The sequence below is a fragment of the Gorilla gorilla genome, chromosome 16, assembly GCF_029281585.2.
Source record: "Gorilla gorilla gorilla isolate KB3781 chromosome 16, NHGRI_mGorGor1-v2.1_pri, whole genome shotgun sequence".
Classification (NCBI taxonomy): Eukaryota; Metazoa; Chordata; class Mammalia; order Primates; family Hominidae; genus Gorilla; species Gorilla gorilla.
In genome coordinates this window covers 16443664-16515008 of record NC_073240.2, presented here as the reverse complement: position 1 = coordinate 16515008, position 71345 = coordinate 16443664, and the positions used below count along the sequence as shown (strand labels likewise).

General features: G+C 47.1%; 1 long non-coding RNA gene and 1 pseudogene across 2 annotated transcripts; one reads left to right on the top strand and one right to left on the bottom strand.

Annotated features, from left to right (window-relative positions):
- Window positions 1-45482: 45482 nt before the first annotated feature.
- Window positions 45483-50629, bottom strand: LOC115933055 (uncharacterized). 2 transcript variants are annotated; one of them, XR_010130906.1, is made up of 4 exons: window positions 50205-50629; window positions 49036-49129; window positions 47636-48330; window positions 45483-47003 (listed from the first exon to the last, which is right to left on the bottom strand). It is a non-coding gene; the product is annotated as an uncharacterized lncRNA (long non-coding RNA). The 2 variants fall into 2 exon arrangements; XR_010130905.1 differs by having other exon boundaries at window positions 49036-50629.
- Window positions 50630-58556: 7927 nt separating this feature from the next.
- On the top strand, window positions 58557-68100 carry LOC134757353 (carboxylesterase 3-like; annotated as a pseudogene).
- Window positions 68101-71345: the final 3245 nt, after the last annotated feature.

Below are 71345 nucleotides of genomic sequence, written 5' to 3'. Positions count from 1 at the left end.
GTTAAATGACTAGTTAAACACATAATGAAATGCAATAAAAGAAAATAAAATTAAAGATAATATATTACCAGTTGGGTAGATTGCAACAGAGAGAATGAAGACAGAGATGAATAATCAGAGATCTCTTCAACCTGGAGAGATATTCCATTATACGACATGGTGGCAACTTGAGTGGATTAATATGTATACGTGTATATATATATATATATATATATATATATATATATATATATATATATATATATAACTCCCACATTTAGGAAAAAAAGGTATTCAAACAGAAATCGGTACCCATTCGAATTTTGCATAAAGAGAACCATGATGAGAAGGAATTACTGTACTTTGGTGTGCTCATAAAATTATTATATATTTATAATGATTTTTAAAAATATGGACTTTAGATGACAATTTCTTAATATTGTACCTGTACAGAGACATTTGGAGAAACAAATTCAACCTTTACAGATAACCTTAAATATCTGAATATGTATAGAGTTGAATGATGGGACAATTGAGGGAAGGGGTAGACAGACATTAGGAAAAACAAATTAAACCTTTGTAGATAACCTTAAATATCTGAATACATGTCTAGCTGAATGATGGGACAATGGAGGAAAGGGTGTAGTGAGCATAGTTTGAATGATGGACAATGGAAGGAAGGGGTGTAGTGAGCATAGTCAGTTGGAATGATAGACAATGGAAGGAAGGGTGTAGTAAGCATAGTCAGTTTGAATGATGGACAATGATAGGAAGGCTGTAGCGAGCATAGTCAGTTTGAATGATAGACAATGGAAGGAAGGGTGTAGTGAGCATAGTCAGTTTGAATGATGGACAATGGAGGGAAGGGGTGTAGTGAGCATAGTTTGAATGATGGACAATGGAAGGAAGGGTGTAGTGAGCATAGTTTGAATGACGGACAATGGAAGGAAGGGTGTAGTGAGCATAGTCAGTTTGGATGATGGACAATGGAAGGAAGGGTGTAGTAAGCATAGTCAGTTTGCATTTGAAAGTGATGCTGAAGTCCTCGTCATTGGGATGCCAGGGGGATCTAGGTCACAGAACATACAGAAACGTTTGTGTGTAAGTGTTGTGTGCATTTGCACATTTTTCATGAGGAAAAGTCCATCTGATGATCAAAAAAGTGTGTGTCCCAGCAAAGGTGCAGAAATTATTATCATTTGATTTTCTGGTTAATAGTATGTCAAAGTATTTTAAAGACAATCTACTACTCATCATTTCAATAAGAGATGATCTAAAAATTACCCATCTTGTATGAAACAAAGAAAAGAATCAGAGAAATTAAATACACACTTACTATTCCTTAAATGTTATTTTTCTTCCTTTTATTTCTCTTCTATATTCACTGTTGCGGCATTATATTGATTTTTGTTTTCTTTTTGTAATTTGGAAAGCAGCTATGTTCACTATTATATAAACAATGCTTGAGAGTTTTCTTATGTTGTTGTTAAAGTTGGTGTTCAGGTAAATTACATTATCTAATGATTTCATTTCAAGGTAAAACACAAACAGTTTTATGTCTTAAAGAGGGCCTTGGTCTGATAGGAATGAGAACCACTCTGCCATGCCCTATGCGAACAATTCCAATTGGGTAAAATCTAATACTTTGCAAACTGTCCCAAGAGAGCTTACTGATTTTAGGGCAGAAGAAAAAGTTTCTATGTAGAACTGTATGTTTGAGAGGAGGAGAGGGGCTACAGCTAAGTATAGAGAAAAAACAAGGTTCCATAATCAAGAAAAAGGTGGAATCTGAGTCTGTCTTTTTCGTCTTTACCTCTGTGTGTGTATGTTCTATACCATCATGTCTCATTTTTCTTTATCTCTTAAAGGGCAATGTGTGCACACAGCAGGCATATATGTGTTAATTGATTCATACTCCACACAATCCCCATTTCTCTTGTTCTTATCCCACCCACAATGGAGTTCAATAGAGCTAACAGTGGAAAAGATAATGAGTGGGTCTAAATGTAATCCCCTTTTGTTTAAGCCAATCTCCCTCTCTAATTAATGGCTGTTCATACCATTATTGCTCACGAATCTGGCGACAGTTCTCTGCATCGGCGCAGGAAGCACTCTGTGAAATCATGTTGTCAAAGGGAACAGCATAGTCCAGCTCCCATTGCATCCTTGGTGACTTTTGGCCTAATGAAAAAGGTGTGTGGAACATGGAAACCAGAAGGAGCCCTCTCCTGTTAGTGCAGAGCTCCTGGAGCTCCTGGGTTGCATTCTAGCTTTCGTCACACATTTTAAAATCCAAATGTAAGAATGATGTACCTTTGAAAAGACAGTGGGCTACAATGAGGGACTGAAGGAGTGGGCAGGGTCAAGTAGGGAGGGAAGAGAGAGAAGGCACAAGAGGAGCTGTGAGGAAATATCTCCCAGCCTCCAACCTCACCCTCTCTGAGCTTCCGCAGGGCTGAGGCCTCCTCTGCTGAGCTCGCGCTCTCGCCCTCCCTGAGCTTTTACAGGGCTGAGACTTCCTCTGCTGAGCTTGCGCCCTCACCCTCCCTGAGCTTCTGCTTCGGCAGGGCTGAGGCTTCCTCTGCTGAGCTCGCGCCCTCGCCCTCCCTGAGCTTCCGCGGGGCTGAGGCTTCCTCTGCTGAGCTCGCGCCCTGGCCCTCCCTGAACTTCGACAGGGCTGAGACTTCCTCTGCTGAGCTCGCGCCCTCACCCTCCCTGAGCTTCCGCTTCCGCTTCCACAGGACTGAGGCTTCCTCTGCTGAGCTTGTGCCTTCACCTTCCCTGAGCTTCCGCTTTGGCAGGGCTGAGGGTTCCTCCGCTGAGCTTGCGCCTTCACCCTCCGTGAGCTTCCGCAGGGCTTAGAGTGCCTCTGCTGAGCTTGCGCCCTCACCCTCCCTGAGCTTCTGAAGGGCTGAGGCTTCCTCTGCTGAGCTCGCGCCCTCACCCTCCCTGAGCTTCCGCTTCCCCAGGGCTGCGGCTTCCTCTGCTGAGCCCGCACCCTCACCCTCCCTGAGCTTCCGCAGGGCTGAGGCCTCCTCTGCGGAGCTCGTGCCCTCACCCTCCCTGAGCTTCCGCAGGGCTGAGGCCTCCTCTGCTGAGCCCGCGCCCTCACCCTCCCTGAGCTTCCGCAGAGCTGAGGCCTCCTCTGCTGAGCTCGCGCCCTCACCCTCCCTGAGCTTGCGCCCTCACCCTCCCTGAGCTTCCGCAGAGCTGAGGCCTCCTCTGCTGAGCTCGCGCCCTCACCCTCCCTGAGCTTGGGCGGGGCTGAGGCTTCCTCTGCTGAGCTCCCGCCCTCGCCCTCCCTGAGCTGCCGCTTCGACAGGGCTGAGGCTTCCTCTGCTGAGCTCGCGCCCTCGCCCTCCCTGAGCTTCCGCAGGGCTGAGACTTCGTCTGCTGAGCTCGCGCCCTGGCCCTCCCTGAACTTCGACAGGGCTGAGACTTCCTCTGCTGAGCTCGCGCCCTCACCCTCCCTGAGCTTCCGCTTCCGCTTCCGCAGGACTGAGGCTTCCTCTGCTGAGCTTGTGCCTTCACCTTCCCTGAGCTTCCGCTTTGGCAGGGCTGAGGCTTCCTCTGCTGAGCTTGTGCCCTTACTCTCCGTGAGCTTCCACAGGGCTGAGGGTTCCCCCGCAGGGCTGAGGGTTCCTCCGCTGAGCTTGCGCCTTCACCCTCCGTGAGCTTCCGCAGGGCTGAGAGTGCCTCTGCTGAGCTTGTTCCCTCGCCCTCCCTGAGCTTCTGAAGGGCTGAGGCTTCCTCCGCGGAGCTCGCGCCCTCACCCTCCCTGAGCTTCCGCTTCCCCAGGGCTGCGGCTTCCTCTGCTGAGCTCGCGCCCTCACCCTCCCTGAGCTTCCGCTTCCCCAGGGCTGCGGCTTCCTCTGCTGAGCTCGCGCCCTCACCCTCCCTGAGCTTCCGCTTCCCCAGGGCTGCGGCTTCCTCTGCTGAGCTCGCGCCCTCACCCTCCCTGAGCTTCGGCGGGGCTGAGGCCTCCTCTGCTGAGCTCGCGCCCTCACCCTCCCTGAGCTTGGGCGGGGCTGAGGCCACCTCTTCTGAGCTGGCGCCCTCACCCTCCCTGAGTTTCGGTGGGGCTGAGGCCTCCTCTGCTGAGCTCGCGCCCTCACCCTCCCTGAGCTTCGGTGGGGCTGAGGCCTCCTCTGCTGAGCTCGCGCCCTCACCCTCCCTGAGCTTCCGCAGGGCTGAGGCTTCCTCTGCTGAGCTTGCGCACTTGGAGAAGCCCCCTCTGGGTGGTGATTTGTGTGCTGCAGTTCACTCCCACAGTTTGACACACACACGCACACACACACTCAAAGTCGGCAAAGGCACCAGCAGCAGTACATACATGCTTTCCTAATAGAATGCTGCTTTTAATAAACAGGCAACCTCTTACTCTTTTAGTTTTTGTGGACTTCATTGTTTAAAACTGTAAATAAACAAAGAACTCTGGATTCCTCATACATACTATTAAGTGTTAGTGTTTCCTTTACTGGAAGCCTTCAACGTATCAGAAACTGTGCAGGGTGATAGGGTACACAGAGGCCAAAGCCAAGGCTACTGCCTTGCGGGAACTCTCAAGCCAGGTACTTAGAGATGGCTGTGTATTGCGGACCTCAGCCACGGAGGGCTGAATTTCACAGAAATCTTGGTATATATTTGTCACATGTGTTGCTTAATTAACATTTCCAAATAGTAATTTTAGTCACCTCTAGAATAATCTAATTATATGTACAGTCACGTGTCACTTAATGAAGGGAATATGTTCTGAGAAATGCATCCTTAGGTGATTTTGCCGTTGTGTGAACATCATAGAGTGCACTCATACAAACCCAGACGGCACAGCCTCCTCCACACCCGGGCCACATGGTACAGCCTGTTGCTCCCGGGATACACACCTGCCCAGCAGGGGACACTACTGAACACTGCAGGCAGCTGGAACATAATGGTACGTATTTATGTATCTAAACATAATAAACAGAGAAAAGGTACAGTAAAAACATGGTATAAAAAGTGGAAAATGGTACACTTTTATAGGGCACTTACCACGAATGGAGCTAGCAGGACTGGAAGTTGCTGGGGTGAGTCTCTGAGTGAATGGCGAGTGGATGTGTAGGCCTGGGATGCTATTGTGCACCCCCTTATAAACACTAGACACTCATGCTACACTAAATTTATAAGAAATACTTTTTCTTCCTTCAATAATGATTAACCTTTGCTTACTGTAATGTCAAACTTTTTAATTACAAAAATGATTCGTAATTACACTTAGCTTAAAATGCAAACACATTGTACAGCTGTACAAAAATATTTTCTTTCTTTATATCTTTATTCTTTCAGCCTTTTTGTATTTAATTTTTTTTGACTCTGTAAACTAGCTCATCATAAACAAAGTCACAAACACCTACATTAGCCTAGGCCTACACAGGGTCGGGATCATCAATAGCACTGCCTTCCACCTCCACATCTTGTCCCACTGGAAGGTCTTCAGGGTGATAACATGCATGGAGCTGTCACAGTGGATGTGAATATGCACCACTCATACTGTGGGTGAAAATGCTTTCCTAGGGCTATACACTAACCTTTACACTCAAATGCAGTAAGTTGTGTTAGCTGTATTGTTGAGCCCAGGGCTTGGGGACAGGGTTACAAAGCACAGACACTGTGGGTTTTGATCATATGCATCCGGAAAAATACAATCACTTATTTGGGTAGACAGGTATTATTTGTGTATTTTCCTTTTATAAACACTTATCAAATGCCTACTCTTTGCTATTATGTTGGTTTTGGTGATAAGAAACCATATGGTCCCATCTTCGAAGAGTTTTCAGTCTAGGAGGGGAGGCAGCTTCACGAACAGTGATTGCCGCAGCATGTGGTCAGTACATCATCACGCATCCAGGCACAACCACGGCGTGATGCGGGGAGCAAGGAGCCATGAAGTCAGGCAAAAGCATGGAAAGAAAGATCTTCGAAAAGGAGGGGGCCTGCAAAAGAACTGAAACATGAAGAGCCATTGAAACAAAACTGACAGGCAATATGGTCAAGTTCCTGATGACCCAAATGATCACTCATTCAGGCAGTTTGGCTCACCAAGAACAGACCTGGAGGTGGCCTGGGAGCAGGTATCAGACTGCCACAGGTTAACATAGAGAAGCGAGGTGATGCTGGATGCAGTGGGTCACGCCTGTAATTCCAGCATGTTGGGAAGCCAAGGCAGGAGGATCACTTGAGGCCAGGAATTGCAGACCAGCCTGGGCAACACGGTGTGATGTCATCACTCCAAAAAATAAATAAAAGATTAGCTGGATGTGGTGGTATGTGCCTGTGGTCCCACCTACTTGGGAGGCTGAGGTGGGAGGATCATTTCAGCCCAGGAGTCCCAGGCTGCAGTGAGCCATCATCACGCTACTGCACCCCAGCCTGGGCGGCAAAACAAGACCCCATACCTACAAAAAAAGAAAGAAAGAAGAGAAAAGTGAGGTCATGCAGTGCAGGGGCCTTCCTGCAATCCTAGATCTTCATGACTCCTGGTGCTTCTGTTGTCAGGATACTCATTAAAACTCACCCCATGAGCCTCTTTTTCTACCACTATCACCCCCTATGAGCTTCCTTTTATGCTACCATCTGCCACGATAAGCCTCTTTTTTCCACCATCACACCCATGAGCTTCTTGAGCTCAGGGACATGTCTCATTTGACTTGGCACCTATGTTTGCTATTACGATACTGTGTATTTATAAGGCACCACAATGTATGATTGTTACATCAATAAATCATCAGCAAACCTTGAATATTTAATTGGGAAAAAAAATCAGCTTCTGTGGCAAGTCAAGAGTCCACAGGAGGCAGCCACTGGGGTCAGTGCTGTTGAGACTGCAAGGCCTGAGAAGCTGGAACCGTGACAGATTGGAAACAGTACCTCCTCCTACCACAGGCTTTATTCACAAGTATAATTTATTTTTTCTGTGTAGGAGCTTGAGGGATTTCAGAGCATGATATCGAGTAAATGTATTTTACATGTTATTCCTTCCTTGGCATCATGGTTTGAGCCATTCAAATGTCTTCATAATCAAAAGCATAATAAATTATGACTAAAACGGTGTACCTGTGAAAACGTCCTTCGCACTCTCCCCAGTTGGAGGCTGTGCTTTTACGTTCGCAGACAGCAGGGCTGTTTGTGAGAGCAGCAGGGCTCTGCGGCTGGAGCTGAGTCAGAAGACGCCTGGCCTGCACTGCGGAGGTGCGGAGACCACACAGGTCGGTGTGGCTCCATCGCAGCTAGAGGATTCTGGGACATAATATCCGCTCTGGACTGAATGTTTAAGTCCCTCCCAAATTCATGTTAAAACTCTAATCCCCAGGAAGACAGTATTAGGCAGCACGGCCTTTGGAAGACGATTAGGCCAGGAAGGGCTTATTGCCCTTATAAAGGAGAGGGCTCCTGTCCCCTTCAGCCACAAGAGGCCACAGTGAGAAGGCACCATCCAGAAGCCAGGACAGTAGCCCTCACCAGATTCCAAATCTCCCTGCACCTTGACCTTGGACTCCTTCACCTCCACAACTGTGAGAAATAAATCCTTCATTGCTTATAAGCCACTCTGTCTATTGCATTCTGAGATAGAAATCCAAACAGACACAGACCATACTGGTTGTATAAAGTGGAATCCAGCTGGCCCCATTGTCTTGGTCCTGCAGGGGCAACCACAGGCCCGCCTCAGAGGCATCCTCTTCTGAGACAAGGTAGCATAAATTGAGTCGGGAAGTGACCCACTCTTAGCTCCATCCTTTATTTCCTGGGTGATCTTGGAAAGCTGCATCTCTCTGGCCATTGGTTTCCTCTCCTGTAAAATGGGGATATTGGGAGTTCTTAGGGGATTAAGATATGCGACTGAAGTGGCTACATTGTCTGGGGTATATACCCTGGGGTTTCTTGTTGCGTGCCAGGAAAATTTGGGACAGGGACACACACGAGGAGTTTAGGAGTGGAGGTTTAAAAGGCAGAAGAGAAGAGAAAGAGAAAACAGCTCTCTCCACAGAGAAAGGGGCCTTTGAGGGGACGGGTGGCTGATGCACCGAACTTTATCATCAGGTTTGAGGAGGCGGGGTCTGATTTCCTTAGGGCTCAGGGATTGGTTCCATCAGGTATGACGTTTACATAGTGAGCGGGAAGGCTGGTCGCCCTACCCCAATCTTATTATGCAAATGGCCTTTCCGGTTGATCAGTGCCATTTTGTCTGCTCCTTACAGTACAGGTGGTTGACAAAGAGAAGGGAAGATGGAGCCCATCTTGAACATGTCTAGTAAAGAGAAGGGAAGATGGAGCCCATCTTGAACATGTCTAGTCCCTAGTTCCTGCCAGTGTTCACCATGCAAGCTCCCAGGTGGCTAGTCTATGTCTGCAGCTCAACTTTACAGGCTGCTCTTTGATAGAATATGATGTGGGGCTGCTTTTCATTGAAAACAAAGGCCTTACCAAGGACTCCCCTACCCTTTCTGTCTGCCTAAGTGATTTCTTCTTAACTCCTAGATCACTACGTAGCTAAAACAAATGATACCTGGAAACAGTTGACCAGTCGTTGTCATCTTTGGATGTGCCTACTAGAAATGCAGAGCGCTCTGCCCACCATATGATCTTTGTAGTTGTTCCCACCGGGCCTGAACCTCTCTCCCCATCGCCAGCCTGCCCTGCTGTCTGCATGGCCGACTCTCGTTCATTCCCTCTCAAGCACTGCTTCCCAGAGAGTTTCCCAGCCACCTTACCAAGTGTGCAGTCCCTATCACATTACCCTTTTTATTTTCTCCACCACACTTCCCACCATCTACAATTATCCTGACTGAGTATTTGCTGGCCTGTCCATTGTCTCTCTACTCGTAGTAGAATAAAAGGTAATTGAAGGCAACAAACAGCCCATCTGTCATCCTCACTGCCATATTTCCAAGCCCTAGAAAAGTACCCGAACAAATGAAGCACTCCCTAAATGCTTTTTGAATGAGTAAGTAAATGAACCCAAATGCATTTTTCTTACTAATCCTTTGAATTATTTTTACACATTTCCAATTACTTATTTCTCTTTTTCTCTACTTCCAAAGAAACCACAGTGGATACTGTGCACGACTTAGAAGCTCCAGGCAAGGATAATAAACATGCCACGTCTGTATCTGTGGATGTTCCTTCAGCCTGGGCAGAAAAGATACAGTCAGGAAGATACAGAGAAAGAAACAACAGTCCATATGTGTTTAATATTTATCAGTGTAGCAAATTTCTCCAGTAGAAAAAGAAAAGACAAAGTTAGTTTAATTGGATCCAGTTTCTTTAAGTACCTTTATTTTCCCTTGAAGAAAATAAAGGAGGAGAAGGGACTTAGCCAAATAATGATTTAAATTTATTCTAGTATTTCTGAGGGTGCCAAGTCAGGAGGTTGCTGAGGTTTCTTTCTCTTTCCTTTGCTGAGGTAAACTTCCAGCTCAGGCATATGGACTGATGTGGAAGAGCAATCAGTTATAAAGAAAAAATACATTTGGGGTCTGTCTCTGTTGGAAACATAATTGAAAGCATGAGTGTTGTGTGGTTTCTCTCAAACTTCAAAAGTGTGTGCAGGCACATGAAGGGGAATGCCATCTGTTTGTTGTTAGGGTCATGTTTTACTTTCCTGCTTATACTTTCAATATAGTCAATGAGCTCAGCTTTTTATAAAGAAAATTAATTACTACTTATGTTAGGTTTACATTAGTGGCAAATTTACTCATTTTCCCTTTTCCATTAGAAGAATGTTGTTAGATAATAGATTAGAACCATTTGGCAATTAATCACAGTCACCCACTCTTAGAAACTGCTCATTGGCCAAAATAATCAGTACAAACACTATTTAGAAAAGAAATGATCCATCTTTTGTAAACCTAAGAACATGTTGGCAGATTTGCAATGCTTGATAACAATAGCTTTTGTGCTGCAATGTACAGGAGGTGCCTTGAAATTTATAGGCTGTTGGCTGCCAGCACCCATCATCCACCTTAGCACCTGCAGGAGCCCTGATGGTCAATAGGAAGGCATAGAGGGAAAAATACCGAGCTTCGAAACTTGAACCTCAGACTCAGGGGCATGTAGAAACTAGCCCAAAGTAACACTATTGCTTAGTGGCAGAATCGAGCCTGGAATCCAGTTTTCCTGATTCCTGGCTCAGTGACCCCACGGCTGCACGTGAGGGTCCCATGGAGTTAGTGTCCTCCCGTGCTAAAGTGACACGGCTTGTGTTAATCCATAGAAACATTCCATGCTGATCCCACAGACATGTATTGAAGGCAGACTATGTTCTAGGCTGTGTTAGCGAAGCCTCCATATAGTCACAGTATTCATTTCCTAGCTTAATTGTTGTTTGACTATTTTCAAGGTATGTCAGGCCTAACCTACTAATTCCTCATTATCTGCAATCTTATTTAAATACACTGTGTCAATTGAGTGTTTGTGATATGAGCATCAATTTTGAGATAACAGGGATACAAAAGAAGAAGGAGCCCTGCCTCTAAAGAGCTCGCCAACTTATTATGTGGAAATAATGGACCGAATGCCACTGATGCAAATGCACCTTCCCTCTAGGACGTGGCTCCTTTTTTCCTTTTTTAGTTGTTCTTTCACCACGTCAGCTCTTCTTTCCTGGTCTGCTTTGAAGTCTTCTTCTCTCCTCTTCCCTCTGCTGGTTCCTTTAGCCCTGGGCTTCCCTGGGGCTCAGTCCTACATTCCCTCTTCTATTCTCTCCCAGGATCATCTCATCCAGTCGTACGGCTTCTATTATCATCCATAGCAGAAATTATGAACCCAGAGTCCATGGATAAACTTTTGGGCCTGTGAGTTCCTTGAAATTATATGCAAATTTGGTGTATATGGTCATAGCTTCTGCCAGCTTGGCAGAGGGGACCTAGACTCCACAGCTCTACTGAAGTGGGTGATGCCCAGGACTGCATGTTCCTGAGTGTCAGGGGCCAGCTCTGACTGGCCCTGGGCACCGTGGCTTGGAGATCTCACAGCTGCATGAAGGTTAAAGCAATCTTATCTAATTGCAGTTCCCCATCCCCTGCCCGCATCTCTACCTTCCGCTTTTGTGTCCCTGTCATAGTAAGTAGCATCATCACCAGGTTGTCCAACTAGAAACCAGGGACTTTCCAGACTCTTCTCTCTCCCTCATTCCATACAGCCATCTCATGTGCTATGGGCTCTTTCTCCAAAACCTCTCAAACCTATTCTCTCCCCTCCATTTCCCCTGCCCGGCCCTCTCAGCTCTCCTCAGCCTTCACTGGACACAGCAGCCTCCTGGCTGGTCTTCCCTCAGTCTCACTCCCATCTCTTCTCTCTATGGAGGCAACTGAGCATGCATTTTCTTTTTTCTTTTCTTTTCTTTCTTTCTTTCTTTCTTTCTTTCTTTCTTTCTTTCTTTCTTTCTTTCTTTCTTTCTTTTTTTCTTTCTTTCTTTCTTTCTTTTTTTTGAAACAGAGTCTCGCTCTGTCACCAGGTTGGGATGCAGTGGCCCAATCTTGACTCACTGCAATCTCTGACTTCCTGGTTCAAGTGATTCTCCTGCCTCAGCCTCCTGAGTAGCTGGGATTACAGGCACCCACCATCATGACCAACTAATTTTTGTATTTTTAGTTGAGAAAGGGTTTCACCATATTGGCCAGGATGGTCTCAATCTCCTGACCTTGTGATCTGCCCACTTTGGCCTCCCAAAGTGCTGGGATTACAGGAATGAGACACCTCGCCCGGCCCCGAGTGTGCATTTTCTAACATAAAATCTGATCATATCAACTGGGTGCAGTGGCTGACGCCTGTAATCCCAGCACTTTGGGAGGCTGAGGCAGGCGGATCACTTGAGGTCAGGAGTTCAAGACCAGCCTGGCAAACATGGTGAAACCCTGTCTGTACTACAAATACAAAAATTAGCCAGACATGTTGGTGGGTGCCTGTAGTCCCAGCTACTCAGGAGACTGAGGCAGGAGAATCACTTGAACTCCGAAGCAGAGGTTGCAGTGAGCTGAGATTGCACCACTGCACTCCAGCCTGGGTGACACACCGAGACTCTGTCTCAAAAATAAATGAATAAATAAATAAATAAATATCTGATCTCATCATTGCCTGGCTCAGAAGCCATTCCAGCGTACTCCAGAGATGAAAACCACAAGGATTGCATAGGCTTCCGTAAATTGTTTCGCACTCTGTCCCCAAGATCGTGACACTCACTGTAACCTATCACTTAGCTTCTTAAACATGCCATACTCCCTCCCATATCGTGTCCTTGAAATATGCTTCTCTCCTATGGTACCAACCTCCCCTTCCTCATCCAGCCCTCCCCACAGCACCCCCAGCCCCCACTTCTTTCATTCATCAGCTAACTGCTCCTCATTCTTCAGTTTCTACTTCTCCCTGAGGGCAGATCTGATTTCCTCAAGGAGGGAAGATGTCCCTGCTGTTGGTTCCTCCATAGCAACTCCTCTTTTGTAATATCTGGAATTCACTACCTTGTGGTGATGTGGTTGTGCCTCTTCCTCCAACAAACATCTACCCACTGAGGGCAGGGCTCACATCTAGATGCTTGCTTTCATATTCCTAGGATCTAGAATAAGGCTCAGTACTCAGTAGGTGCTGTGCAAATACTTAGTGAGGAGTCAAGAGCCCATGTGCATGGGACAGATAGTGAAGCACAGTTAGAGATTTGAAAGGAAGTCACACCGTTGGTTACAGCTGTCATCCAGCAAGTAGGGCTTAAGCTTGTTCAGAAAAACAGATAGGGTGTGGCTTAGGCAGGATAAGAAAGCATAAAAAACAAAAGATGGAAAAACATTTTGGGAAAAGTGAGCTAATTAAAGATATGATCAGTGAGTAGAGGAGCCGCAAGTTTTAAGCAAAGCAGACCATTTCCTACACATAAAAATAACAGTAGAAAAATTAAAAAATAATTTATTGCTCACATTTTTGGCTTTGAAGGCCATATAGTTAAGTTGTTGCAACTACTTCACTCTGCTTTTGTGTTGTGAAAGCAGCCACAGACAAACACATAATCCAATAGATGTGGCTGGGCTCTAAGAAAACTTTACTTCTAAAAACAGACATGGAGTCTGCCGTTTCTTTAGAAATTCTTTAATTCCTTGCTTTTACAGGCTAGGCATTAATAAGGTAGAGATGGCAGTTGTCTGGAAACTTTTTCTAAAAGCATTTATGAGTTATAATTTAATGGCAATGTTATCTCTATTAGTTGATCTATTATAATTTAATGGCAATGCTATCTCTATTAGTTGATCTGTGCTCTATCGGTTTGTCTATCTACTGAATACATACTCCATTTATTTCTAAAACTTGATTTGAGATGCTGTTATATAATGATTACAAATTGTACTATTGATATTTACAAATAATCATTAATTTACTCTGAATAGTCTTAAAAACTAGAAAATATCAATCTAAATGACAAATTTTCATCATTTTGGTCATTAAAACATACAGTAAGAGATTCCTTGATGAAACCCACCATAGACAAGGGAGAGGACAAGGACAGGCTTTGCTCTGGGCTAACCAAATGGGAACATGGAATTTTGCCCACTGATGGTAAGACAGAGCCAGCAGAAGAGGCCAAAAGAGATGAGGTCCACAGTGCAAAAACATGGGCTTGAGAATGACATCAGCGACTGGCTCCAGACTTCAAATACAGGCAGGGGAAGAAAAAAAAGGCTTTTGGCTAACAGTTCAGCATCTATCCCAGCATGAACACAAAAAGAAAAAAAATTCTTCTAAAAGAGTCATACAAAATAGATAGGATCAGAGAAGACAGAGGGTGGAATGAGTTTGAACATGAGGAATTCACCAGTGGCCTGCTGAGGACCATGTGGATTTTAATGCCACTTCAGGACAATAAAAATGAAATGTCCCACCATCTTACAGGTTTGGGACTTCTAATAGAATAAGCATTTGATTAATGAAAAAACAAGTACTATAAGGAACAAGGGATCATAAAAGGCTGGTTTTTAACAGCCTAAGTACTTTTTGCATCTTGAAGTCTTTTATCACCTTGTAAATCACCCCTGGAGAGAAATAACCGCAGCGACAAGGCACACTTCCATTACCAGCCTGTCCACCTTGGCTCTAGATTCTCAAGTATATTGTCCTGGCTGGCACCCTGTGGTGTCATGCCTTTATTATGGGGAAAGAAGGGCTGGGGCATTGTAGTGGACCTAGTTTTAGTAAATGTCTCTGGACAAATACACCCCCTCCAAAGGCATTTTCCTTTCCTTCGCTGTCTCTGTTCTGTTCTGCGGTCCAGCATGCCTCTGTGGGTGGAATTTAACAGCCAGGGTGTCAGCCTGCTAGGGCTCCGCATGTTGTGACTTACAATAACAAACGTTCTGTTCTCCCATGTTGCTGTGCGGGCTGCCTGTGGTTGAGTTAGGACTCTTCTATGTGCCTTTCATATCCAGACCCAGATTGGAGAGAAGGCCCAGGGGCATGTTCCTCTCATGGCATGGAAGGCAAGCTGCACCTGATGAGCTCTTTGGGAGCCACTGGTTGGACACGGTGTACTGGAAGTCTACTCATGTGTCATTGCCCAAAGCAAGTCAGAAGGCTAAGCTCAGAGTCAGTGAGGGAGGAGGTGCGTTCACCCATAGGTAATCTGAGTCAGGATGAGGAAGGCAGGATGAATTGGAGTCAGTCATTCCATTGACCACACCGAAGATTATGCTTGTAACTACAGAGCCTGAATACCTCATTGACAATCTCTCAGGTCAAAGTGAGCTGTTCTACTCCTGGAAGACATGTACTCACATGTGGTAAGTTTTACTAAAATGTCAGGAAAGAACCCCAACTTTAAAAATTTGAATCATTTAGATTTCTAGCCTTCACCTCAAGCAAATTCTTGGTGAAATAGCTCTTGACTCTTGAGGTATAGTAAAGGAACTGTGCTCAGAAGCTTCTGCACATGGTCTCATGTAGTTCCCACAACAGCCGTGAAAGGTGGTCGTTACCCCATTTTCCATATGAAGGAACTAAAGTTTAGAGACCACGTTGTATAAAGGCCATCAAGCTAGGGAGTTGGAAGTGGGATTTGAACCCAGGTCTGCCTGACTCTAAATGACTATGCTGTGTTAGAGGAATGTCTCAGGGCTTAGCATTAGTGAGAAACTGAAACCCAACATCGGCTTGTACATTTCAATCCCATGTTCACATCCTTTCATCACCAGTGCCACTTCAGAGACTGATCTTAGGGGAAATCTCTTTGATATTTACAAAAGCGTATTCACGTAAGGGTGCTCATGGTGGTCCTATTTGTAATGGAGAAAAATTTGAAATTATATAAAAGATTAAACCTAAGGATGCAATAAGTAATTTGATATATCTGTTAGGCAACTTTAGAATTGTTATTTACACAAATATTTGATGTCATTGGAAGTGTTCACAGTACAAAGGAGAGACTCTAAAGCAGTGTGCACAGTATGACCTCACACTGGTAGAAAGAATACTCCAATATTAATAGAGAACAATTCTGTATAATATGCTTTTAGGTAACCCACTCCCATACATACCAAAAGTTTATCAAGTTACATATATATGTAAAATATTGTACAGAAATAATATATATTTGTTAATATATACATGTGTAATGTATTTATGTAAATATATATATATATTTATTTATTTATAAGTATAGACTAAGACTTTGCCCTCTCACCAACCCACACACCCCCAAAACCAGCCTTTCAGCCAAACTCAAGCTGAGAAAAATTTCATTGATCTGAGCCCTTGCGGCAAACTAACCTTTAGCAAAAATGCCTTCTCTAGGCTCCAATTTGAGATCCAGGGAAAACAGGTTTGGAAGAGTTAATGATCTTGGGGAAATTACCATTGCTGTAGAATGAAGATTATTACTTGTTCTTTCTTCATAGGCTAGACACACTATTTTTTAAAGCTAGTTGTTTATACTGTTTATAAAGAAATAAATATTCCTCATAGGAAATTTAGAAAACAAAAGTTTTTAATGATAAAAAGAATATATGATCTCATCCCATCTCTTAGACAATAACACTTTTTAATTTTTTTTAAGACAAGATGTAGCTCTGTTGCCCAGGCTAGAGTGCACTGGCATTATCATAGCTCACTGTAACCTCCAACTTTTGGGCTCAAGCGATCCTCCCTCCTCAGCCTCCCAAGTCACTAGGACTGCAGGTGCACACCACTGTACCAGGCTAAATTTTTTATTTTTTATTTCTTGTAGAGACAAGGTCTTACTATTACTATGTTGCCCAGGCTGGTCTTGAACTCCTGCATAAGGGATTCTCCCACCTCAGCCTCACAAATTGCTGGAGTTACAGGCATGAGCCACTGTGACCTGCCTCTAACTTCTGAATTGACATCCTGCATGTAGAGATATGCACATATAGATGACAGCTGTACACCCATGCATATCTATATCCATGCATGCATGCACATGCTTTATCAGGCCTTCCACTCCTTAACAGCGTACAGATAGAAAACTTAGAGGAGCAGCAGGGACGTACTTTCATGTACTAAGCTACCTAGCATACAACTTTTAATGGTTTTTGATTTTAAATGGAAAGAATCTTTCAGCGGGAGACATCAAAGGGCCTAAGAAAAAAATGGTTTTGGTATTAAGTGGCTAGTATGCTTGTCAAAAAATGACAAGAAATAATTAAAACTAAACTGAAACAACTACCACCACTACAAAATCCAGAACAATGCACCTCATTTAAAGTGTTTGTGAGGAAGTAGAATTGAGTATCTTTCTCACAAGTAAGTTCTTCTTGAGGGAGAACAGACAAGAAACAAGAACTAGAAGTATTTACAAATCTATGTCAGTGGTAGAAATTTCTCCAGCAGGAAAACAGAGCCTCAGGCTGTGTAATGAAAGTTGTACTGTGAGAGCTAACATTTATTTAGTGGATATCATGTAAAGTCAGCATTCCCCTATGCAAAGCATATTTTGGGGCCATGTTGCAAACAGCAATTTCTGCACTGAGTTGGCCAAATGTGTTCACTAAGGTGCCCACAAGCATTGGATTGCTCCAGATAGGGTGTTTCTTCTCCTATTGAAAGGCTGTTTCAATAGGAACTGCGTGAAGTAAACTTTGCTTCAAATGCTGCCTATCTAACTTTGGGCAGGAATCCTGGCTCTCTGAAGACTGTAGAATTGGGCTCTTTACGTCATGATTACCACCACAGAAGCCCTTGCCTAAAAAGAAAACGTTATGGAGTCACAAGTTTCACCTTAAAAATGTGCCAAAGGGATGTGTCAGGATGAATGTGGAGTTGGTTGAAAATTCGTTATTACCTTCTCATTGTCAGGAGTGGCATGATCTTCCAGTTGACATCCTGGGAGGCTGTTAAACCTAGGCACAAGATGAATCTTTAAACGTGCTCTCAATTTGCCTCTGCAAAACCTACTTTGGTCTTCAGGCAGAAATGAATGTCATATTTTAAAGTATGTTTAAAATTTCTAGAAAGCATCATCAGAAAGCCCTAATGCTCCCCTTCATCATTAAGCTTATCAACAAAGATCTAGTAAACACCCCAAAACTAGCAGGTCTCTAAATGCTGTTATGGCAACAAATGGAAAATTTAAATTTATTTAAAATAATTATAATAATTCTCAGATAAACCACAGGATTCAGAAGTCTGTTCATAATATTTTCCAGTTGTTGAGAATGTAACCCTCTTGTAGATTGAGTAAGAGTTAAATTAAGTGATAGCCCATCCTGTTCTAACAGGACCTCCAGCGCCTCCATAGGCCATAACTGGGCAGATCAATATGAGGTGCTTCCCGCTCAGCTTGGGCTTTTCAAAGGTTGAGATGGCAGGAATGGCTAAGCCCTCAGGGAAGGCACACCAGACACAGGAATGGGGTGTGGAAGGTCAGCAAAGAAGAAGGAGAAATAAAATGATTCTCTGATATTAAAGGTAAGCTGCTTATATTTGTTTAAAATCTTGGCCGGGCACAGTTCCTCACACCTATAATCCCAGCACTTTGGGAGGGCGACACAGGCAGATCACCTGAGGTCAGGAGTTTGAGACCAGCCTGGCCAACATGGCAAAACCCCGTCTCTACTAAAAATACAAAAATTAGCCAGGCATGGTGGCGGGCACCTGTAATCCCAGCTACTTGGGAGGCTGAGGCAGGATAATCGCTTGAACCCAGGAGGCCGAGGTTGCAGTGAGCCGAGATTGTGCCACTGCACTCCAGCCTGGGAGACAGAGCCAGACTCTGTCTCAAACAAAAACAAAAACAAAAATAAGAAAATCTTTCTCTCCATCATGTTATTCAATATGTTTTTAAAAGCACCATTTCTTATAGCCTGATACATTTCAAATGGCCCCCCTCCCCCAGGGATCTCTGTTGCTCTTTCCTCATTTTCCATTGGCTTTGGTCTTTGTGATAAACCACAGCAGAAGTGAGTACATGGAATCATTTATTTGTAGCCCTTCTGCTCCCCCCTTATCCAAGCCTGCTGAATCCAAGCCTGTGGACCATTCTGTGGTCCTTGCTTCAGTGGCAAGATATGACAGTGTGGAAAATCTAGAAAAGTCTGGCTTCCTTGAGTTTATTATAAGCATCAATGCTGTTAGGGAATCAGAAGAGGACTCCAGGAAGCAAAGAGAAGAAAAGGGTTCCTTCTCTCCCATTTCCAAGACTGGAAGAGCCCCTCTATGTGGAGCAGGGCACACTAGTGTTAGGTAGGGGTTCCTAGAGAGGAAAGGCCTGCTTTTTGTCTATCAGCCACAGCTCTGGGTTGTCTGCAAATCCTGAGAAAGCTGTGTGAGATCTGAGAGCAGAGACGACCTCTGTCTGGAAAGAGTGGTGAGGAGGTGGAGGGAGAGGGCTGCAGAGAGCCTGGGCATAAATGCCATAGAAACAGTCATGAAGTCTCCCATAATGTTGGGTGGCACAGAAATGTAAGGCCAGATCCTGTGTCTCCATCTGTGGTATAGAAGCAGTCAAGAGATCCACCAACCAGAAAGAGAACACATGTACAGAAGTGTGTGACCATAGGTGGCATGTGTGTGTGTGTGGATGAGGGAGCACCCCAAGAGGATGGCAGCATCTCATTGGATGCTGAAGTGAACAGATGACATCTAGGACCAGGTGCTTCCCCAAACCATGGTGCCCTGGAACTTAGATACACCTTCTAGAAAGGTAGGGAGGAAATACTGACATTGATTTTTCTTTATTCCAATAGAATCACAAGCTAACTATTTAAAAAAAATAAGAAACACAACTTATTCACATTAATTTCTGGACTGAGGCTTATATCCACAAATGCATTTTAACTTTAAAGAGCTTAATGAAGAGCTTACTTTCTTAGGGTCTAGTGACGTACATATCTGATTGCTCATGTGGGAGGCCACATGGTGCATTGGAAAGACGTTAAGTCAGAGAAGCACAAGAAGACATTGAGTTCTGTTCTGCTACTTATCTTCTCTTAGTCTCAGGTTTTTCCCTTTTTTTTTTTTTTTTTTTTGAGATGGAGTTTTGCTCTTTCACCAGGCTGGAGTGCTGTGACGTGATCTCGGCTCACTGCAACATCTGCCTCCTGGGTTCAAAAGATTCTCCTGCCTCAGCCTCCTGAGTAGCTGGGATGCCCAGCTAATTTTTGTGTTTTTAGGAAAGATGGGGTTTCGCCACATTGGTCAGGCTGGTCTCGAACTCCTGACCTCATGATCTGCCCTCCTGGCCTCCCAAAGTGCTGGGATTACAGGTGTGAGCCACTGTGTCCTGCCATGGTCTCAGGTTTTTCACATGCAAATGAACAGTTTGGACCTGATAATCTCTGAGGACCCTTCCAGCTCTGACAATGTGATTCTTTGAGCTGAATTGTTGGTAGTGTTACCAACAGATGAGATGAGCTCTCATCTGTTCAAAGCACCTAGCTCGAAGCTTGGCACTTATGTGGTCAAAAAAATACTAATTCCTGGTATCCTCCCAGTGGTATTATCTAGTGAGCCTTCTTTCAAATTCAAAGGTTTTATTTCTCAGATATAATTTACATGAAAGGCTGTGATTTTCTCCTTTCTCTGAGTTCCAAGTGCAGGTTTTGTTCTGAAGAAGTCACACAATGGACTGATTTGTCAGTGTATTTGTTTCCAAGGATTTCCCTTCTACAGTTCTTTTCATAAAAGTGGCACTGGTTGACCTGAATTCATGACCAGGCTGAGACAGGGCTTTCTGCAACCCTGTTGAGGCCAATCTCGCTGTCTGCTTCTATTGCATTCTTCAATAGGACACTTAGTCCATTGGGCCAGTGCACCATGCCAAAAGGAGTTACTAAATTGTTAAAGGGGGCCTCAGCGAGTTCACGTAGATAGAGGGAAATGCTAGGTCATCCCAGAGGCTGAGGGTCTATCGAAGTTAGTGCTTGAAGGTGCTGTTGCATTGGCAGTGCATCACATGATACAGGGTTTTCAAGTCTGCTTTGAATACAACTGTTTCCTGCAGGGCTGCTAGTGTCCGAGCCTTTTCTTTTTCTGTTAGAAAGCTTCAACAAACTACTCTCTAAGGGGACAGCGTTTCTAATAGGGGATACTTTTGACAGAGCTGGCTGAAGAAAGCAAATTGTGTGATGGCTGAGAGAGGATCTTATCACCCTTTGTTGCACCATGCTCTTTATCTCTTCATTTACAACCACCTTCTCATTGGCCTCTTCATCACTGTATTTTGAACACATAACTAGTCTTTTACCCACATACAGCGTCCTGCACCTGCTGGGGCTGAGCTGCAGTATGTAGGGGCTCACAACGATGGTGTTTTGCTTTGCTTTTCAGACTCAAAATACCTCAGCCAGGAGCCGCAGCCGGTTTCTTTCAAAGTGGTTTGCAGATCCCCTGCATCCTAATATGACTGGGGTGCCCAGTGAATGCAGGTTTTGAAGATCCCATTTCAGATCCCCTGATTCTCCAGATCCCCTGATTCAGAATCTCTGCACTTTCACCTAACACCTTGATGCTGGAGACACCACTCACACATTCCCTTCTACACCTCTGTCTCACTGCTAGGAGCCACCTCAGCTAACTCATGCATCTCTTTGTAGATGACTCTTTTAGTTGTTTTCTTTGCCAGCAGAAGCTGGGATAGATTTTCTGAGAAGTTCACACGTCTCATTTCAGTAGGCTCATACCTCTAGCACACTGTGGTTTTACCATAAGCACTTAGACAATGGCCACGGATTTAACATAACTGAGCGTGCAGTTCTAGCTCTCATCATACATACGCTTCCACCAAAGTTGTAATCTGTGTAACCATAGCGTTTCTTGTGCTTTTCACCTGTTACTTTCTATTACTTAACAGCCCATGTGAGGAAATGATTGTCAATGAGTGCTGGGAGTACCACACTGTTGTACTTTTTGACAGAGTAGGCTGCTCTGGAACCTGTATTGGTCTGGCTGCCTGGTGCATTTGCTGGCCGAGCATTTCTGTTTTTGTTTTCTTTTTTTCTTTCTTTTTTGTTTCTGAGATGGAGTCTCACTCTGTGGCCCAGGCTGGAGTGCAGTGGCATGATCTCAGCTCACTGCAACCTCTGCCTCCCGGGTTCAACTTTTGTATGTTTAGTAGAGATGGAGTTTGACCATATTGGCCAGACTAGTCTTGAACTCCTGACTTCAAATGATCCGCATGCCTCGACGTCCCAAAGTGCTGGGATTACAGGCATGAGCCACCACACCTGGCCCTGGCCAGGCATTTCTTACTGATGATCTGAGTTGTTCCATCTTACTCTGTTCCCTCTTAGTATTTCCTAGTTACTAACATGCCCTGAGGCTGCATTTGGATCAATTTAATACCACTGTTGTTTCCAGTTGTCACCTCCCACCATATGGCAGTTACTCCAGTCTCCTGCTCTTGCTTATCCTTGAAATGCATCCCAGCCAGTTAGGCATCTCTGCTTCTGAGACAGGAGGCTGAGAATTCCACCATGTTCAAGGAAATGGCCCTTAGGCACTGTCTAAGGGGACCATATAGGCAGTCTGATAAAGTCACATCTAAGAAAAACATTTCAGAAAGGGTCAGCTAGCACACGTTTGATTATAGAGGAAGCCAATTATGCTCAAACACTAATCAATTCATTTTTAAGGATGTTATGATACAGTTATGCATGTGCTTCTTTCCCAATGCATTAAGTAAAGGGAAACAGCTGTGACTGAGTTGATCTTTGTAAATTTGAAGAGCTAGTGATCATAAATGATATTTTGAGATAACTAAAAATTATACTAATGTGAAAATATCTGTAATTTGTATTGGAACAGTATCACATGTACGGTTAGTAGTATTGTGGTTTATGACTTACATTCATAATTGGAGGAAGTGCTATACATTTTAGTTAAAGATTATAGGAAACAAAGATTCATTCTTTCATTAAGTTCACGATCCCTTCAACTGATTTCTAAGAACCCCTGATCTAGCTCAGTCTCCCAGTTCTACCTGGGAACAAAGACTCTGAGATATAAACTGGATGCCAGGATCACACTCCTGTTTGCCAGGTAGGATTGACTCTCGGATCCCTTCACCCACGCTTCTTTCTGCTGTGCTCCCCTGCTCCTGCTGCTGAATCATGAGATGGACTTTAGTGGTGATTGTGCTTCATGATCCTATTATAGTTCCGATGTTTTTGTGTTACATTTGATCCCAGCAATTCTATACAATTCCTTTTCTCTGACGTGCTTTAATTCTAATTGAAGGTCAGTGCTGGGTGCATGCCATACTCCATTTCTCCTGGAATATGATGGCAAGTTCCCTAATAATTTTTTTCATTCTTATCGATCAAAGTACCATGCTCCTACTTATTTAGAGGGAAATAAAAAAATGATAGCAGGAAGAGTGTTTTTCTTTTGGGTAGTGTGGATCTGAAGATTGTATTACAAAATTTGATCAATATATGAAATATAGAGAAAAACCAGAAGTGATCAACCAAATTAACAGAGCCTTCTGAGGCAAGAGTCACTGGGAGACTATGGAAGAGCTAGAATACACTTCACAGAATGGATTTCAGTCTCTCAGAGGCTCCAATTAGGAAAAGTATTCCCTGAAGCAGACTGGATTCTGTGGGATCAACCACATTTTATAGTACTCCAATTGTTTGCATTTGGAATTCTCCCAATCATTTCACCATTTTTGGAATATTTTTAGATTGGAGTCAAAGATACTATATTAGTCTTCAGATCTTGTGTTGTTACTTAATTTTTCTTATATGTAATTTTATCTCCTTAACTAGGCTACCTGCATTTTGAGATTAGGAAACTAATAAGAAGTGTTGCATTTCTCTGCATCTTTCACAGCCTTTATAATGGTGTTTGGCTGCAAGTTTACGTACACAGTGCACTGCGGAAAGAGCCTTTGCTTTCCACCCAGACACACAAGGAGCAAATCCCATCTTCACTTCCTATTTCTTGCCAGGTATTAATCCAGCTAGCTATACCCCAGTTTCCTTACTAAGTAATACCTACTTATGCAGGTGCTTTAGTAGAATGATACAGAGCAGAAGGTGGTTAAGACAATACATGGCTTACAGCAGGGGTTTGAAGAGACAACTATTATTATTATTAATTAGGGTTCCATAAATATGTGTGATTTGATGCTCTTACTAGCTAGTGTCCAGGGGGCCTCTCTTGTACATTTTCTTGTAGTAGTCTTAGAAAATTGGAGCTAAATAAGGTGAAAGCCTGCAGAGAGGTGCAGCACGGAGCATTCCCATACATTTTAGCGACTGTTTATTGTGGATGTGTCATGTCTATTTGCCTCCTTCCTCTTTCAAAGAATTGATGCCATCCAGCATTGGCGTGTTTTCTCTTTAGTTCTTAGAGCCCTGCTTACTAAGTCAGTGAAATTGTTTATATTGCTTTCAAAGGGCCAAGAAGTGAAACCATTTGAAAAGAGATAGGATTATGTTGGGGTTTTAGAAAGCTGACATGTAACACTAATTTTTTCCATCTTGCATTCACAATATATTGAGAGAGGACCCAGAAGACAGATAAATGGAGATCAAAATTTTAAAGTATTTGTTATGTATTTTGAAAATTCTAATCATGCCAAAGAAGATGACTTTAGCTCTATGGTCTAACACTTCCCCTAGGTCTACGCTAAGGCTTCTCAAAGCAAAGAAGAGCAAAGCAAAACAAAACAAAGGAAAACAGAACAAAATTGGAGGTTGTCCCCCCGCACATGCAGACAGAGCTTGCCCTGAAAAGCCATCCTCACAGTGGATAAAAAAGCATCCTCTCTCCAGGCTCACACATTGAAGAGAACTCTCTCCAGGCTCACACATTGAAGAGAACTCTCTCCAGGCTCACACATTGAAGAGAACTCTCTCCAGGCTCACACATTTGAAAAGAGAGAGGGGATGGCATTCTGCTAATCATGCTGTTTCTTCTCCCACACTCAATGGTAAGATCAGTCTCTCTTCCCAGAAGAAGGAATTTTAAAAAGAGGCAGAGAAGTGCTAAGCATCTTCTAGCTGAGTGGTCTTCGACGTGTGGTCCCAGGCCAGCAGCATCACCTCAGCTGGGGATTCATCTGTGGCCTCATCCTGGATCTGTGACTGCTATGATGGTCCAGAGTCCAGGGATCTGAGTTCCACCAAGCCTTCTGGGCATTCTCCCTCAGTGGCCCTTAACCCAGGGTCCAGGGATCTGAGTTCTGCCAAGCCTTCTGGGCATTCTCGCTCTGTGGTCCTTAACCCAGGGCCCAAGGATCTGAGTTCCGCCAAGCCTTCTGGGCATTCTCGCTCTGTGGTCCTTAACCCTGGTTGCACATCAGCATTTCTTAAGAAGATTTTTAAATTATCCATGTTCGAGACCCACAGGCAGAAATAATTTATAAATTGAAATTCCTTAGGCTAAGGGCAAGGGATTCACACATTTTGCAGGTGCTTTGGATAATTCTCAGGTGCAGGCAGCGCCCAGGGCTACAGCATGGTCCAGCCCAGGCCATGGAAACAGGAGTCCTGGGCACAGTGCAATGGGCAGACGCTGGCAGTGACTTCAAACTCACAGTCCTGCCTCTGGGGTGTGTCCTTTCCTCCTGCCTCAGCACCTGGCCTTGAGAACATTATGAAGTCACCTGAGACACAATTAGATCTGGTGACAATGAACAGTATGAGATGGTGAGTTTTTGAGGCACAGAAAGCTCAAATACCACTGACATCTCTAAACTTGTCAGTTAAAATGTGGACTGCATTGTTTCAAGCCGTCACAAAATCCAAAGTAGGCGACATTACCTAATGTATTTTGAAGAGATAATTTTCACATCCTTGAAAGGAATCCAGACTGAAGACTGCCTTCGTTGGCACCTGAGATGACCCCTCAGAGAGCCAGTGAAAATGTAGAAAAGACACAGAAGCCTTAAAGTTTTTACATAAGTTATACTTAAAAAAAAAAGATGGAAAGATAGGCTGTATAGCCAAAGAGAAGAATGTTCTTTAGAAAGAGTGAATTACAAAAGGGACATGAACGCATAGGGTATTAGAGTAAGTGCTGACAGTATTCTGATGACGGGAAAATTGAGACTAAGATTAGTGATATGGTTTGGCTCTGTGTCCCCATCCAAATCTCATCTTGAGTTGTAGTTCCCACAATCCCCAGGTGTTGTGGAAGTGACCTGGTGGGAGGTAATTGAATCATGGGCGTGGTTACCCCCATGCTACTCTTCTTGTGACAGTGAGTACGTTTTCATGAGATCTGATGGTTTTGTAAGGGGCTTTTCCCCTTTTGCTCAGCACTTCCCCTTCCTGCCACCATGTGAAGAAAGAAGTGTTTGCTTCCCCTTTTGTCATGATAGTAAGTTTCCGGAATCCTCCCCAGTCCTGAGGAACTATGAGTCAATTAAATCTCTTTTCTTTCTAAATTACCCTGTCTCTAGTATGTGTTTATTAGCAGCATGAGAATGGACTAATACAACTAGTCTTGACTTTCTGGGGGCCCTGAATGAAAAGCAGCTTTGTATTTGTGCTTCCTCATAAAGTGTCCATTGACTGTAAAGAAAAGCATCATGGGCCACATGAAAAACTGCTTAATTTTTCAGACATGGGCAAACCTTTTCGTTTGCTCCAATTTTCAGAAGAGTAGGACACTAAAACATGATGAATACAACATCTAGACTTAATTCTATATTATGTGAAAAGTAGTAAAAAGAATGAAGGATAGAAAAAAAGAAGTGCTAAGGGCCAAAGAAATGGAAGAAAAGAGAAAAGGAGAGAGAAAAAAGAATAGAGCGTGATAACAGATCAATAGAGAAAAACACAAAGACAGAAGAAGAGAAAAAGGAAGGTACAAGACAGATGTGGGAATCGGTATAAGAAGATGATGAGTAGTCAGTATGAGGTGTTAGGAAATGGCCTCTTGGGTTGACTTGGTCCCTGGCCTTCAGTCCATTACAAATCCTCCCAACACACATTGAAATGAGTAACTCTTTGGCTTGTATTCAGAGATATTTCACTCTTCTTCATTTTTAGCTTTCAGAGATGCTGCACTGAAAGGGATGTCATAATAACCCCACAGAGTATAAATTACTCCATGAACTGCAGTGTCAGTGATGAGAGCAATATTAATTTCAGGTCCAAATGAAATCAAACAAAGGGTTAGGTCTACCTATGTACTGAAAGTTTCCTTGTCTGACTCCAAGACTCTGGTGTTGAAATTCATTGATCATTTGGAAAAGAGGCCTTCTGCAAATTCAATACACATCTGAAAAGCAAAAATGACATGGTATTCCTGCAGACTGCTGCCAGTAAAATGCTGAGTGAACACTGATAAAATTAATGTGCCTTCAAACTTGCACAGTGCACCTCTCACTGTCTTGAGGATCAGCCCAAAATAGGGGTTATTTTAGCAGCATGTCTGCTGGTTGTGGAACTTGAGTCATGGCTCCTTGTTAAGCCCTTGTCACTGGAGATTATTCCAGCAGCATGCTTTGGAGTGGCAGGTGGAATCCAACCCATCCATCATGCAGCTAGGCCCAATTTTCTTTTCTGATTTCCTTGGCCAACTTTGGGGATTCCTTAAGGAAACTGTGTGGCACTTGCTATACTTGGGAGATTATTAGAGGCCGATTATCAATCTAGGTATCTCAGAGAAATCTGATTTATGTACTTGAAATTTTCTATTTCCTGGACCTCATGATTTGGTGAAATAAGATCAAAGTGACAAGTCAGTCGGGAGATAACTTTTAAATCAGTGGTAATTTTTAGTGTTCCTGTGTTTACTTTATGACATTAGGTAAATAAATTCTAAACATCCTTAGTTTACCATTTGGATCCCCTGTCATATACTGTGCTTCCAGTAATCACAGGGTCATGTACTGGCCTTGGGGTTGCCTACATAAATAACAGAGCCTGGGCAACCTGTTCACAGGTTTAGTTCTCGGGAGCAACACAGCCGTGATTTTTAACCAGAGATATCTGTGTTCAAAGCTGGTACTTTAAAACAATTTACCAGCTGGGCATGGTGGCTCACTCCTGTAATCCCAGCACTTTGGGAGGCTGATGCAGGTGGATCGCGAGGTCAAGAGATCAAGACCATCCTAACCAACATGGTAAAATCCCGTGTCTACTAAAAATACAAAAATTAGCTGGGCATGGTGGTGTGCACCTGTAGTCCCAGCTACTTGGGAGGTTGAGGCAGGAGAATCGCTTGAACCAGGAAGGTGGAGGTTGCAGTGAGCTGAGATCATGCCACTACACTCCAGCCTGGTGGCAGAGCGAGACTCCATCTCAAAAAACAAAAAAAGAAAAAAAAAACACTTTATCATTCTGTCTCTTTACATACACATTATATACTCTGGAAGTAGAATCTAGAGTCCATGAAAAAGATTACAAATAATAAATGAAATATTTAGAATAATGACTAACACACAGTGGCCATTCAGTATGTAATAGTTTTCCTTATAATAATTGTTATATCATATTTTTCAGAATATAGATTGGGAAAAAACTTCTGAGTGACTAAGTATATCACACAAAATCTATGGTACAATTTATGGGGCTATTTTAACTTACATTTCGAATACATGTTCTTATCTGGTTTCTAGGGCCACTGATTAGAAGCAGCAAATTAGGACAGAAAAGAGGGACTGTTACAGAAAAGGAGAGTGGTAGGTGTGAGAAATGGTGGCTAAAGGCTATTAGTGGCTTTGTGAAAACTACAAAATTATAACACTGGGAACATAAACTGAAACATTAAGAAAAACAGCCCACTGGAACCACTTCATTTAGGAGTAAGATAAACACTAGTTCAATAATCCCTGAGGACAATTCAGTCCTAACCGTGTTCCTGGATCCACCATCTGCAACATTTCTTGTGGTGTGTTCTGCTGGTAACGAATTATTTCTTCATTTATATGTCTGAAAAACTCGATTTTACCTTGATCTTTGAAAGATATTTTCTCTGGTAGAGAATTTTAGGTTGACTTTTTTCCTTTCAATCCTGGAGAGATTTTGCTCCTCTGTCTCTTCCCTTCCCTTGTTTGAGATGAGAGATAGACGGCCATCCTTATCTTCATTCCTCTGTGTAGAATCTAACTAGGCAGGCGCGGTGGCTCACACCTGTAATACCAATACTTTGGGAGGCTGAGGCGGGCAGATCACAAGGTCAGGAGCTCAAGACTAGCCTGTCCAACATGATGAAACCCGGTCTCTACTAAAAATACAAAAAAAAATATGTATCAGCTGGGTGTGGTGGCGGGTGCCTGTAGTGCTAACTACTTGGGAGGCTGAGGCAGGAGAATTGCTTCAACCTGGGAGGCAGAGGTTGCAGTGAGAGGAGATTGCACCACTGCACTCCCATCTTGGCGACAGAGCAAGACTCCTCAAAAAAAAAAAAAAAAAAAAAAATATATATATATATATATATACATGACTTCCCCTCTCCCACATCTCCTGGCTTTCAGCGTCTTCTTTTTATTTCTGGTTTGAGCAATTTGGTTTTCACATGTCTTGGTGTCGTTTTCTTCTTGGTTCTTGTGCTTGGGGCTAAACTTCTGGGATCTGTGGTTTAAATACTTCTGCTTTTTCCATCTTTGAGGATTTTAATTCCATGTATATTGGACTACTTGGAGTAGTCTCACATTCTGTGATTAGCCCCACTAATGCTCTCAGTTTTTTTAACTATTATTTTTTCTATGTTACCTTATGGAGATTTTATTGTCACACTTTCAAATTTACAATTTTTTTCCTGCAATGTCTAATCTGCTGTAATTTCCACTTTGTGTATTTTTTGACCTTAGGAAACTGTAGTTTTCTTCCCTAAAAGTTCAGTTTGGGCCTTTTTAATCTCTCATGCCTCTACTTAACCTTTTGAAGATGCGGGATATAGCAATAATTGCTAAGTAAATGTTCCTTTTTGACCATTCTGGCATCTGTGTCAGCTCTGCTGTTGGCTCGCACTGTGTGGCCCCTGCAGACTTCAGGCTGGTTTCCTTTGTGCTCTTTCTCACAAAGCTCATGCACGGATTTCCAGCACGTGTGTGAGTAAAACCCAAATCAGACGTACTTCTGGTTAGCTCCGGAATCCTGTTAATGGATAAACCTGTGTCCGTATCAAGTGGAGGGAGAGAAAATTATTTGTGTCTTCAGGGTCATCTCCTGGTGTTACTGAAAAATACTTCCAGAGAGTCTTTGGGCCGCTGTGAACCGCTGTAGCTACGTCCACCCAACTCCACCATCATCAACTAGATAGTGAATCATTCTGTTCTTTTCCATGATACAAAATGCCTGATATGACCTGAGTTTTAGACATCGTCCCAACCTCCACGCATTTAGAATAATAGGTACAATGTGTCTGTTAGTGCATGAATAAATTCATATAAAATTGTGACTATGGATTCAGGAAGAGTATTCATGGGGAATATTTAATGCATGCCATCTGATACAGAGACACTAAGTTCCTCCATTATGTTTGCAATGCTTTGGGGGCAAGGATTATATCTTTATTCCCTTCTTTAGTTCAGTGGTTGGCAATAACATAGGTACAAAGCAAAAATGCGTTAGTGCACACCGAGCAGCGTATTCACACTGGTAACGTTTATTGAAAGAAACATTAAACATCACACCTCGATATTATTAAGGAAACTAACTGGATACACTATTTTCAAGGCTCGATGAAAATGTGAGGTACCTTGTTCAAAAATTATTAAGAATCCTAAGACTTTGAAGTAGAGCATAAAACCAAGTGCCTGTCTCTGCAGCCACACTGATCATGTAGCGGTGGAGCTGGTCTTGCCCAGAAATCATAGTTTACAACAAGCTACCGTACAGTTCAGAATAGTTAGAAGATAATCATTCAGGTGTTTCTAGCATAAAAAACAGACAAATATTTAAGGTGTTGGATATTCAAATACATTAGTTTCATTTTTACAAATTATATGAATGCATTAAATTATCACATGTACTACCAAAATATGTACATCCATTATGTATCAGTAGAAAATTAAAATTTTTGTTAATGGAGAAAAAAATGAAGTCCATGATTAAAAGTGCTAGAAATGAGAATTTAGACCTTAAAACGCAGCTAAAAATTTAAAAGGAAAGTTTTGGCAACAAGCCAACCTCAGAAAGCATGAGACCCAAATTCAAAGAACCAACTATGCAAATTTCTGGCTCACAGCAAAATTGCACATGTGCAAGGGAGATCTATGAAGCCTAGTGAAAAAGCAGAAAGAAAAAAAATTTAAAAACTGTAGAAAGTAAAACCCAATTTCAAGTACAAAAAACAAAACAAAACAAAACAAAACAATACCTCACAGATTTCTAAGTTGCTGAAGACAATGTAATATTTCCTCCCAAGACCAAGAAGAAGTTGATTTGAAAAGAGCAATTACTATACAGACTAGTGTTATATACCATTGGTCTAGTTAGATTTGCTGCGCTTAATGTTACTATTACGTAAAGTTAGTAGTTAGGGTCTCGGACTTTTAATATAAAAAAAAGTAGGTACTATGATGGCAAATATTGGGGTTCATATTGCAGAACAGTTGAAGTCATATTTCACTGTTGATTGAATATGCCATGGATATGTGAGCATCTTGAGTTGGTTGCACGACCTTTATACTTCCATTCTGAATGCAAAAACTTAAAGCTTTATGCTTAAATTAAATAATGTGGCTAAGATTGTTAACACGAGCATATGAAACTCAGCTCCTTGAAATAGCCCACTTAAAAAGATGCTTGCTTTGGGGGAGCTGAATAATTTTCTGGGGACACATCTTTTCTTTGTTTGATTTGTTTGGTTCAAAAAAAAAGCATTCATATTATGGCTTGATATGCCATAAAATTTTGATTTAAAATCTCTAAAAGCCAGAGAAAGACTATCTACAAAACTGTCAAGATGCATTTTGGATTGTCTCCCTACTTCCATTTTCTTCAAATGATTTAAATGCAATTTGGATTATAAAAATCGCATTAAGATAGAGAGACTGTGGGATGCATTTCACCTGGGGTGCTTGTTAAAAAACGCAATTTCTGGGATTTCATTCCAGATCTACTCAATGAGACTCTGCAGGTGGGCCCCTAGAATCTGCATTTTTTATGCTTTCCAGATGTTTCTTATGCACAGTCAAGTTTGCAAACCACTGCTCTCGAGTTTTAACTGCCATTAAGTAGAACTTTTAATGGATGCAGCCCTAATTTCTGAATTATTAATGATTAATAGAATCTGCTTTTACTATACACTCACTAAAATACATAGCTGCTTGGGCTGAAATATACAGATGTGTTGCCTTGCTGAAAAGGGAAGGAAAATCAAAGCTCCGACTGAGTCATGTTTGAAGTTTAGCCATGAAATTTGGTGGCTTTTAGCTGAATTAAATGGCAGGCAAAATGTGTGTCTGTTCTCCACGTCTCTCCTCTAACAGCGTTTCCCTGTCTTGAGCTAATCCTTATGCAGGGATGTCTTATCACTGCTCACCGAATATCTATAGAAAGACACGAGTTACAAAGTCAAGAGCTGCAGACTTCTCTAGGTTTTTCCTCGGAACAGTCAGTGACACAGAGCTGTGTCAGGCAGAGCCTGCTGCTGATTTAATTTGATCTTTCTAGGGAGGATTAAGAATATTGTCCTCAACCCAATTAGAATGTTGCTGCTAAGTTTCAATGTGTCAGAGGCTTTTTCATTTTCCCAGAGCCAGTGCTGGCTGACGTGGCAAGTGACAACATTGCAGCATTTGCAAAGTGACTACATCGTAGCATTTGCATTATCTTCCTTGGTGTGCACATCTTTCAACCATGTCAGGGAAGCGGTTGGAAGGAAAATCACAGAGCACATAAGAAGGACTTCTGGGCCTGCTCCGGAGGCTTGCAGAGGACATGCCCGAAGGGGTGCATGAAGCCTTCTGTCCCATACCTGTCCCTTGCCTCGATGGGATTTTGTACACCACAGGTTTCTGTCACCACTTTGCCTTGAAATTGGAGGCCTCAGTTATGAATTTTATAACAACATCCTCAAATAAGGCCTCACTTTGCAGTGTGTGCCTAACTTAAGGATGATTTTTAAATGACTGTGTCATGTTTGTAAAGACACTTTGTACTTATCGAAGTGCTTGCATATATACCATCTCATTTAATGCTTGCCAAGATTCTGTTAGGTATGCGAGGCAGGTACTGTTATCTTCACTTTATGAATGAGGAAAAGGCACACAGAAGCTAATAACAAGTGAAGTCAACATTGGGTCTGAAATTTGTAAACTCTGATAGAAAAAAGAAATCGTATCTCTGGAAAGAAAACTGTTGCAAACTATACACCTGCTTTCTAAAACGTGTGTGGCTCTTCAGTAGCTATTTTGCTGCCTTCTACCTACTCCAGTGTGCTGTTGGCTACGTCCAGTGCTGAGGACTGGGGAGGAGGCTTTTCCTCCCACTTTAGGATCATGGTGATGTCCTTCCAGAATTTGAACTGTGCTTTGGTCCTGAGCATGTCCTGGGGTGCGACATTCATTGTTCTCATTTGTTAGAGAATACAAGATCAGAATTTAAATAGTCACTGTTTTCCAAGATGCAAAGTGATACGCTCTTGGTGTTTTAAAATCCTATCTGTTGATCTGATTGGCTGGTATTCCAGTCTTCCCTGTTTATCGCTCTGTGACTGGTGGGATTTGCCAATAGGTCCAAGTACTTTCTCTTTCCAGAAGCATACCGTAATATTGGTGTAGGATTTGTGGCCAGAACTTACTGGGCATCACCCCAGTTACTGTCCTAATACCTCATATTGTGTCAGAAGCTGACAATAGGAGTTGAAAATGCCATAATATGAAACTGTTCTCATAGTGAAGATCGTAATAAGAACGGGAAAAGCTGCAGATGGAACCAGTTCTCATTATGTTCTGAAGCCACATTTCCTCCCCACAACATGAATTGTATGGTCCAGGCTCTTTAATCAAGAAATGTTCCATTTGAAAGCATTCCTCATCCCACAGAAAACATAAATTTCACTTTGGAGCACATATCTAGTAGGAGAATTTGTTTTCTCATTCAAATAACCAGATTGAAAATGTAAGAACACTATTATGGAAGCTTCAATGTCAATGTGTGTGTGTATGATGATTGTTGCTAATTAAAAATAAGCTGATTTAGGACATTTGAAGCAAAGAAGCACTCACGTTCCCTTATCTCAGCATTTAAACAGTGCCTGGACTCTGTGCTCTCTGCCCACATTATCTGGCTGTGTGTGACATTGCTTCCGGCTGCAATAGTGGGAAAGAATTTAACAGGTGTTCAAACACAAATACATTGTTAGCTTTTTTGTTGTTGTTGTTAAGGCTGCTTCACGTATTTTAAATTTTTCTTTTCCTCCTGGGAGAGGAGTTACTACTATTAACAATTCTGCACATTGCTTGAGGCAATGATAAACCATATTACCCTATTTATTTTACTCTCATTGCTATTTGAGAAAATGGTGGGCCATATATGCTTGTAGATTAGCTGGTGTCTTTTTGAAGCTACTGGCAAGGCTATGTTTAAAGTTTCAATTCTAATAAAAATGTGTTTAAAGCAACCAATGGCACCGTACAGGGAATGGCAAAGGAAAGGTCATTCTGTGTGTCCTGCAGCCTCAGAAGTGGGATCTTCCCCACACTTTTCTGTGAAGACAATGCAATTCAGAGCAGAGACATCTTCAAAGCTGCTTTGCACATGATGGTAATGAAGGATTGCAATGTGAGGTCACTGGGATTCCCAATACCACAAACACTGGTGTTATGAAAGGATGCTTAGTCCCAGCATGCCTAAGAAAACTAAATCTGATTCCTAGTCTTGGAAATCCCATCTCATGCATGATGCCATGTTTCCAAAACTGGAACGTTTCTACTGACTTATTTCCATGACTTCCTTTGCTCCAGCCACTGAACACTCACTCCCGGTTTGTCCTTACTAAAATGTCAGTTAATGTGTTATCTGTTCATGATAGTGCAGCTGTCTGCATAACTTCTGTGTATTTGTTTATTTATTTAATTTATTTTTTTGAGATGGATTCTTGCTCTGTTGTCCAGGCTGAAGTGAAGTGGCGCGATCTCGGCTCACTGCAACCTCCACCTCCTGGGTTCAAACGATTCTCATGTCAGCCTCCCGAGTAGCTGGGATTACAGGCACACACCACCATGCCCAGCTTATTTTTGTATATTTAGTAGAGACAGGGTTTCACCGTGTTGGCCAGGCTGGTCTTGAGCTCCTGACCTCAAGTGATCTGCCTGCCTCTGCCTCCCAATGTGCTGGGATTACATGGGTGAGCTGCCATGCCTGGCCAACTTCTGTGTATTTATTGAGGGAGGTGATTTGGGTGGGGATGGTGGAAGGATTGGGGCATGTGAAAGAGAAGGAGTCCTGGTATGTAAGTTAGATCATGTGAGGGATAGGGATAGGGAGTGGAGCACAGGGTGAATGAGACCACACACGTGTAAGAGGGAATGATGAGCAGGCAGGAAGAGAGGGTTGGTGTAGGAAAGGGTTGGTGCAGGAAAGGGGTGGTGTAGGAAAGGGGTGGTGTAGGAAAGGGATGTTGTAGGAAAGGGTGTTGCAGGAAAGTGTTGGTGTAGGCAAGGGTTGGTGTAGGAAAGGGGTGGTGTAGGGAAGGGATGGTATAGGAAAAGTTTGGTGTAAGAAAGGCGTGGTGTAGGAAAGGTTTGGTGTAGTAAAGAGGTGTTGTAGGAAAGGGGTGGTGTAGGAAAGGGGTGGTGTAGGAAAGAGGTAGTGTAGGAAAAGGTGGTGTAGGAAAGGGGTGGTGTAGGAAAGGGGTGGTGTAGGAAAGGGTGGTATAGGAAAGGGGTGGTGTAGGAAAGGGTGGTATAGGAAAGAGGTGGTGTAGGAAAGGGTGGTGTAGGAAAGGGGTAGTGTAGGAAAGGGGTGGTGTAGGAAAGGGTGGTATAGGAAAGGGGTGGTGTAGGAAAGGGGTGGTGTAGGAAAGGGTGGTATAGGAAAGGGTGGTGTAGGAAAGAGGTGGTGTAGGAAAGGGTGGTATAGGAAAGAGGTGGTGTAGGAAAGGGTGGTGTAGGAAAGGGGTAGTGTAGGAAAGGGGTGGTGTAGGAAAGGGTGGTATAGGAAAGGGGTGGTGTAGGAAAGGGTGGTGTAGGAAAGAGGTGGTGTAGGAAAGGGTGGTGTAGGAAAGGGGTGGTGTAGGAAAGGGTGGTGTAGGAAAGAGGTGGTGTAGGAAAGGGTGGTATAGGAAAGGGGTGGTGTAGGAAAGGGGTGGTGTAGGAAAGGGTGGTATAGGAAAGGGGTGGTGTAGGAAAGGGTGGTGTAGGAAAGAGGTGGTGTAGGAAAGGGTGGTATAGGAAAGGGGTGGTGTAGGAAAGGGGTGGTGTAGGAAAGGGTGGTATAGGAAAGGGTGGTGTAGGAAAGAGGTGGTGTAGGAAAGGGTGGTATAGGAAAGGGTGGTATAGGAAAGGGGTGGTGTAGGAAAGGGTGGTGTAGGAAAGAGGTGGTGTAGGAAAGGGTGGTGTAGGAAAGGGGTGGTGTAGGAAAGGGTGGTGTAGGAAAGAGGTGGTGTAGGAAAGGGTGGTGTAGGAAAGGGGTGGTGTGGGAAAGGGTGGTATAGGAAAGGGGTGGTGTAGGAAAGGGTGGTATAGGAAAGAGGTGGTGTGGGAAAGGGGTGGTGTAGGAAAGGGGTGGTGTAGGAAAGGGGTAGTGTAGGAAAGGGTGGTATAGGAAAGAGGTGGTGTAGGAAAGGGTGGTATAGGAAAGGGGTGGTGTAGGAAAGGGTGGTATAGGAAAGGGGTGGTGTAGGAAAGGGTGGTGTAGGAAAGGGTGGTGTAGGAAAGGGTGGTGTAGGAAAGGGTGGTATAGGAAAGGGGTGGTGTAGGAAAGGGTGGTATAGGAAAGGGGTGGTGTAGGAAAGGGGTGGTGTAGGAAAGGGTGGTATAGGAAAGGGGTGGTGTAGGAAAGGGTGGTATAGGAAAGGGGTGGTGTAGGAAAGGGTGGTATAGGAAAGGGGTGGTGTAGGAAAGGGTAGTGTAGGAAAGGGTGGTGTAGGAAAGGGTGGTGTAGGAAAGGGTGGTATATGAAAGGGGTGGTGTAGGAAAGGGTGGTATAGGAAAGGGGTGGTGTAGGAAAGGGGTGGTGTAGGAAAGGGGTGGTGTAGGAAAGGGTGGTATAGGAAAGGGGTGGTGTAGGAAAGGGTGGTGTAGGAAAGAGGTGGTGTAGGAAAGGGTGGTGTAGGAAAGGGGTGGTGTAGGAAAGGGTGGTGTAGGAAAGAGGTGGTGTAGGAAAGGGTGGTGTAGGAAAGGGGTGGTGTAGGAAAGGGTGGTGTAGGAAAGGGGTGGTGTAGGAAAGGGGTGGTGTAGGAAAGGGTGGTGTAGGAAAGGGTGGTGTAGGAAAGGGGTGGTGTAGGAAAGGGTGGTGTAGGAAAGGGGTGGTGTAGGAAAGGGGTGGTGTAGGAAAGGGTGGTGTAGGAAAGCGTGGTGTAGGAAAGGGGTGGTGTAGGAAAGGGTGGTATAGGAAAGGGTTGGTGTAGGAAAGGGGTGGTGTAGGAAAGGGGTGGTGTAGGAAAGGGGTGGTGTAGGAAAGGGATGTTGTAGGAAAGGGTGTTGCAGGAAAGTGTTGGTGTAGGCAAGGGTTGGTGTAGGAAAGGGGTGGTGTAGGGAAGGGGTGGTATAGGAAAAGTTTGGTGTAGGAAAGGCGTGGTGTAGGAAAGGTTTGGTGTAGGAAAGAGGTGTTGTAGGAAAGGGGTGGTGTAGGAAAGGGGTGGTGTAGGAAAGGGTGGTATAGGAAAGGGGTGGTGTAGGAAAGGGGTGGTGTAGGAAAGGGTGGTGTAGGAAAGAGGTGGTGTAGGAAAGGGGTGGTGTAGGAAAGGGTGGTGTAGGAAAGGGTGGTGTAGGAAAGGGTGGTGTAGGAAAGGGGTGGTGTAGGAAAGGGTGGTGTAGGAAAGGGGTGGTGTAGGAAAGGGGTGGTGTAGGAAAGGGTGGTGTAGGAAAGCGTGGTGTAGGAAAGGGGTGGTGTAGGAAAGGGTGGTATAGGAAAGGGTTGGTGTAGGAAAGGGGTGGTGTAGGAAAGGGGTGGTGTAGGAAAGGGGTGGTGTAGGAAAGGGATGTTGTAGGAAAGGGTGTTGCAGGAAAGTGTTGGTGTAGGCAAGGGTTGGTGTAGGAAAGGGGTGGTGTAGGGAAGGGGTGGTATAGGAAAAGTTTGGTGTAGGAAAGGCGTGGTGTAGGAAAGGTTTGGTGTAGGAAAGAGGTGTTGTAGGAAAGGGGTGGTGTAGGAAAGGGGTGGTGTAGGAAAGGGTGGTATAGGAAAGGGGTGGTGTAGGAAAGGGGTGGTGTAGGAAAGGGTGGTGTAGGAAAGAGGTGGTGTAGGAAAGGGGTGGTGTAGGAAAGGGTGGTGTAGGAAAGGGGTGGTGTAGGAAAGGGGTGGTGTAGGAAAGGGTGGTGTAGGAAAGGGGTGGTGTAGGAAAGGGATGTTGTAGGAAAGGGTGTTGCAGGAAAGTGTTGGTGTAGGCAAGGGTTGGTGTAGGAAAGGGGTGGTGTAGGGAAGGGGTGGTATAGGAAAAGTTTGGTGTACGAAAGGCGTGGTGTAGGAAAGGTTTGGTGTAGGAAAGAGGTGTTGTAGGAAAGGGGTGGTGTAGGAAAGGGTTGATGTAGGAAAGATTTGGTGTACGAAGGGGTTGGTGTAGGAAAGGGGAGGTGTAGGAAAGGGTTGGTGTAGGAAAGGTTTGGTGTAGGAAAGGGTTGGTGTAGGAAAGGGGTGGTGTAGGAAAGCGTGGTGTAGGAAAGGGGTGGTGTAGGAAAGGGTGGTGTAGGAAAGCGTGGTGTAGGAAAGGGGTGGTGTAGGAAAGGGTGGTATAGGAAAGGGTTGGTGTAGGAAAGGGGTGGTGTAGGAAAGGGGTGGTGTAGGAAAGGGGTGGTGTAGGAAAGGGATGTTGTAGGAAAGGGTGTTGCAGGAAAGTGTTGGTGTAGGCAAGGGTTGGTGTAGGAAAGGGGTGGTGTAGGGAAGGGGTGGTATAGGAAAAGTTTGGTGTAGGAAAGGCGTGGTGTAGGAAAGGTTTGGTGTAGGAAAGAGGTGTTGTAGGAAAGGGGTGGTGTAGGAAAGGGGTGGTGTAGGAAAGGGTGGTATAGGAAAGGGGTGGTGTAGGAAACGGTGGTATAGGAAAGGGGTGGTGTAGGAAAGGGTGGTATAGGAAAGGGGTGGTGTAGGAAAGGGTAGTGTAGGAAAGGGTGGTGTAGGAAAGGGTGGTGTAGGAAAGGGTGGTATAGGAAAGGGGTGGTGTAGGAAAGGGTGGTATAGGAAAGGGGTGGTGTAGGAAAGGGGTGGTGTAGGAAAGGGGTGGTGTAGGAAAGGGTGGTATAGGAAAGGGGTGGTGTAGGAAAGGGTGGTGTAGGAAAGAGGTGGTGTAGGAAAGGGTGGTGTAGGAAAGGGGTGGTGTAGGAAAGGGTGGTGTAGGAAAGAGGTGGTGTAGGAAAGGGTGGTGTAGGAAAGGGTGGTGTAGGAAAGGGGTGGTGTAGGAAAGGGGTGGTGTAGGAAAGGGTGGTGTAGGAAAGGGTGGTGTAGGAATGGGGTGGTGTAGGAAAGGGTGGTGTAGGAAAGGGGTGGTGTAGGAAAGGGGTGGTGTAGGAAAGGGTGGTGTAGGAAAGCGTGGTGTAGGAAAGGGGTGGTGTAGGAAAGGGTGGTATAGGAAAGGGTTGGTGTAGGAAAGGGGTGGTGTAGGAAAGGGGTGGTGTAGGAAAGGGGTGGTGTAGGAAAGGGATGTTGTAGGAAAGGGTGTTGCAGGAAAGTGTTGGTGTAGGCAAGGGTTGGTGTAGGAAAGGGGTGGTGTAGGGAAGGGGTGGTATAGGAAAAGTTTGGTGTAGGAAAGGCGTGGTGTAGGAAAGGTTTGGTGTAGGAAAGAGGTGTTGTAGGAAAGGGGTGGTGTAGGAAAGGGGTGGTGTAGGAAAGGGTGGTATAGGAAAGGGGTGGTGTAGGAAAGGGGTGGTGTAGGAAAGGGTGGTGTAGGAAAGAGGTGGTGTAGGAAAGGGGTGGTGTAGGAAAGGGTGGTGTAGGAAAGGGTGGTGTAGGAAAGGGTGGTGTAGGAAAGGGGTGGTGTAGGAAAGGGTGGTGTAGGAAAGGGGTGGTGTAGGAAAGGGGTGGTGTAGGAAAGGGTGGTGTAGGAAAGCGTGGTGTAGGAAAGGGGTGGTGTAGGAAAGGGTGGTATAGGAAAGGGTTGGTGTAGGAAAGGGGTGGTGTAGGAAAGGGGTGGTGTAGGAAAGGGGTGGTGTAGGAAAGGGATGTTGTAGGAAAGGGTGTTGCAGGAAAGTGTTGGTGTAGGCAAGGGTTGGTGTAGGAAAGGGGTGGTGTAGGGAAGGGGTGGTATAGGAAAAGTTTGGTGTAGGAAAGGCGTGGTGTAGGAAAGGTTTGGTGTAGGAAAGAGGTGTTGTAGGAAAGGGGTGGTGTAGGAAAGGGGTGGTGTAGGAAAGGGTGGTATAGGAAAGGGGTGGTGTAGGAAAGGGGTGGTGTAGGAAAGGGTGGTGTAGGAAAGAGGTGGTGTAGGAAAGGGGTGGTGTAGGAAAGGGTGGTGTAGGAAAGGGGTGGTGTAGGAAAGGGGTGGTGTAGGAAAGGGTGGTGTAGGAAAGGGGTGGTGTAGGAAAGGGATGTTGTAGGAAAGGGTGTTGCAGGAAAGTGTTGGTGTAGGCAAGGGTTGGTGTAGGAAAGGGGTGGTGTAGGGAAGGGGTGGTATAGGAAAAGTTTGGTGTAGGAAAGGCGTGGTGTAGGAAAGGTTTGGTGTAGGAAAGAGGTGTTGTAGGAAAGGGGTGGTGTAGGAAAGGGTTGATGTAGGAAAGATTTGGTGTACGAAGGGGTTGGTGTAGGAAAGGGGAGGTGTAGGAAAGGGTTGGTGTAGGAAAGGTTTGGTGTAGGAAAGGGTTGGTGTAGGAAAGGGGTGGTGTAGGAAAGCGTGGTGTAGGAAAGGGGTGGTGTAGGAAAGGGTGGTGTAGGAAAGCGTGGTGTAGGAAAGGGGTGGTGTAGGAAAGGGTGGTATAGGAAAGGGTTGGTGTAGGAAAGGGGTGGTGTAGGAAAGGGGTGGTGTAGGAAAGGGGTGGTGTAGGAAAGGGATGTTGTAGGAAAGGGTGTTGCAGGAAAGTGTTGGTGTAGGCAAGGGTTGGTGTAGGAAAGGGGTGGTGTAGGGAAGGGGTGGTATAGGAAAAGTTTGGTGTAGGAAAGGCGTGGTGTAGGAAAGGTTTGGTGTAGGAAAGAGGTGTTGTAGGAAAGGGGTGGTGTAGGAAAGGGGTGGTGTAGGAAAGGGTGGTATAGGAAAGGGGTGGTGTAGGAAAGGGGTGGTGTAGGAAAGGGTGGTGTAGGAAAGAGGTGGTGTAGGAAAGGGGTGGTGTAGGAAAGGGTGGTGTAGGAAAGCGTGGTGTAGGAAAGGGGTGGTGTAGGAAAGGGTGGTGTAGGAAAGGGCTGGTGTAGGAAAGGGGTGGTGTAGGAAAGGGTGGTGTAGGAAAGGGGTGGTGTAGGAAAGGGATGTTGTAGGAAAGGGTGTTGCAGGAAAGTGTTGGTGTAGGCAAGGGTTGGTGTAGGAAAGGGGTGGTGTAGGGAAGGGGTGGTATAGGAAAAGTTTGGTGTAGGAAAGGCGTGGTGTAGGAAAGGTTTGGTGTAGGAAAGAGGTGTTGTAGGAAAGGGGTGGTGTAGGAAAGGGTTGATGTAGGAAAGATTTGGTGTACGAAGGGGTTGGTGTAGGAAAGGGGAGGTGTAGGAAAGGGTTGGTGTAGGAAAGGTTTGGTGTAGGAAAGGGTTGGTGTAGGAAAGGGGTGGTGTAGGGTGCTGACATTTGCATAAGTTGCACTGGGGTAGGAGTGGATGATGATGGAAAGTTGGAAGAATGTGATATTTGGGTGGAAATAACAACTTAGAAATTGAGTCATCTTTTAGCTACAGAGAAGGGTATTCCCTTCACCATATAGTGAGCGGTTGCTGTATCCATGGCTCTTGACAAAGATGTTCACTTTGTGCCTTTTCCTGCATTATTGGCATCTGGAGTTCTAACAGCCAAGAGAGACAGAGGTCATAGTGGAATCAATATTTCTATTACAGATAAGAAAATCCCAGAAGGAGGGTCTACATAGATTAACCTGTACACAACCAAACTAAGATTTAAGAATTTTTCTGAAGATAATCCTGGGATTATGTCTCACATTTCATTTTAAGCTTCTTTCTTCATTTCCCTTTGCTTTATATTTCTCTCTCCTATTTTATTCTTCCTTGAAATAAAAGGGGACAGTAATGTGCTTTAAATGTAGAATCAAGAAATAACAAGAAATCATCATTTCAACTGCTATCATGTCCAGTGAAATTAAATGCTTGGATAATTACTTTGTTAATTACTAACAACTCCAAAATTCTGATTCTCAATCCACAGTCTATTGAATCATATAAATGGCTTGCTTTTATTGAATGGAAAAAGACAAAGAAGAAAAAGAGTGCCCAGTAGAGAGGAGGAGAAAGCACTACAGGGAACACCAGGGTCCCCATGATAAGTTCACTTTATTCCCCTCCATACTTCCTGTTAATTAGGAGCTTCCAATCATTGCAGCAAAATGGGGTCCTACACTTTAACCCAACCCCTCCTCTTCTACTATCCCTAACTTTGACTAGTATGAGATGAATACTTGAGCTCAGCAACTTCCCATGGCTTTCGAATCTCAGGAGTTGTTCTTACTCTTTGTGATATAACAACCCTCAATTAATGTTTGGTATTCTCACACAACCAGTGGGAAAACAAGTATGCATCTGGAAAGCTTAGAAAATATAGAGATAGTCATATACCTAGGCTTGTTTTTATTTTGAGTAATTTGCAAAGGTATCTTCTATATTAATAAATGTACATTCAATTCAAACAGATTGATATTGAATTAATAGGAAGTAATAAATTGGTTTATTTATGCTAGTGGAATTAAAAAATCTTGCTACTCTATACATTCAATTTCTAGTCCCTACTTTGAAAAGAGCATTTTCTTCCTTTTGAAATATATTTAAGCATAGTAACTTTCAAGGTCCTAAGTTTATTGGCATAATTTAATGGAAAAATTTGTGCTCTAAAGCATTCATTTTTTTCCCCAAGCTTTGTGGTTTTCAATTTCTCATCTACTGGGTGGCTTTTAGTTTACATGGCAGAACAGAATCTTCTCAACTTTTTGATTCCTCTGATAAAATATTCAATAGAGAACTAAGCCAAAATTTGCTTCACCCAAGGACATGATCTCATCCTTATTCTTGTCTTCATGCCTATTGAAATACAGCTATTCTTACATGTATTTAGCTAAGTGATAGGCTTAAGCATCAGTTGTCTTTTTTGGCTACAGCTATTCTTACATGTATTTAGCTAAGTGATAGGCTTAAGCATCAGTTGTCTTTTTTGGCTAATTTGTTTCAAAAGTAATTGAGCCCATGTACATGTGAAATAATATGTAAAACAGTAAAGATCCCTGTACACAACAGTATTGAAGCCACTGTATTATTTCAAGACTAAATTAGACACTCTCTTCCTAGCCCCCTTTCACTCCTCCACCCTCCACCACATAGGACACTTTCTGGAAAAGAAGTCCAGGCAAAGAGACGTTAGTTTAATTGTTGCTAACGTCACATAAAAATGATCACCAACTTGGAATTTCTGAATTCACATGAAAGGGTGATACTGAGTTTAAACGTAAAGTTTCATATTCCATTGGTGTCAAAATTGGTGGATAGAAAGAGTACAGGATTGTAAAGCAATTTCAGAGCAAGCTTCTAATGGCAACTTTAGTCCACAGTTTGGATCCTGTGCCCACCTGACATCTATTCTTTTTTTGAGTTGGAGTCTTGCTCTCTCTCCCAGTCTTGAGTGCAGTGGCGAGATCTGGGCTCACTGCAAGCTCCACCTCCTGGGTTCACGCCATTCTCCTGCCTCAGCCTCCCGAGTAGCTGGGACTACAGGCGCCCGCCACCAAGCCAGCTAATGTTTTGTATTTTTAGTAGAGACGAGGTTTCACGGTGTTAGCCAGGATGGTCTCGATCTCATGACCTCGTGATCCACCTGCCTCGACCTCTGAAATCTATTCTTAGCTGTAGGTGGGGACCAGGACCAGAATCTTCAGAGCAGGCCCTAGAAAGCTGGGAAGTCAGGGGATTCCACTACAGGTTTCTCTATTCTGTCGGCATTTTAAGTGGTTCTGTTTAGATCTAGGCACATTAGAGCTACCCCTCAAACAGACGATGACTCTTAAGAGCCCTGGAATTTCTTTATTACCCGGGGAGTCACTGGGGACTGGCAGTAGGTGCCAGGTTTGGCGATGGCGTTTTGTGAATCACTGAGCTCATCTCAGGGCAGAGCAGCTTCCTAACGTGACTGTCGTCTCCTCTTCCTTTCCCTCCAACACCAGCCACACTTCACCGCACTGGCCAGGTGTTTACCAACCTACCCCTCCGTACAAAGTTCAACCTGACATTGTTTGGTAGTCAATGATATAAAGCTTGTTGTCTAAGTCAGCATCTGCAGTTTTACCGACTGATAGAAAGGTACAAGATAGAATATGATTCGGGACAGGAGTCATCAACGTGTTGCCTTTCTGTTGCATGGAATGAACGTTTTGAAGTTGGAAGTGTCCTGAAATTTCAGGACTTCATCTTAAAGATGAAAAAAAGATGAGGTGTCATGCACAGCTATCTTGTGGCAGCATTTGAATTCAACCCCAAGTCAAGTTATGATATCTCCTGTGTCAGAGGAAAGTACTTTTGATAATCCCAGAAATATCAAGACTCCAGTGGCAGTGAATATTTGGTTTCCACTTTGAAATGTAGATCACATTAGCAGGATATTCCCTAAAGGAGCTTTATACACAGTTGGTCCTCCCTCTGTCAACCTCATCTCCGACTCAAGTGGATCGAGTTCAAAACAGCCACACTTGTTCCAGAAGCCAATTTTGTTTGGGCCATAATATAGAGATGGTCCCATCCAGCCTTTAAGCATGCTAAGCATAGGTAGCTGTTTGTTACAATAGTTGAAAGAAGAAAGCCATAAAAACAAAGTCTCCCACTATTTCATGCAATTTAAAATTGCGGAAGGTGACAGAAAATATAACTGAAAGCTTTCCCTAACCTCTCTTAAAAGAAGTCCTAGAAAAAAAAAAGAAAGCATTTATTTCCTTGATGATTTCTAAGTAATAACTAAATATGGATACAATTTTGAACCGTGTATGGATGTTCCCAGTGTAATGTTCCTCTTTTGGAGACATCGCATCATATTTATCTCACTCCCTGTCCTTTCCCCTATTAAAGTGGACCTGTGCATAGTTGATGCTTGTACCAAGATACACACCTTCTTCCTGTTTCCAGGACGGTACGATGGGAGGCAGGAGTGAGTGTCCGGAAACAGGGAAGAAAAAAAAACAAATCTCATCGTTGCTTATTTGTCTACTGCTTTTGGCTCTGCTGAGATGTGAAGTCATTCTCATTTCTTTGTGTTCGGAAGTATAGCCTGCGACTTGTTGAAAGCTTAGCGCTAGACCTGCCTCTCAGAGACTTGCTCCCTCTGGAAATGCCCAGCTGAGGATGCGCGTGGTGCGTGTTGAAGAACACTGCCTTAGAGGTGGACATCTGGGGACAGGTGCGCTGCGGCCGGACTCGGGGACAGGCGCGCTGCGGCTGGAGCTGGCCCCGCATTTCTTCACTTTCTGAATCGTAATGCCCTCAGTGAGTTGCAATTTCATATTGCTACATTTGTTTTTACTGGTGTTAAATTCCGGCAGTTAAATCTTTAAAGGGTTACTAAAAAATGCGAATATTTGTGTATTTACATGTCTAAGGAGAAGACCCTTTGGCAATCCAGGAGGAGACCAGGACTCAGGCTTTTTCTTCCAGTTAACTGTGGAGGACACGCTGTTGCTGCTGCGGCTGCTGAAGGAGGAGAAATCTCCTTGTTCTCCCGTCTTCCTGGTCTCCGGTCCCCTGTCTGGGCTTCCCATTTGCTGAACACAGCCAGATGCCAGCCGAGCTCAGGAAGCGTAGTTTGCAGGGGGTGTATCCAGAGACACAGCTCGGAGCAAGGGAAGAGAGAGGAAGAGATCCAACCTTAGGACAAAGGGCCAAGAACTTGGAGAGGACTTGGCCTAGGAGACAATCTAGGGCAAGCACGTTATCCAGGGTGACTGGGCAGGCAGAGAAACCCCAAGAGGCATAGAGCTCATGTCCGTTCAAAGTAGGAGAGTCTGGGCTCTGCTCTCGGAGTCGGAGCTGGGGGCCTTCAGGGCACTTCCTATGGAGAGAGCCTAGTTTATCAGAAAAAAGGGAACTTTCTTTTTTACCATCTAGCCTTCACCTTGGCAGGGAGACAGGTGTTTTGAGTAGAAACACTTCAACTCGACATGTCAAACCAGTGCTTCAGCAGAGCTGTGCCTGGCCCGCTCACCTCTCCCCTGCCCTCGGTTTTGGTCCAGAGTCTATTTTGAACGTCTGATGTCTCTCTTGGTTAGTGTGATTGAAATACGGCAGAAAGCCGATTGCATCGTGTGGGGAAGTTGAAATCAATGCAACCAACAATTATATTAACGGTCTAGTTAAGAATAAAAAAGTAATAGAACAGACGTGCCTTGGTGAACGTTTGTTTTCTATGGAGAAATAAACATAGTTGCTGCTTTTGGACTCCACCCTGGGCAACAGGGTAATGAATGTGGAGTTAGGTGGTCACTAAAGAATTTGGATTCTTTCCTCCAGGTTACAATGCTCGTTAAGGGGCAGCCTGTAATGAAACCTGCGATATGTGCTAAAACCAACTAAGTGATTATTTTAAAAGTCACAGTCTGCATGGGGCTTCATAAATTCACACCAGGGAGAGCTGTCTAATGGGATTGCCACCTTCCACCCCCAATGCAGACTTCAAAGCTCCTTGCTAGTCTCCACTCAAAGGCTTATCCCATGGCCCCAGCAAGGAAGGCCTTTGTGTGTGAAAACACCTGCCACCCAGCTTCAGGAGCACTGAGCGCTTTCGGCATGGCCGTCCCCACTGGCCCACGTGGCATTTCTTACAGTGAGCTTGGTTTTTAACTGCATTGTTTTGCTTAACAAGCTGGTTTTTTTTTCTACGGATGTAACCTTTTCCTATGTTTCCTGACTGGGATATCAGCCAGGTATTCTAGCCAACTTTGGTAGATATATATCATTGTTTTTTTGCCAGGCTTGTTTTAAAAAATCTACCTATTGCTTGCCCTGATCAATCCATCACTACCCTTGAAAAGGTCATGGTTCTCTCATCAGGAAACTTTTCAAAAATCCTTGGCTGTGATTTATCTTATGTTACGGGCTCTGACAGTGATTCTCAGGAAGCGAGACCCATTAGTTTCTTGTAAGGTCACTCCCCTGCTGTCGCATGCAGAGTGAGTATCAGTTGTGCTTGCCTGAGTTTGAAGCATCCTCTTGGGTGATTTCAAGGGGGGCAAAGGCAGGGCCATGACTGGTTTCTGTGTGGAGACTCACATGGGTGAGACAGGTGATCCACGGTGGAGAGGGAGGGTGTCTCTTGTAGGTGTTAGAGCCTCAAAGATAGCTCTTATTTTCAATCCTCCTTCTCCAAGATTCAGTTCACAAAGATAAGCATGCCTGGAAATATTTAATATTTTATCTTATTATATTCATATTCTGTGGTTGTTTAAAAATTCTTCAGTATGTTATAAACAAATGTTTCTGATTCCCCATAAGCTTTGTAGGGACATTAATTATTACTGACATGAGAAATTAAAGGCAGCCTAGATATTATTTTTAGGAATTACAGCATTTGAAAATCATATTCAGTGAATTTTGGATAAATTATATCTATACTATTTAATACCGAGTAATGTTTAGTGAAAGGGTCAGACACTTTGGGGTAAAAAGCGGCATTATGAAGTCAAATAATTTGTTTTCATGTTTAGGAAGACATTTTTAGGGAGATAGTTTTGGTTATATGAATTCTTTGTGATAAGGGCAAAATCAGATATTATACAGGAAGCATTTATGATACCCACTCAATTGTAAGATCTCACTATTTTCCCATTCAATAATCTCAGCCACCTAAAATACGTCCAGTGTATATTTTCTGTTCTTTCTAGATATATCGTCATTTCAAATGCTCATTTCAGCCACAATCATTTATTCCAGAAGCACTTGTTAGGACATTATACTTATTTCGTTTAAGTATAAGGTCCTATGTTGACTACTGAGAATGAAAAACTGAACAAGACAGAAAGTCCCACCTTGAAGAGCTTCCAAGTGTAGCGAGTCTCCTGGCATCAGGTATGGCTGGTATCATGGAAACACTCGGCTGACTGTCCAGGAGATGCTGGTTAAGAGGCGGAAGGTGATGGCGTGAAATCAAGTTCAGGTGCAGGGGACACTCCTGAGAGCATTCCTGCCCTGTCCCCGTGGCCTGAGCGGCCTTCTCAGTTGCACAGGTAGGTTTTCTCTGCTCTGCACTCCCTCTGTCCCAAGGTACCCTTTAGCAAAGTGTAAATTTGTAAGAGTGGTTAGCCCTGGACTTTATCTCAAGTCTGTAATAAGGGCACCTACACTAAGACTGAAACTGGAACTTGCTATTGGTGATCAAACCATCAGTGTTAATAAGTCACTTAAGTTACATTTATGGACTGGAGACAGAAATGGAAGAAAATCAGAGTACAAATAATAAATGGTTACCAGGTCCCTAGACCTGAAAGGGCGAATACATTCATGCAGTAGGTGTCCAGGATACTCATGTGGTCCTCCTTCATGCTTAGGAACACGGACGCTCATCTTCACTACGCAAACCAGAGCCTGCGTGCCTTTCGTGGTCCTTCATGCTTAGGAACACGGTCGCTCATCTTCACTACGCAAACCAGAGCCTGCGTGCCTTTCGTGGTCCTTCATATTTGCAGTGTGTGGGTTGGAGTTGCTTTCTTAGCCATGACAGTGACTGAAGGGAATATCAGAGTCTGTTAATGAATGATGCTTAGAGATTTCATTTTCAAAATATATTTTTAAATTACCTAATTATATGATATTGTATTGGAAAGTTCTTAGATTAGGTTTCACTTTAGAAATGTGATTTGGCCCTAAGAGTGATAGGAAAGAAATGTGTTCCTAATTATTCTCAGATAATTAAAATTTATGCTGTTCTTTATGCTTGTTGAATTAAACGTAAAGGGAAGACATCTTATTGTTTAATAATTAAAATAATTTGAATTAGATTTTAAATTGGCCTCAGGAAGATCACCTTGGTTCATTTACTGATAATACATTCCAAAACTGATGATTCTAACTACTTACCTTTGAAGGAAAAAATTTGGCTTTTTTCACTCATTTCTTCTCTCCCTCCTCCTTGAGAGTAATGTGGTGTGGTGGAAGAAAGATTTGCTGAGTGTTTGGAAGCTTATGTTTTAGCTTGGCCTCCAATATTTCCTCATAGTAAATCTCTAAAGCCCTTTGAATTCTTTGAATTCAATTTCCTCAGTGGCAAAATGGAGCTAGTAATACAACCTCATGCAAACAACAGAGACTCAAATGAGAGAACTGATATGAAGACATTAATACAGCTGCAAAACATTATATAAATGCAAGGTATTATAATTACTAGTTCTGGTTCAATACAAGGCACTCCATGCATGTGGAAAATAACTACCTATGGCCAAAAGGCGCATCATGAGTGTCTCCTCCTGACACGGCTCCCCAGGTCTTCCATCATCCCATTTCATTCCTAGAGGCAACCACTGTTCCTGGTGAGTGCTAAGGACCTTCTGGAAATACCGACACAGCAAGAGATTTTGCTAAGTATGTTTAATAGACATAGGGCCCACTTCCCAGGAGAATACCTTTTAATTTTAGTAGGACACAGTTTTCTCAAGATTTGCTCAAGATTTAAGGAATCATAATTGCTCAAGATTTAAGGAATACCACTTAGGAATTTTTTTGGTTAAAATAGAAAAGAGTAGGATGCGTGTGCTGTTAGCTTGCTGAACCAGCCATTTCTCAGATGTGGGGTGAAATTCATGGAGTACCACCGAAGGGGTGGAAATAACACAAGGAGCATGAGGTATCAGCCACATAGCTGCCTTCACTCCCCAAAAGGTAGCATTTCTTTACAAAGCTGTTGCTCCCCTTTCTCATTTGTAGATCACTGGGTGACAGCTCTGAAAGAAACGAATAGCAGGTGGGATGACATGCGTTCATGGGATTTAGGTTACAGTTTGGCTGTAACATATTGCTGTGTCTCTTTCCAGACATGCCTTCATTTCGTAGGCTCAACACCTCTTTTCAACATAATGATTAGATTCAAGGCCTGCATTTCAGTCAAGACGTAGTCATGAGTCACTGTGTTCTTATTATCACAGCTGAGGCTTCAAGCCCACATCAGCTCTTCCAGAAGATCAAGGGAGTCAGGCCACCCAGGAGCAGAGGAGAGGATGTCCCTCAAGAATGAGACAGGAAATGCAGAGGAAATGGGACACCACCTGTCCTGGAAGACAAGGCCAGTCACGGTCTCCTAGCGCTCATTCTAGGCAATCCACCCACCCATGAGGGGAAACGTGGGGAAGAAGGAAGCTTCCCTGCCTGAGACACCTATGGAAGCCAAGAGCTCCCGGGTCATGATACCTGCCCAATTAAGCAGAAAAAGGTTTGGAGAGAGAAACGATCATGACACGGACCTCCAGGAAGTGTCTCCCTGATGGACTGGGAAGTCATCTTTGTTGAAGGCATTAGGCAAGAGCAAGAGGCATCCAGGCCCCTGAGAAACAGTGGAGGCAGAGCCAGAGGGAGGAGAGAGCAGAGGCCAGAGACCAGGCAGGATACAGCACCGTGCCACCGCCACGGGCGTAAGGGGTGGGGTTCCAAAAGGGTGGCTTGTCCAGAGAGGCCAGCGTTCCAGTGACAGGGATTGTTGCCATCTCCCATTCCCGGCTTCCTCTTGCTGACTGTATCGTGGAGTGGCTTCATTCCTCAGAGAAGAGCCGTGAAAATATACAAGCGTCTTCTCTGGCGTGGATCCGCTGCTCTCCTGTGGGACAAAGAGTTCCTCTGGGGCTCTTGTCCTCGGCTGCAGTGTGTTCATCCTGATACTAGAAAAGAGGCCGCTCAGGACGGGGATGAGATTTCAGTTGCTCCGGGAGCAACGCATCTCCTCACGTGGGACAGGCTTTCACACACCCAAAGCGGATCCGCCGCGGAGAGAACGACTGACAGCCGGCCTCAGGACCCAGGCAGAGACAAAGAAAGAGGCTCACCAAAGACAGGCCGCCATGCGACAAACCGCTTTGTGGTGCACAGGGCACATTCAGCCAAAGACACACACGCACACGGGCATACACACACAAATCCATAGAGAGAGGGAAAGAAACAAACAGAGACTGAGAAACAGAGAGAGAAGAGAGCATAGGAGACACACACACAGACACATACACACACAAACACACACACACACACAGAGACACACACACACAGAGTCATACAGCAGAGGCATTGAAACACACAGCCCCAGGCAACCCCTGAGGCTGAGGGGTCCTGCTCTGGAGGAGAACGACCCTCGGGTGAGACAGCAGCCCAGGGGCACGCATGCCGACCCGTCCTCGAGATCACGGACGGCGGCACGACTTTTGGGGAGACTCACCCCAACCAACACCGTCCGTGAAGGTCTGAGGCTGGGATCCCGTGCTGCTTCCCCCTTCTCCGCCTGGGGTTTCATCATCACCGTCGGCCCATTGAGACTCCTGGCATCCGGAGACGTTCCCTTCGACCCGGGGAGAGGTGAGGCCTTAGCCTCAGAGCCTGGACACCCAAGCAATGCCACGGAGGGCTCCTGCTCTGCCAAGCCTCGGGGCCTGGTTTCTAAGACAACCGTGGGAACCACTGTGACGGGAGAAACCGCTCGCGCCTCGCGCATGCGCATTGGCTGAGCCGACTCGCGCTCCACTCCTGACAGATAGGCTGCGTCCCCTTTAAATATCGCCACCGCCGCGCGGCTGCCGCGATGCTCCTGCTGCCGCCGCGGCGGCGGCTGGATCCTGGGTCCTGTTTGGGGCGGCGTGGGAGAGGGGGCCGCGGGTGTCTCGTCCTGTCCCAGGCCCAAACCCCCAGGGGTCCTGTCCTCAGGACCTGCTTCAGTGGACTTCCTCCGAGGGAGGGGGAGCTTCAGGACGCCTGCTGTGTTCTCCGGAATCCCGTTGAGATCCGATTTTGGCCCTCTCCCAGTGAGATAGGATGGGCTCACCACATCTGGTCAGGCCGGCAGGGCCTCGCTGCAGCACAGAATGATCACATATGTCTCAAGGCCTAGTGTCAGCTGCAAATTCACTCATCCATCAGCCCTCTGCCTCCCTCCTCCTTTGAAAGAGCAGTGGCCTGCCCGGCTTGTAAAAGCCCTGGGGTTCCGGAAAGCCGACCGCGCTTTACAGGACACCTGCAATGAGGAACAGAGGCGAATCCGAGGGGGAGACCATGTGGCCACGCGTGGCACTGGCCAATCCCACAGCAGTTGGTGTTAATGTGTCACCGGAGGCATACGGGGCGAGGGGAAAACAAAGGGTGGTGTCCTGCTATGTGCCGGTGGAAGGAGGAAACTGGTGACCTTGCCCTCAATGCCAAGGAAAATCAAAGAACACCTGGGACCCGGGGGTTGGCGGCGCCGCCTGTGCCTCACCCAAGCCACGTTATCAAACGCCTACCAGAGGAGCAAAGAGGATTCTGCAAAATTCGCAACACCCCCAATTCTGCCCCGACCTGGTGGCCCTGACGCAACTTCGGCTGGTAGAAACCCACAGAGAGTGGGAAAGAAACACACAGACTGAGAGACAGAGAGAGAAGAGAAAATGGGAGACACACACACAGACACACACACACACACACACACACAGAGTCATACAGCAGAGGCATTGAAACGCACACCCCCAGGCAACCCCTGAGGCTGAGGGGTCCTGCTCTGGAGGAGAACGACCCTCGGGTGAGACAGCAGCCCAGGGGCACACATGCCGACCCGTCCTCGAGATCACGGACGGCGGCACGACTTTTGGGGAGACTCACCCCAACCAACACCGTCCGTGAAGGCCTGAGGCTGGGATCCCGTGCTGCTTCCCCCTTCTCCGCCTGGGGTTTCATCATCAAGGTCGGCCCATTGCGACTCCTGGCATCCGGAGACGTTCCCTTCGACCCGGGGAGAGGTGAGGCCTTAGCCTCAGAGCCTGGACACCCAAGCAATGCAACGGAGAGCTCCTGCTCTGCCAAGCCTCGGTGCCTGATTTCTAAGACAACCGTGGGAACCACTGTGACGGGAGAAACCGCTCGCGCCTCGCGCATGCGCATTGGCTGAGCCGACTCGCGCTCCACTCCTGACAGATAGGCTGCGTCCCCTTTAAATATCGCCACCGCCGCGCGGCTGCCGCGATGCTCCTGCTGCCGCCGCGGCGGCGGCTGGATCCTGGGTCCTATTTGGGGCGGCGTGGGAGAGGGAGCCGCCGGTGTCTCATCCTCTTCCAGGCCCAAACCTCCAGGGGTCCTGTCCTCAGGACCTGCTTCAGTGGACTTCCTCCGAGGGAGGGGGAGCTTCAGGACGCCCGCTCTGTTCTCCGGACTCCCGTGGAGATCCAATTTTGGCCCCCTCGGAGTGATATAAGATGGGCTCACCACATCTGGTCAGGCCGGCAGGGCCTCGCTGCAGCACAGAATGATCCCATTGGTCTCAAGGCCGAGTGTCTGCTGCAAGTTCACTCATCCATCAGCCCTCTGCCTCCCTCCTCCTTTGAAAGAGCAGTGGCCTGCCGGGCTTGTAAAAGCCCTGGGGTTCCAGAAAACCGACCGCGCTTTACAGCACACCTGCAAAGAGGAACAGAGGCGCATCCGAGGTGCAGACCTTGTGACCACGCGTGGTACTGGCCAATCCCACAGCAGCTGGTGTTAATGTGTGTTACTAGAGGCATTCGGGGCGACGGCGAAAGAAAGGGTGGTGTCCAGGTATGTGCCGGTGGAAGGGGGAAACAGGTGACCTTTCCATGAATGCCACGGAAAATCAAAGAACACCAGCGACCCGGTGGGTGTGGGGGCCGCCTGTGCCTGACCCAGGCCACGTTTTCCAATGCCTACCAGAGGAACAAAGAGGTTTCTGCAATATTCGCAACACCCCCAATCCTCCACCCACCTGGTAGCCCTGACTCAACTTCGGCTGCACCCAGCCCCAGCCTCAGCCCCAGCCCCCAGCCTTAGCCCAGTCCCTTTGGTTCCCTTTCATTCGTTTCGACCAGAAGTTCAAGGGAGTCAGTCCACCCAGGATCAGAGGAGAGGATGTCCCTCAAAAATGAGACAGGAAATGCAGAGGAAATGCGACACCACCTGTCCTGGATGACAAGGCCAGTCATGGTCGCCTAGCGCTCATTCTAGGCAATCCACCCACCCATGAGGTAAAATGTGGACAAGAAGGAAGCTTCTCTGCCTGAGACGCCTATGGAAGCCAAGAGCTCCCGGGTCATGAGACCTGACCAATCAAGCAGAAAGACGTTTGAACGGAGAAACAATCACGACACGCGTCTCCAGGACGTGTCTCCCTGATGGAGTGGGAAGTCATCTTTGTTGAAGGCATTTGGCCAGAGCCAGAGGCATCCAGACCCCTGAGAAACTGGGGAGGCAGAGCAAGAGTGAGGACAGAGCAGAGCCCGGAGCCCAGGCAGGATACAGCACCGTGCCTCCGCCACGGGCATAAGGGGTGGTGTTCCAAAAGGGTGGTTTGTCCAGGGAGGCCAGCGTTCCAGGGACAGGGAGTTTTGCCATATCTCATTCCTGGCTTCCTCTTGCAGACTGTATGGTGTTGTGGCTTCATTTCTCAGAGAAGAGCCGTGAAAAGACTCAAGCATCTTCTGTGACGTGGGTGCGCTGCTCTCCTGTGGGACAAAGAGCTCCTGTGGGGCTCGTGTCTTCGTCTGCAGTGTGTTCATCTTGATCCTAGAAAAGAGGCCGCTCAGGATGGGGATGAGACTTCAATTGCTCCTTGACCGAAGCATCCCCTCACGTGGGCCAGACTTTCACACACCCAAAGCGGATGCGCGGCGGCGAAAAGCATTGACAACCAGCCTCATGAAACAGGTAGAGACGCAGAAAGAGGCTGAGCAAAGACAATCCGCCATGCGAGAAACCGCTTTGTGGCGCACAGGGCATATGCAGCCAAAGACACACACGCACACGGGCACACACACACAAACCCACAGAGTGGGAAAGAAACACACAGACTGAGAGACAGAGAGAGAAGAGAAATTGGGAGACACACACACAGACACATACACACACACACACACACACACACACACACAGAGTCACAGCAGAGGCATTGAAACACACACCCCCAGGCAACCCCTGAGGCTGCGGGGTTCTGCTCTGGAGGAGAACGACCCTCGGGTAAGAGAGCAGCCCAGGGGCACGCAGGCCCACCCGTCCTCGAGATCGCGGATGGCGGCAACACTTTTGGGGAGACTCACCCCAACCAACACCGTCCGTGAAGGCCTGAGGCTGGGATCCCGTGCTGCTTCCCCCGTCTCCGCCCTGGAGACAGATGCCCTGCAGATCCCCGCCCCGGTCAAGAGCAGGCTTCCATCAGTTCTGTTTCCCAGCCTCTCCTCTGCTCAGGCTTCCATAAGTTCCGGTTCCAAGCTCCTCCCTTCTCTCCCCTCCCCTCCCTCCCTCCCTCTCTCTCTTTCTTTCTTTCTCTCTCTATTTTTCTTTTTTCTCTCTTTTTGTTTCTTTCTCTTTTTCTTTCTGTCTCTTTTTCTTTCTCTCTCTCCTTTCTCTCTCTCCTTTCTTTCTTCTCTCTCTCTCTTTCTCTCTTTCTTTGTCTTGCTCTATAGCCTAGCCTAGAGTGCAGTGGCATTATCACAGCTCACTGCAGTCTCGACAACCTGGGCTCAGGTGATACTCTCACCTCAGCCTCCCAAGTAGCTGGGACCACAGGCATGCACCATCACACCTGGCTAATTTTTTATTTTTTTCTAGAGATGTGTCTCCCTGTGTTGCCCAGGCTGGTCTCAAATGCCTGGGCTCAAGCGATCTTCCTGCCCCATCCTCCTAAAGCACTGGTATTACAGGTATGAGCCACCACACCCAGTCCCAAGCCTCATGTTTTCACACACACACTCACACACACATGCAAACATGTACCCTCACTTCAATGCTATGTGGTGGGTCCTATTATCATCACTGTTTTATTTTCTTTCACATTTTAACATGAGATTTGGAGGGGACAAAACATCCAAACCATATCAAGCCCTCACCTCAGGCCAGGTTGCCCACTCAGAGTGGCACCCCAGGGTCACTGGCCACCACATCCTAGGGTCAGTGATGTGGTCATCTTGGGATGAACGCACAGGATTTCATGGAGATCACCAAGTCAGGAGAGCTGGAATTTGAAAACAGTGGGTCGGGGAGGGCTGTCATATCAACCAGGCCTCTGCAGGGCACTCGTCTAGCCCTGCCTCTGGCTCAGCCTGATCATGGGGCTGGCCACCAGCTAGGTGGCGCTGTCCTTGGAGGTTCTATATCACAGCCCTTTAGAGATCGGTGGTGCTGAAGGGCAGGGATCTTATTCCACCTTCTGAAGCTTCTGTCGAACCAGTTGTAAGGAGAATGGAGAGAGCAGTGAGAGTGGAGTCCAGGGTCCTGGTCGGGGTGGTCTGTCTGCTCCTGCCATGCCCTGCCACAGCCACTGGTAAGACACACCTGCTGGGCCTGCAGAGGGACTTGCTGTGGAGGAGTCAAGAGTGAGACAGGGACAGGGAGCAGTGGGCAGACCGCTCAGGAAAGAGTCCTGTTTGGAGGCAGACCAGGGGTTGTGCATTCTCTCTGGGCAGGCGCTCTGCTCTTGCTATATTTGTTTCGTTGTTTTTGTTGTTGTTGTTGTTTGAGACAGAGTTTTGCTCTTGTTACCCAGGCTGGAGTGCAATGGTGCCATCTCGGCTCACTGCAACCTCCTCCTCCTGGATTCAAGTGATTCTCCTGCCTCAGCCTCCTGAGTAGCTGGGATTACAGGCACCTGCCACCATGGCCGGCTAATTTTTGTATTTTTAGCAGAGATGGGGTTTCACCATGTGGGCCAGGCTGGTCTCAAACTCCTGACCTCAGGTGACCCACCTGCCTCGGCCTCCCAAATTGCTGGGATTACAGGCATAAGCCACTGCACCCGGTCTACTATTGCTTTCTTGAATGATCGCCAAGGGCAGCCCTGCCAGGGGCCATGATTGTCTTTATGGTTTTTTGTTTGTTTGGAGACAGTCCCGCTGTGTCACGCAGACTGGAGTGCAGTGGCGTGATCTCAGCTCACTGCAACTTCCACCTCCCAGGTTCAAGCCATTCTTCTGCCTCAGCCTCCTGAGTAGCTGGGATTACAGGCACCTGCCACAATGGCCGGCTAATTTTTGTATTTTTAGCAGAGATGGGGTTTCACCATGTTGGCCAAGCTGGTCTCAAACTCCTGACCTCAGGTGACCCACCTGCCTCGGCCTCCCAAAGTGCTGAGATTACAGGTGTGAGCCACCGCACCTGGCCTGTCTTTATGTCTTAAGGGGGCCTGAGATTTGTTTTAATGAAGTATAGTAAGACAAGCAGATATGCAAATGACTATCATGAGGGAAGGAGTTTGCTTGTAGTTCCCTGTGAACAGGAAGCAGGCCATGCCACACAGGGCCACAGAGGGAAGCACCAGGTGGCATCGGCCAGGAGGCAGAGGGAGCAGGGGGAAAATGTGGGCAAGCCCCTTTGCCACGGTTGCCACGGGAAGGAATAGGCAAGGCAGGCTAAAGAAGTTTACGATTGGCAGCATGCTCTGGGGAAAGGGGCTGTCCCCAGCCAGCTTCCTGGTACCTGGCTCTGTGGTGATTATGGCTAGTGGATGGCAGGCAGCCAGGAGCTCAGAGCTGTATAAAGGCGGTGGTTGGGTATGGCTCTGGACTGGTTTGCCTTTGCTCCCTAGAGAGTTGCCTGCCAATTCCAACTCCCCAGAGAGCTGCCTCCTATCTCTAGGAATTGTCTAGCCTGGGAGAGGGAGTCCTCCAGTCTTAGTCTGTTTGTGTGTTGTTCTTTGTGGGTAACTCACAAAGAAAAGAAGTTTAATTAGCCCACAGTTCTGCAGGCCATACAAGAAACATGGTGCCAGCTGGGCATGATGGCTCACACCTGTAATCCCAGCACTTGGGGAGGCTGAGGCGAAAGGATTGCTTGAGCCCAGGAGTTTGAGACCAGACTGGGCAACATAATGAGACCCCATCTCTATTTTTTAAGAAATAACTCAGGGCTGGGCATGATGGCTCATGCCTGTAATGCCAGCACTTTGGGAGCCCCAGGTGGATGGATTACTTGAGGTCAGGAGTTCGAGACCAGCCTGGCCAACATGATGAAACCCTGTCTCTACTAAAAATACAAAAATTAGCCAGGCGTTGTGGTGCACACCTGTAACCCCAGCTACTTGGGAGGCTGAGGCCCTGGAGTCGCTTGAACCCGGGAGTCAGAGGTTGCAGTGAGCCAAGATCATGCCACTGCACTCCAGCTTGGTCAACAGAGCTAGACCCTGTCTCAAACACAAAAAATAAAAACAAAGAAATGGGCAAGTGGCTGGCTCCAAGGCTCAAGGCCCTAGTGGCAGGCCCGGTCTGGCCAGGAGTGGAGTGGTAGTGAGTCTCAGGCAGGCAGGGAGGAGGAAGTTGGGCGTCAACCTAAGACCAGGCTCACCGGATTGCTGGGAAGGTTAACAAGATGCTGTGTGGTAAGTACTGAGAACAGCCTGAGGGTTTGTCTTTCACTCCTTCCCCTCATGGGGGCTGCAAACTCACCCTGTGGCCTTTCTGTCCTTCCCTCAGGGCCCGAAGTTGCTCAGCCTGAAGTAGACACCACCCTGGGTCGTGTGCGAGGCCGGCAGGTGGGCGTGAAGGGCACAGACCGCCTTGTGAATGTCTTTCTGGGCATTCCATTTGCACAGCCGCCACTGGGGCCTAACCGGTTCTCAGCCCCATGCCCAGCACAGCCCTGAGAGGGTGTGCGGGATGCCAGCACTGCGCCCCCAATGTGAGTAGTGCTGGTGGAGGCGGGCAAACAGGCAGGTGGCAGGAGAATCCTGCTGCTGGGGCTTGTGGGGCTGAACAGCTGGACCTCAGGCCCACCCTTGGCCACAGGTGCCTACAAGACATGGAGAGCATGAACAACAGCAGATTTGTCCTCAACAGAAAACAGCAGATCTTCTCTGTTTCAGAGGACTGCCTGGTGCTCAACATCTATAGCCCAGCTGAGGCCCCCGCAGGGGCCGGTAGGCCAGTAGGCACCCCAGAGGGCCCTGTCCACCTGATCCAGCTCCCCTATGCCCACCTGTCCCCTCCCCGTCCCTGTTTCCAAAGCACCCTAGAGGTCCTGAGACTGCCCTGGGCTGGCAGGTGGGCAGCTAAGGTCTCAGGAGCTTGGGGGTCAGTGCCCCATGGCCACCTCTGCAGGTCATGGTATGGGTCCATGGAGGTGCTCTGATAACTGGCACTGCCACCTCCTACAATGGATCAGCCCTGGCTGCCTATGGGGATGTGGTGGTGGTTACAGTCCAGTACCGCCTTGGGGTCCTTGGCTTCTTCAGGTGAGATGACAGGCCTGGCCAGAGCACTGCCTGCACCGGGGAGAGGCCAGCTCACCAGAGCAACTGGGGATCTAGGCTGGGGTCCGGAACCTGAATGGAGGGCCGCTTACCCATGCTGTCTGGGGCAGAGAAGGGCACCCCCCAAGCCTCCACCCTGGGAGAGGGGTCCAGCCAAAGCCAGAATTATACAGTGAACTTGGTCCCTTGGACAGAGGGCATTGATTCCTGGGCTGAAGCCCAGGTTCCAGCAGGATATGGGACAAAGAGCAACAGGCTGTGGAGATGCCAACCACGGCTCCCAGACCGGCCAGACCTGGGGAGCAGAGAAAGGTCTGGCATCCTGGTGGCTAATTCAAAGCAAACCTGCAGAAGCTGGCGAGGAGCCAGGCTGAACTAACCATTGCCCCAACACTGCCCCCAGCACTGGAGATGAGCATGCACCTGGCAACCAGGGCTTCCTAGATGTGGTAGCTGCTTTGCGCTGGGTGCAAGGAAACATCACCCCGTTTGGGGGTGACCTCAACTGTGTCACCGTCTTTGGTGGATCTGCCAGTGGAAGCATCATCTCTGGCCTGGTAAGTCACCATAGGGGGCTAGCGATGGTGGCCAGGAGCGCTCCGGTGGTCTCAGAACTCCCAGCTCCTCTGCCCTCCTCTGACAGCCACCTACTCTCTCCAATGCACCCAGGTCCTGTCCCCGATGGCTGCAGGGCTGTTCCACAGAGCCATCACACAGAGTGGGGTCATCACCACCCCAGGGATCATCGAGTCTCACCCCTGGCCCCTAGCTCAGGTCTGCATTTCCTTCCCTCTCTTACTGTATGTGTGCCTCCCATACCCCACTCTGTGCTGGCCCTGGGGTCTCAGAGTAGTGGGGGTTGCCGGCAGGGAGCTCCCTGTTAGCAAAGAGGAGCCCAATAAGATGAAAGAGCATCAGAGGAAACAACTGCTGCATTCCAGCATGTTGGCAGTCAGGGAGGGCTTCCTGAAGGAGGCCACCCTGAAGCATATCATTGTTGGTCCTTTCTCCAGGGTGGGGGAGCACCCCTCTCTGCCCCAGGCAGCATGGTGGAGGGGGTCTCCATTGCCAGCCACCTGCTGCCTGAGAGCTCTCCATTCAGGCTTCAGATCCCCACCCTACATCCTCATTGTAAGGCCTTGTGAAGAGAATCCAGGGGAGGTAAGTCACAGTGGGAACTGCATCTGCAAAGGCTGCAGGTGTGGGAGAGAGTGACAGGTCCTGCAGCAGCAAGCTCGCAGGTTAGGGAACAGGGCAGGAAGTGAAGGTGCTGGAGAAGTGGGGGCCATGCCTGGGAATCTGGACTTTATCCAGAGGGCAGGAAGAAGTTGGGCAATGACAAGGTTGAGCTACTTGGAGTAGAAGGTGGGTTGGAGGGAGCTGTCCTGAAGATCAAGAGGCCAGTGAAATGATCAGGGCAGAGTCCAGGAGAAAGAGACAGGATGGAATAGGGATAGAGCCACTGGGGGGAGAGGGGGCAAATGTGAGCAGGATTTGGAAGGCTGGGTCAGTTCCCTCACTTGGCCCCAGATGGTGGCCAATGCAGAGTGGGCTGGGCATTGTAACCACTGGGTACAAGATGATTCTGGAACCTCTGCTTGGGCATGTTGACTCTTGTATGGACAACAGCATCCACCTCTCAACCTCCCTAACCCATCCTCTCCCCGTGGCCAGGAGAGATTTTCTCAACCACAGACTTGAGGTCATTCCCTGTCTCTCCTCTGTCCAAAGAAAAACAGCGCAAGGCTGAGGCGGGCGGATCACAAGGTCAGGAGATCGAGGCAATCCTGGCTAACACGGTGAAAACCCATCTCTACTAAAAATACAAAAAATTAGCCGGGCGTGGTGGTAGGTGCCTGTAGTCCCATCTACTCAGGAGGCTGAGGCAGGAGAACGGCATGAACCCGGGAGGCAGAGCTTGTGGTGAGCTGAGATCACGCCACTGCACTCCAGCCCGGGTGACAGAGCGAGAGTTGGTCTCAAAAAAAAAATCAATAAAAGATAATGACACTATTCTTAGAGGGCAGTGAGGACTCAGTGCCCCCATTCCCCCCAATAATAAAGTTATGGTATAATAGGGGACGCAAGGGGGCCCTTGGGACCACCCAAGCTGACAGGCAGGGCAGCCTTCTCAGGAGTGGTGGCAAGTCTATGACCAGTCTCGGGGCCGATCTGTGACATCACGTCCAGCTGTCCTACAGTTGCACCGTCTCTGTGGGAGGCAGAAGGCTGCAAGGTGGGGCTGAGTGGCTGAGAGGGAGACATGCCTCTTTCATTTGTCCCCAGAAAATCACAAACACCTTGGCCTGCAGCTCCAGCTCCCTGGCTGAGACGGTGCAGTGCCTTCGGCAGAAGGAAGGAGAAGAGCTGGTCCTTAGCAAGAAGCTGGTATGGCCACCCTTTTGGGGATGGTGCCAGGCAATGGCACAGAGGGGGTTCTATCCATCCCTTGCAGGAGCAGAGGGGCAGTCTACTCCCAGGTGGGGCTGGGGACAGCAGCTCATGAGGGGAAGGGGCTGAGGGCTTGGAGACAGAAATGGAGGGCCATCTCCATCCCTACAGCAGGCTTGTCTTCTAGGAAAGACACTGGAAACATCTGTTGCCCTGATCTCCCGGTTGCCCCGACCCCCTTAGCCCTGGTGATCTCCATCCCTTCACTTTCCCTCCAGGCTCAGCCACTCAGGCCTGCGGCTTAGTGGCTCCTGGGGTCCTAGCCTTTGAGGCTTGATCTTAACTTGGGAGCCTCCTGCATTGCTTTCTCCTGCAGAAAATTACTATCTATCCTCTCACCGTTGATGGCACTGTCTTCCCCAAAAGCCCCAAGGAACTCCTGAAGGAGAAGCCCTTCCACTCTGTGCCCTTCCTCATGGGTGTCAACAACCATGAGTTCAGCTGGCTCATCCCCAGGGTGAGTTGCTCCCGCCCCTGTGCCCTTCAAGGCCCTGCCCCAGCCAGTACCTCCCACCCCAGCATCAACACTACAGCCTTGTGAACCGAGCACTCCCGTTACTCCCATTTGATATGTGAGAAAGCAGAGGCCCAGAAAGGTTTGAGGGACTTGCCCAAGGTCTCCCAGCTTTGTTTCGTTGTGTTGTTGTTGTTGTTTTGTTTTGTTTTGTCTTGTTTTTGTTTGTTTGTTTGTTTGTTTTTGAGACAGAGTCTCACTCTGTCGCCCAGGCTGGAGTGCAGTGGTACAATCTCAGCTCACTTCAACCTCCACCTCCTGGGTTCAAGAGTTTCTCCTGCCTCAGCCTCCCAAGCAGCTGGGATTACAGGCACATGCCACCACACCCGGCTAATTTTTGTATTTTTATAGAGATGAGGTTTCACCACGTTGGCCAGGCTGGTCTCAAACTCCTGACCTCAAGTAATCTGCCTGCTTTGGCCTTCTGAAGTGTTGGGATTACATGCGTGGGCCACTTCAATAAAGCAAATGTTTTCTTTTGGGGAACCAGGCTTTTGCACAAACTGGCCTTCTGGGCAGTGCTGATCTGGGCAGCATATTCCTGCCTTGGCGTCTGGTTTATACATCAGGCTCTTTGAGACTGGTTACTGTGACTCTGTGCCAGAGCAATTGACTAAGACTCTCAGGTTTTAGATATGAAGCCACCGGGGACCTCATGAGCCAAGTCCCTTCCAGTCCTTTCCAGGTGCATAGAACTTCCCACAAGAGTCAGCACTGTGCTTTCATCCCAAGCATCTTGTTTCTGTCATTCTTATTCTTCTACCCATCTTCACAGCAATCATTTTCTTCACTTTTCTTTTTTTTTTTTTTGTCTTGGCCCATTGCACACCCTAAGACAAAGCAATCCATTTTTGTTGTTGTTGTTGTTTGTGTGTTTGTTTTTTGAGACAGAGTATCGATCCATCATCCAGGCTGCAGTGCAGCAGCGCCATCATGACTCACTACTGCCTCAGCCTCTCAGGCCCGAGCAATCCTCCCAGCTTCCTGAGTAGCTGGGGCCTCAGGTCTGTGCCACCACACTCTGCTAACTTTTTTTTTTTTTTTCCGTGTATAGGCAGGTCTCCCTCTGTTGCCCAAGCTGGTCTAGAGCACCTGGCCTCAAGCAATCCTCTTGCCTCAACCTCCCACAATGCTGGGATTACAGGCATGAGCCATAGCACCCAGCCAGTAACCACTTTTAATGGCTGCAAATCTTCCACAAATGGAGCATCTCATTACATTGTTCTTTCATCTTGGCAATTGGGCATCTTCTAGTTTTTTTGTTTGTTTGTTTGTTTTGTTTTTGAGATGGAGTTTTGCTCTTGTTGCCAAGGCTGGAGTGCAATGGCGCGATCTTAGCTCACCACACGGCAACCTCTGCCTCCCGGGTTCAAGCTATTCTCCTGCCTCAGCCTCCTGAGTAGCTGGGATTACAGGCATCTGCCACCATGCCTGGCTAATTTTTTGTATTTTTTTTTAGTAGAGATGGGGTTTCTCCATGTTGGTCAGGAACTCTTGAACACAGGTGATCCACCAGCCTTGGCCTCCCAAAGTGCTGGGATTACAGGCATGAGGCCACACCCGGCCCTGGCAACTTCTAGTTTTTACCACTGAGGCTAATAACGCAGTGAATGTCTTCATATCCATGGCTTTTGTCCTCTGAGTTAGCCCTTTGGAATCAGTCCCCTCATATTGGTCCCTTGGTATGTGACAGAGAGGCTCATGCAATCTTGACATTCAAAGACAAAGCTTAAGCCAGGTGTGGTGGCTCATACCTGTAATCCCAGCACTTAGGGAGGCTGAGGTGGGTGGGTCACTTGAAGTCAGGTGTTTCAGACCAGCCTAGCCAACATGGTGAAACCCCATCTGTACTAAAAATACAAAAATTAGCTGGGCGTGGTGGTGCATGCCTGTAATCCCAGCTACTCAGGAGACTGAGGCACGAGAATCACTTGAACCCAGGAGGCAGAGGCTGCAGTGAGCCGAGACTGTGCCACTATACTCCAGCCTGGGTGACAGAGTGAGACACTGTCTCACAAAAGACAAAGCTTGTAAAAGTTTTCAGGTCAATGCCCTCGACTCTGGCAGGCAGCCTTTACCCCACACCATCAACTTACAGTTGTATGAGTGAAACCAAGGGAACCCCCACCTGGCTGTGCCCCAGGACCTGGGGAGATCTGCCTGGTGTGGAAGGCTGTGTCCAGGACTTGTTGCTGAGAATGTTTCTTAGAAGTTGGGTGACTCAGGCTGGGCCCGGTGGCTCATGCCTTTAATCCCAGCACTTTGGGAGGCCAAGGCAGGTGGATCACCCAAGGCCAGGAGTGTGAGACCAGCCTGGCCAACATGGCAAAACCCCACCTCTACTAAAAATACAAAAATTAGCCAGGCACGGTGGTGCATGTCTGTGGTCCCAGCTACTTGGGAGGCTGACACAGGAGAATAGCTTGAACCCAGGAGGTGGAGTTTGCGGTGAGCCGAGATTGCGCCACTGCACTCCAGCCTGGGCAACGGAGTGAGTCTCTGTCTCAAAAAAAAAAAATGTTGAAGAAATTCTTTCATTCTCTACAGTTGCCTTTAACCACTTATCTGTTGTATTTGGGGCTGCTCTCCCCACCCACACCCACCACCTCCCACCAATTGGAGGTTTATCTTTTTGGGTCTGTGGACTTTTCGGCCCCATTTTGGCCAAGTGCTCCATGATGAGTTTCTGGCCTCAGGACTGTGAACACTCTCTTGCCCAGGGTTGGGAGTCGGGGTGAGCCGGAGTTCAGGCTCCACTGAGAGGGCCTTGGTGTCCACACAGGGCTTGGGTCTCCTGGATACAATGGAACAGATGAGCCGGGAGGACATGCTGGCCATCTCAACACCCGTCTTGACCAGTCTGGTGAGACAAGAGGCAGAAGGGAGGACGCTAGTGGGTATCCCGTCCAACAGCACAGTCTCTGCTCCTACTTCCGACACCCACAGCTATCCACCTACCACCAAGCCCCTTTGTCTAACTGATTAATTTTACTTCCACTCCAGAATCTCCTTAGATATGAGCCAGTGTGGTTCTCAAAGGAAAACCATCATCACCATCATCGTCAACGTGAAACTGCCCGTTAATGAGCACATATTACGTGCCAGGGACTATGGTGCACTGAGCGCCGGGAGAGGGATTCATCTCCTTCAATCCTCATTGCAACTCTTTTATCTTTTCTTTTCTTTCTTTTTTATTTTATTTTAATTTTTTTTTTTTTTTTGAGACAGAGTCTTGCTCTGTCGCCAAGGCTGGAGTGCAGTGGCCCAATCTCGGCTCACTGCAACATCCACCTCCCTCATTCAAGCGATTCTCCTGCCTCAGCCTCCCGAGTAGCTGGGATTACAGGCGCCTGCCACCATTCCCAGCTAATTTTTGTATTTTAGTAGAGACAGGGTTTCACCATGTTGGCCAGGCTGGTCTCACACTCCTGACCTCAGCTGATTCACCCGCCTCGGCCTCCCAAAGTGCTGGGATTGCAGGCGTGGAGCCACCGTGCCCGGCACTGCAACTCTTTACAGAGGAATTTTCACTAGCCCCATTTTACACATGAGGAAACTGAGGCTTGAGGTGTCATGGTGAGGAAGAGGCAGAGGCAGAGTTTAAGCCAGTTCTGTCTGACCCCAGAGCCTCAGCTGTCACACTTGGAGCTAGATAGACCTGGGGCCAAATCCCAGCCCTGGGCACTTGCCCAGTTATCCTATCCCCTCTAAGCCCATCTCTTCATCTACACATGGGGATGATACTGCCCACTCGCCTGGGCTGTTGTAAGGAGACTAGACATTGCATTTGAAGAGTCTACCTGGGATCTCAATACCAGGGGCTGTTCAATCTCTGTCCATTTCCCTTCTTTGGAAGCCCCAGAACCCTTCCCATTCACACAATCTCATCACTGCCCTCTGGAGCTGAGGGGAGCCCCTATCATTTCTGCTCTCACTTACTTCCCAGTTAACTTCAACCAAGCACCTGCTTCCAGGCCAGACCCTTTGCTGGGGACTTCACATAGGCTGCCAGGCAGAGACTGACTTTCAGAGAGGTTTAGCCACCTGTCTGAGATCACACAGCCAAGCAGTGGTTGCAGAGCTAAGATTTGACTCCAAACCTGAGCTTATGCCAAGGTGACCTTGGGAAAGATACCTACCCACTCTGAGCCTCAGTTTCCTCCTTTGTAAAATGGAAATAATAATATAATCTAATCTATTAATTCTATTAATACAGAATCTAATCTATTGTGATGGGGATTCAATAAATGATGACACTGGCCAGGCACGGTGGGTGGCTCAAGCTTGTGATCCCAGTACTTTGGGAGAAGTGGGAGGATTGCTTGAGCCCAGGAGTTCAAGACCAGCCTGGGCAACATATTGACCCCAATCTCTACACAAATTTTTTGAAAATTAGCCAGGCATGGTGGTACACACCTGTAGTCCCAGATACTTGGGAAGCTGAAGTGGGAAGATCACTTGAGCGTGGGAGTCTGAGGCTGCAGTGAGCTGTGATCATGCCACTGCACTCCAGCACGGTCGACAGTCAGACCATTTCAGAGATTAAAATAAAAATATTAAATTAAATTAAAATGATGACACAAAGCACAGAGAATGGTGCCTGTCACCTAGCAAGCACTCAGTAAATGTTTGCAGCTAGTCATTTTATCATCATCATCATCATCATCATCATCATCATCATCATCATCATCATGGAAATTGGTGTTATTATGAGCATGTGCTGCCAAAGGCAGCATCGAATCAGGCCATGAGTGCCTAACTCCCATCCCATCCTTTCTTTGTAGATTCTGGAAGCCCTGTGTTTTTCTATGAGTTCCAGCATCGACCCAGTTCTTTTGTGAAGATCAAACCCGCCTGGGTGAAGGCTGATCATGCGGCTGAGAGTGCTTTTGTGTTTGGAGGTCCCTTCCTCATGGATTAGAGCTCCCGCCTGGGTGAGGACAGACAGACAGACATGTGATCCCTAGGCTGCCAGACTCCAAGGGGCCTGGGCAGGGCTTGTGGGAACACGGGTCTCCAGTCAGCACTGAGGATTCTTGGGTCCCTTCCAGGTCCCACCTGACTCTCGTTCAGTTCTGTCCCTCTCACCTTTCCAGCCTTTCCAGAGGCCACAGAGGAGGAGAAGCAGCTAACCCTCACCATGATGGCTCAGTGGACCCACTTTGCCTGGACAGGGTGAGTGAGTGACAGGGCATAGCTCGCTTTGGGCCTGGGATGCTCAGGTTAGCCCCTCTGGGGGACAGCACAGGAAGCCTTGGTCCTCATTCATTCCTCCCACCCAGGGACCCCAATAGCAAGGGTCTGCCTCCTTGGCCCCAATTCAACCAGGCGGAACAATATCTGGAGATCAACCCAGTGCCACGGGCCGGACAGAAGTTCAGGGAGGCCTGGATGCAGTTCTGGTCAGAGACGCTGCCCAGCAAGATACAACAGTGGCACCAGAAATAGAAGAACAGGAAGGCCCAGGAAGACCTTTGAGGCCAGTCCTGAACCTTCTTGGCTGGGGCAAACCACTCTTCAAGTGGTGGCAGAGTCCCAGCAGGGCAGCCCGCCTCTCCCCTTGCTGAGACTTTAATCTCAACCAGCCCCACATGGAGTCATGTTCCTTAAAGCGTCGGCCGCTCTGTGACTGGCATTATGCTCTTTTGAAATGTCATAAGGCTGCCTCCCACCTCTGGGCCATTGTACAAGTTCTTCCCTCTCCCTGAAGTGCCTTTCCTGCTTTCGTCGTGGTAGGTTCTAGCACACTCCTCTAGCTTCCTGGAGGACTCACTCCCCCAGGAAGCCTTCCCTGCTTTCTCTGGGCTGTGCAGCCCCGAGTCTGCATCCATTAGAGCACAGTCCACCCGAGGCTAGCACTGTGTCTGTGTCTGTCTCCCCATCAGAGGAGCTCTCTGAAAGTGGGGATTAGCCTAACCCCACTCTGTCACCCACACCAGGATCGGGTGGGACCTGGAGTTAGGGGATGTTTGCTGAGTGAGTGAGTGAAACACAGAGTATGGGAATGGCAGCTGCTGAACTTGAACCCAGAGCCTTCAGGTGTCAAAGCCATACTGAGGCCCCCACTGACATTGTCCACCCTGGCCAGAAGGGTGCATGCCAATGGCAGAGACCTGGGATGGGAGAAGTCCTCGGGCACCTGGGGATCCAGCCTAGACCAGACCTTAGCCCCTGACTAAGGCCTCGGACTAGTGTGGGAGGGATCTCCTCCTCTCTGCTGCCTAGTCCTGGCCCCTGCACAAGACAACAGAATCCAGCAGGGCCATGAGTGTCACCCAGACCTGACCCTCACCAATTCCAGCCCTGACCCTCAGGACGCTGGATGCCAGCTCCCAGCCCCAAGTGCCGGGTCCTCCCTCCCTTCCCGGCTTGGGGAGACCAGTTTCTGGGGGAGCTCAGCACAGCTCCAAGAGCACCCACCAAGACACAGCAGGACAGGCCAGGGGAGGACATCTGGACAAGGGCATCAGTTGGGCTATTGTCACAGAGGAAAGAAGAGACCCAGCCACTCGGGCTGCAAAAGGTGAAAAGCACCAAGAGATTTTCAGAGTGGGAGTAAACATTTCTTGCTTTGAGGATCAATGTACCACTACCTTAAAACACCTGGGTTTGTTTTTGTTTTTCTTTTAGAGACAGGGTGCACTCTGCTGTGCATGCTGGACTGCAGTGGCACCATTGTAGCTCTCTGCAGCCTGGAACTCCTCGAACTCACTGCAGCCTCAAACTCGATCAAGCGATTCTCCCACCTCAGCCTCCCAAGTAGCTGGGACTACAGGCGAGTGTCGCCATGCCTGGATAATTTTTTGTTTTTGTAGGGACAGGGTCTCACCATGTTGCCCAGACTGGCCTCAAACTCCTGGCCTCAAATGATCTTCCAAAACACTGGGCTCGGCCTTCCAAAAGGCTCGGCCTTCCAAAATACTGGGATTGCAGGTGTGACCCACTGTGCCCAGCCAACACCTGGATTTCAGCATATATCCCAGAGTCTTCCCTGCCCCCGTTACACCATCCTACCAGCTCCAGTCCCACAAATGCCCTTCCTCAGTCAGGCTGAGCTGCTGGCTGCTGATGGGTGCATGAAAAGCATTTTCATTTTCTTTTTTCTTTCTTTCTTTCTGTCTTTTTTTTGAGATGGAGTTTCACTCTTGTTGCCCAGGCTGGTGTGCAATGACACGATCTCAGCCCACTGCAACCTCCACCTCCCAGGTCCAAGCAATTCTCCTGCATCGGCCTCACAAGTAGCTGGGATTACAGGCTCCCACCACCACGCCCAGCTAATTTTTTGTGTTTTTAGTAGAGACAGGGTTTCACCATGTTGGCCAGGCTGGTCTCGAACTCCTGACTTCAGATGATCCACCCGCCTAGGCCTCCCAAAGTGCTGGGATTACAGGCGTGAGCCACCGCACCCGGCCAGCATTTTCATTTCCAACTGGAACCAGCTCTGTTCTGGGAAGTCCATTTTAGGGAGGAAGGAGAGACAGAAAGCCAGAAGGGCTCTGAGTCATGTCATTCCCCTGCTTGAAAGCTCCTGGTGACTCCCTGTCTCCCTTAGGACAAGTCCAAGTTCTCCACGTGCCACTGAAGTCCTGCTATTCTCATCCTCTTCCTTCCACCAGGGAAGTTCATCCCCATAAGCTGGTAGAGCCTGACAAGTGGACAGGCCCTGGCCAGGCACGGTGGCTCACACCTGTAATCCCAGCACTTTGGGAAGCTGAGGTGGGCGGATCACCTGAGGTCAGGAGTTTGAGACCAGCCTGGCCAACATGGCAAAACCTTGTCTGTACTAAAAATACAGAAATTAGCCTGGTGTGCTAGTGTGCACCTGTAGTCCCAGCTACTAGAGAGGCTGAGCCAGGAGAATCACATGAACCCGGGAGGCAGAGGTTGCAGTGAGCCAAGATCACACCACTGCACTCCAGCCTGGGTGACAGAGTGAGACCTTGTCTCAAAAAGAAAACAAAACAAAACAGGCCCCAATAATACAGTGTGTAACTGGGACATGAAGGGCTGTGAGGACACAGAGACGTAGACCAGCCCAGACTTGGGAGACAAGGAAGGAGGGACATGTCAGCTGAGACCCGAGGAATAAACAGAGGTTACTCAACCGTGTAGACCAGCGTAGAAGACTGGAAGGGTGGGGAGCGAGGCAAGGGCGTGACTGGCAGAGGGAACAACAGGAGCAGAGCCCTGAAGGATGCAATGTGCTGAGGAATCGCAGTTCTGCAGGGCTGGAGAGGTCAGCAAAGAGCAGACGTGAGAGGACTTGTGGGCTGCGACGGGGGGCGGCAGGGACTTGAGGCTCATGGAAGCCCTGTTGTATGGAGGAGGGTGGCTGGGAGAGGGGAGAGGAGGGGGAGAGCAGGGAGAACAGGGAGGGGACCAGGGTGGGCTGCCAGGTGGATGGAGAGGCACTGGTGGGCTCTAGATTTAGAGTCCGCAGACAAGACCGGGCGACTGACCATACACAGAGGTTGGGGAAAAGAAGCCCCGATAGGGCAGCCTTAAGGCAAGCAGGAGCAGACCCGGAAATCAGGGGTCTGGTGTGGGCCACCCTGGATGTACAAAGAGGCCTCTTCCTCTGGGCCTGATGGTGGCCCACACAGGGCAGCCATGGGTGTGTAGTGGGGGGGGTGTGTTACCAGATTGGGTATGGCCAACACCAGCAGGCCCAGGAGAGGGTGGGCAAGCCGGCTGCTGAGGCCTCAGACCCTGTCCTAGCTCCAGCCCTCTCCGCCAAGGGCATCCTTCACCCAGGGAGGGAGGAGAATGTCTGGTACCGCCCCAGGGGCCAGGGGATATGACCTGCCAGGCGGAGGGGATTCCAGGCCTCATGCCTCTCTATTCTCTCCTCCCTGAGGCTCCCTGAGGGCCCCTCCATGCTCTAGGACCCAGCAGCCATGCAGAGCTGAAGGGAGCAAGCCAAAGACTCAGACAGGCGTGGCCCTGCAGGACAGGGACTGGTGGACCCGGGAGCCTCCCAGTGGAAGGGCCACAGGAAGGGCCAAGTGAACAGTGCAGGAATGTGAGCACCAGGGGGGGCTGCAGGATCAGACGTGAACACCTGGACCCCGCCACAGGATGAGGTCCTAGCAGATGCTTCCAGTATCTACCCAAGGCCAACCTTAGTTACTCACACAACCCGACAGTCTCTCACACACACAGGCTCACAGATAGGGTTCCTATGAGTTCCACCATTTACTGGGTGTGTATATTTTCTTTATTTTATTTCTATTTTTTATTTTTGTTGAGATAGAGTCTCACTCTGTCACCCAGGCTGGAGTGCATTGGTGCAATCTTGGTTCACTGCAACCTCTGTCTCCAGGGTTCAAATGATTCTTGTGCCTCAGCCTCCCAAGTAGCTGGGATTAAAGCT